Here is a 72,089-nt window from a genome sequence, read left to right on the forward strand (position 1 = left end):
AGATAGTGGGGGAAGGAGAAGTTATGAGCTGGGGGACAGTTGGGGGGGGCAGACAGGGAAGGGGATGAAGTCTGGACTGTAAAATAGAATTAAAGAATAAAAATAAATAAATTTTTACCACAGAGAGTAAAACAAAACAAAGCAAAGCAAAGCAAAACAAAAACAGCCAGTTGTGAGATATGCAGTATGGAAACTCAACTCAGACCATCTCTAAGAATTGTCGACTGTGGTAACTACTAAGTCATCTCCCTCTCTCTCTAAAAAAAAAAAAAAATCATTGTAGGCCCGTTTCTTTTGTCTTCAACATCATATAATAAATAGCCTTTCTAGATTAGCTTTTTTCACATGGCACGCATATAAGTGAACTCCTTGTCTTCTCCTAGCTTTATAACTAACAACTTAAATCTTACTGCTAATCAACCTATTTGAATTCTTTCATGCATTTACTGAGGATAACCTTGTTTTTTGTTTTTTTCTGAGCTCTGTTAGCTTTGCATAAGTCTCCGATGAGCCCAGGTTTCCGTGAATTTTATTTCATAATAGTACATTGAGTGTTCAAAGAAACTGATGAACTGATGGCTGAATTAGTGGAAGGATGGAAGAGACAGAAGAGGAGAGTGACCCTATAGGAAAACCAACATTCTCAACTAACCTGGACCCTTGGGAGCTGCCAGAGACTGAGCCACCAATCAGCCACCACATGTAGAGTAGAAGACTGTATATAATCATTGAGAGACTTGGGGCTCCAGGGAGTAAGGATGCCTGGTGGTTGGGGGGAGGCATCCTCTCAGAGTCAGGCAGGGGGAGGGGACTGGGATGAGGAACTGTGGGAGAGGGGACCTGGAGGGGGTACAATGGCTGGACTGTAAATAAATTAAAAAATAAAATACAATTCCCCTGGGCAGTGAACAGGGTTCTAGCTGCTCCTAGTACTCAACAACTGTTTTAGTGCCTGCTTTAACTTCTTTTGGGTTTATTTTGTCAATACAGTCTGTACTCAAATAGTAAATTATGGTTCATGCTACAGTATAATGATCCCTATCTTCTTTATTTACCATGCATATGTATGCTTTACTTCGTCAGATATAACTTCAAGTCTTTGTTCACTTTTGAACACGTTATCCTGCTACTGTTTGTATTAAATATTCTAGTATGTGTTGGGCAGCATCCAGTTCTTTATCAAATCTGCTTTTGTAATTATTTCCTTCCACATCAGGGCTTTCATTCACATTTAATTTTATTTACATCATATTTTCGTGCTCTTGACTATATTCACACTAGAGAAGCTTGCATTTTAATGAAATCTAGCTTGTCAATTATACTAACAATGATAGAGGGATGGATGGATACAATTTCTATAAGGTCATCATACTAAAAAGAATACACTTTATCAGTAATGATTTTATATATTTACATTTTAGTATTATGCTTCCATTCATGTTAAGACTGATATAAAGTATATATCACAGTACATTGATATATTTCATGTATTCTAACTTCCTTTACCTTTTCATAGAAGTTTTAATCTTTAATTAATTCAATTTAATTGTATCCTTTTGTCTAATGTCTAGTATCTGTAAAGTTGTATTGCAGATTCCTACCCAAAGCCAGGGATTGTCCTTGACCAAAGTCAAACTCAAATCATGTGCATGACTGCCCCACTATGGCTTTGTACATTATGTGATAGAATGCAAGGGCTTATTTTAGTCTTCATCCTTCTTTTGAGGCTTGCTTACTATCACATGCTCAGTTTTGCAGACAGTTCCATGGTGTGCTTTTATAGAGGATCAGTGTGTGATCTGAGCATTAGTAAAAATTCTCTTGTTTTTCAAATGTGGGCACTCTTGCATTTGCGGCATTAGATGTTCAGAACTGAGACATAATCTTTGTAGAGTTTTTCTCTGATGAGTATGAAACATCCTTCCCCATCTCTTTTGATAACTTTTGGTTGAAAGTCCATTTTATTAGATAAGAATAGCTACTCTAGTTTTTTTTCCCCTCCCGGGAACTTTTTCTTAGTAAACCTTTATTTTGAGATAATGTCTTTCTTTTCTTCTGAGGTGAGATTCTAGCTTGCAGGAGAATGATAGATCCTGTTTATATATCCAGTATGTTAGCCTGTGTCTTTTTATTGGGAAATTGAGCCCATCAGGGAAATGCAATTCCAAATGATTCTGAGATTCTATCAATCAGAATGACTAAGATCAAAAACACAGGTGACAGCATATATTGGTGAAAATGTTGAGAAAGAAGAACACTCCTTCACTGCTGGTGGGATTCCAAGCTGGTATAACCACTCTGGAAATCAATCTGCTATTTCCTCAAAAAATTAGAAATAATTCTACCTGAAGACTCAGCTATACCCTACTGGGCATATATCCAAAGAACCTACAATATATAACAAGGACATGTAGTCCACTTTGTTCATCTCAGCCTTATTTATAATATCCAGAATCTATGAACAATCCAGATGATCCTAAACAGAAGAATGGATATAGAAAATGTGGTACATTTACACAGTGGATACTACTCAGCTATTAAAAGTTATGATTTCCTGAATTTTGCTGGCAAATGTGTGGAACTAGAAAAATATCATCCTGAATGAGATAACCCAGACCAAAAAAAAATATATGTACGTGGTATGTACACACTGATAAGTGGACATTAGTCTAATAGATCAGAATACCCACTATACAACTCACAGACTACATGATGCTTAAGAAGAATGAAGACCAAAGTGTGGACTTCAATCTGACTTAGAATGGGGAAAAAAATCACTGGAGGCAGAGGGAGGGAGGGTTCTGGGTGGGAAAGGGGAGGGAGATGGAAAAAGCGGGACAGGTTCAGGCATGGAAAGAGATAGAAGACAAGTTCAGAGAGCCAGGAGAATGAATAGAAATATGTAGCATTGGCAGTGGGGCTGGGTAGGAGGGAACCACTAGAAAGTCCCAGATTCCAGGCATGGAAGAAGCTCCCAGTACCAAATGGGGATGCCGTTATCTGAAATATCCAACAGAGGGGAGATAGAACTTGACAAGATCATGCCGGGGTCTCCAGTCGAGTGAAGGGGGCACTTCCACATCTTAAAAATTTAAAACCAGAATTCCTGTCTGACAGAAACACAGGGACTAAAAAGGGAGCAGAGACTGAAGGAAAGGCCATCCATAGAACACCCCACATTAGGATGTATCCCATCTGCAGACACCAAACCTTGACACTGTTGCTTATGTCAAGAAATGCTTGCAGAAAGGAGCCCATTAAGACTGTCCTCTGAGAGGATCTGCCTATACCTGACTAAGACAGATGCAGACACTCACATCCAACCATTGTACTGAACCTAGGAACCCCAAAGGATTGCAACCCCATATGAGAAACAACAATATCTATTAAACAGGACCTCCCAGACCTTCCTCCAGGGATTAAACCACCAACAAAAGAGTATAGATGGGGAAAGGCATGACTCCCCCGATATAGATAGCATAGCCTTGTCTAGCATCACTGAGAGGGGAGGTGCTTGGTCCTGTGGAGGCTTGTTGCCCTAGTGAATGGGATGATAAATGGGTGAGGCCAGAGTGGGTAGGCAGGTGAGGGAGTACCTTCTTAGAGGCAAACAGGAGAGGGTATGGGATGGGGGCTTTGTGGAGGGGAGGCCAGCAAGGGTGGACAACATTTGAAATGTAAATAAATAAAATAATAAAAAAGTTATAGAACAATAAACTATGTTAGAACTTCTGATCTATTTATAACAATAAGGAATAAACCAAACTTTGTTAAATGGCCATAGGATCAAATAGGCTAAATAACCCACCTACTTACAAAATTAATTATTCTGTAGCCCATACTTTAAAAGCTTCTGTACCAAAATATGTCACTAATTTTGAAGAAGGATTTGAACTTGAAAATCCTAAAAAGGAAACCTTTAAAGAACCTTAGGTCTTAAGAAAATTTTCCCAATATTTTTAGCTTCATGGAAATTTACATTATAGAAAACCTCATCGCTACAGGGGGAAAGTTCCTGAACAGAACACTAATAGCTTATGCTCTAAGATCAAGAATTGACAAATGGGACCTCATAAAATTACGAAGTTTCTGTAAGGCAAAGGACACCATCAAAGGGCAAATCGGCAACCAACAAATTGGGAAAAGATCTTCAGCAACCCTACATGAGATAGAGGGCTAATATCCAATATATATAAAGAACTCAAGAACTTAGACTCCAGAAAACCAAATAACCCTATTAAAAAATGGAGTACAGAGTTAAACAAAGAACTTTCACCCGAAGAACTTTGGATGGTGGAGAAGCATCTTAAAAAATGCTCAACTTCATTAGTAATTAGAGAAATGCAAATCAAAACAATCCTGAGATTTCACCTTACACCAGTCAGAATGGCTAAGATTAAAAATTCAGGAGACAGCAGATGTTGGCGAGGATGTGGATAAAGAGGAACACTCCTCCACTGCTGGTGGGGTTGCAAATTGGTACAACCACTCTGGAAATCAGTCTGGCATTTCCTCCGAAAACTGGGCACCTCACTTCTAGAAGATCCTGCTATACCACTACTGGGCATATACCCAGAAGATTCCCCAGCATGTAATAAGGATACATGTTCCACTATGTTCATAACAGCCCTATTTATAATTGCCAGATGCTGGAAAGAACCCAGGTATTCCTCAACAGAAGAGTGGATGCAAAAATGTGGTATATATACACAAAGGAGTACTATTCAGCCATTATAAACAATGAATACATGAAATTCTTAGGCAAATGGATGGAGCTAGAGAACATCATACTAAGTGAGGTAACCCAGACTCAAAAGGTGAATCATGGTATGCACTCACTAATAAGTGGATATTAACCTAGAAAACTGGAATACCCAAAACATAATCCACACATCAAATGAGGTACAAGAAGAACGGAGGAGTGGCCCCTTGTTCTGGAAAGACTTAGTGAAGCAGTATAGGGCAAAACCAGAACAGGGAAGTGGGAAGGATTGGGTGGGAAAACAGGGGGAGGGAAAGGGGCTGATGGGACTTTCTGGGAGTGGGGGTCTAGAAAGGGGGAAATCATTTGAAATGTAAATAAAAAATATATCGAATAAAAAAAGAACAAAAAGAAATGCAACTAAAGAAAATATCCAATAAAAAAGAATTCTATATAAAAAAAAAGAAATAGTAAACTGTAAATTCACTTTCATTTGCCAGATGTAATTGTCATGTTGTAAGTTTATTATTGAATAAATTCACTCTTTTTAGTTCTTTATGAACACTGGCTGGTTCATTCAACCCAGTTATCCCATCCTCCTATCCAAGTTGACTGGTTCAAATTGGCTTCTCCAAGCTTCTGCTGGAATTGTTCTGCTTGGCCTCAGACTCACTCGGGAAATCGGTTCTAATCTTATGTCTCCTTCTCATTCTCTGGCTAGTTCAAAAATCTCTCTGTAAAATGTCCCAGAAAAGCTTCCTTGTCTTTTTGTTCTCTCCCTCTCTTTTCTGTGCTGCCCTCTTGACTTGCCTTTTTTTTTCCTGTGCTTTTCTTGTGAGAGTTTAGTGTATCCTATCTCTGACTCACTGTCAAATCTTTCTCTGATTTGTCACATTGTCTGACCCTCAGTTAGATCACTTTCAAGCATGGATTTGTTCTTATACAAGCTAACTTTACCTTCATTGTTAGGGATTAAAGGTATACACTAAGTGTGTTAGTATTCCTGCCAAAGGGATTAAAGATATGTAGTCTGACTGTGTTCTGGCAAGATCATACAGACCTAGGTCTTTGGGTATAAATCCCATGCCAGAGCAGTCTTATTAATGGATTAATATTCATATACATGAAACTATGCAGATAGTTGAGAAAAACATCTTACACATACACAGAGAACATTTTTATATCTAATAAAAAAGAAAGGATTATAGCAAATAAATAATTGAACATCATAATCACCATGTTGATTGGGCATAGGTAGTAAGTATGTTGAAGTTCTCTGTGACCAAAGTAATGCTCAATAAACCACTTTCAAAGATCACATTTTTAAATTCCTGAGCAATGAAATATGGAGAAAATATGCCCTTCTTCAAGTGAAGAAAGTGTAACCTTAATAGATACCATCTTGGGACTCTGACTGCTGATCAGATCAATAGAGGGAAAACAATAAAGGAACACTTTGGAGATGACAGAACACATTCTAGAGAGTGAGTCAGCACAACTGTAGTTCAATTACATAGTCTTCAACCCACGAGAATTTGTTATGCCATTAACAGTTTTCCAAAATAGATATCTATCCCATTGATGTTTGTTCAAATTGTTCTACCATCTGTCTACTTATCTATTATTTACACATGTATTATCAGTGCCATTACATTGTATGAAAATATCTCTATATCTGAGACAAATATAGTGAAAAACAGATAATTATATTGTAGTTCCAGAAGCAAGTGCTATTAAAAATAGCATAAGAAAGAAACCTAGGATGATGGAAAATCCCAGGAAACTATGAGGGTGACCTAGTTAAGACTTTGAGCAATAGGGTGACCTTGGGCCTTCAGTAGCCATCTCCCGTAACCAGGCAAGACTTCAAATGAAGGAATTGGGATACTAAGGCAGCCATAACATATTAGCCCCACCTTTCTTCATGCCTACAAGATGTGCAGAGTTAAAAAATGGTGCAGAATTTGAGGCAATGCCTAGTGAATGCCTGGTCAAACTTGAAGCCCATGCCATGAGAGAGAGCCTACCCTTGACACAATTAATGATATTCTCCTATACTTGCAAATAGGAGCCTAGCATAAATGTTGTCACAGGGGCTTCATCCAGTACCTAATGGATATGGATACAGAGACTCACAGACAAACATGAAATGGAGCTTGGAGAATCTCTGGGAGAGGGAAACGAAAACTTGAAGGAACCAGAGGGTTAAGGATACTACAAGGAAACCTACAGAACCAAGTCACCTTGGCTCCCAGTGGCTCCCAGTGGCTCATAGGGACTGAACTGCTAACCACGTAGCATGAGTGGGACAGACCTAGGCCCTCTGCACATATGTATCATTTTTGCAGCTGAGCCTTCATGTGGGACTTCTAAAGCAGGAGCAGAGTCTGTCTCTGACTCTATGCCTGCCTTTGGTTTCATAAACTGTGCTGTATGTTCTGTATTGACTAGTCTTTGTAGAAGATTTGTGCCTAATCTTACTATACCTTGATGTGCAAAGGCCGATTTTTATCCATTGGAATCCTCCATTTTTCTGAGGAGAAAGGGATGAGTGGATAGGAATGGGGTGAGACAGAGGAACTTGGAGGGGAGAAAGGAGGGGAGGCTGCAATAGAGATGTGTTAAGTTATTTAATAATAAAAAAATAGGACATGAAAATTCTCAGCTTTGTCATTGGTGAAAATTCACTTATGAAGGAATAAAGTACATGCTGTTGTTATGGTTTGAGTCTTACCTAGTCATCAAAAACTGTACCTAAGGTCTTGAGCAGCATATAGTTATTGTTAGTAGGTAGTGGGACTTTTATTCTAGTGTATGCTTCCTAGTATGATGTTCTCCATCACCATCAGTTTAAATAATGGGACTAGGTGATCCTAAAACTATGAACCAGTCAATATATCTTCTTTCTGAGTTATTTTGTCACAGTGATGAAATGAATATAATAACAATATTTTAAATAAATCACCAGAATTTTATAATTTTTCATGGTTGATGTTATTAAGTTTCCATATATAATGATGACTTTATTTGCACTACCATATTTCACATGATCTTGATGAATAGTGAAGAGAAATAATGAATATAATGGTAATAAGAAAATCACATGCATTAGAGAGATTCTCACCTTAACAAATATTGATATCTAGAGGTTTTCCACAACCTGTTTCTCCAGGTAGTTTCAATTTCTCTCATTAACCTCAATCTGAAAATATTGAAGGGAAAATTACAGAAACAAAGATCTACCTTTTTTAAGAGTTTACCATCTGAGAAGCACTGTGAAAACTTATGCTGTCTAACTGCATCCTCGTTCAGATAGGAATCATCTCTTTTGTCTGATGTATCAATGCTGTCTACACTACTTGCCTGTGATATTTGTCAGATTGATCGGAACTGCAATGACTAAGAGACACACTGAATAATGTAAAGACTTAATATCAGATGGAATTGCAGCAAAGCCATGTTGTGCCAATACAAATTATTTGTATATTAATTACATACCCTGTACCCTGGGAGTTCCTCTAAATCGTCACTAAAAAATAATAATAATGGATAAATAATACCTGAAAGTACATGTAGAGCTTATTTTTAACTTTGACAACAGGGGCATAAAAATATTTGATTTTTTATTTAAAATTTATACATATGGGCAATTTGAATAATTTTATTTACAAATATATATTAAAATGTAGGATAAATGCTCAATTATGTTATTTTTCGAGGCTTTTAGCATTTTTTTTTCATATCAAACTTTGCCATCTCGAAAAATTACAATTAGGATCCTAATTTGAGTTGCGGTTCACAGATGAACATATAACCTGTTTCTGCTGATCCCAGATAAACTCTCAACATCAAACTTTAACTTAACAGGAAAAAGAAAATAGTCTCAAAAGGAGAATAAGTGTGTCTATTTTTGAAGCATTATCTATTTCCACAAACTGAGATCTGAGCACTGCAACAGAACCTAGACTGAAATTACTGCTGGCAGAAATAGCCCAACTCGATATGCTGTGATATAACCATTTTTCCACATTGCGTGGAGACAGAAAAATATTTACCTTCAGTTTCATTCACAATCTCTTTAAAAAGTCAAAACCTCGCCAAGACCTTACATACAGATATTAAAAGAAAATCAAAGCAGCTTGTTGTTTTTGGTGGTGGTAGTATTGGCAGTGGTGATGATGGTGACTCATAAATTCAGAGTATTTACAGTATTGCATGTTCAGTAAAAAATCCTGAAATGATTCAGAACACTGGGGAGATGTGGAGAATTTCTTTTATTCACAACACTTTTCTTTATTTCCTACAAGAAGGTTTTTATTCTCATAGTAAAACCAGAAAATGTTAGCATTTTAAAACAAAATTAGTTAGCATTTTAAAATGTCTCCTACACAGGAGACAATTTAATAAATGTGTCTTCCAACACAGAAAATTGGAAGAAACTTTAAAAAATACAGGTCGTTTTGAGTAACATACCTAGGAAAACCTAAGCTTGGCTTATTCATTATTCAATGTAATCATGTATCAATAGAGGAAACACAGTATGACTGTTGGCTCCCTAGCCTTTGGCATAGGAAGAACATCACCTGGCAGTGAAGAGCTTCCTCCAAAGCTCTCTTTATTCTTTCTCAAAAAATTTAAGTAATTGAACGTTTTGATTAATAAAGGTAGAATATGACAGATAAAGCTTGTGTTTTCACATTATGAATTTTTATTTGGATAAGTCGTGGGAGTATATAATGATTTTAATATCTAACATGCTTTTCTGCTTTAAAAAGCATTTACAAATGATGGATTTATAGATGGCTCAGCAGTAAAGAACATTGGAAGGAGACTTGGATTTGGATCCCAGAAGCAGATAGAAGCTCACAGATATCTGCATCTCAGTTTCAAGGATTCAGATGACTTATTTTAAGATAATGGTGCATCCATACACATATTTTAAATTTAAACGTCTATATAAAATTAAATTAATGAAATAAAGGACATATTCAGGTATTGTGATCTAGTTTATTTTAGTTAGTCATGTATTTTATTAAAATTTAGTATATTGGGGCTGGAAAGATGTCTCAAAGATTAATATCACTTGTTGGTCTAGCCAAGAACCTGTGCTTCTTTCCTAGTATGCCTACATGGTAGTTCCCTTCCATATAGAACTGAAGCTTCAGCTCCCAGGTGACCCAATGTCGTTCATGGTCTCTGTGAGGACTACATCTATGTAGTACACATGCATGCATGTAGACAAAATACCCATATCTAGAAAGGAAATAAATATTCAGAGAATAAATTAAATATCTCCCCTTTTAAAGTGATTGTTTTCTGCCTTGTTATTTCAATGATCTGACTTTTTTTATCCTCCAGACTCACGGTTCATCATGTGAGTTCAGTACCATGTACATGCTAGTGATGCTGGTGACTTGAATATGGAGACAGAAATCATTTACTAAAAGCAAGCGATAATAAAAGAAACTACTAAATGAGTTATTTTCCTACTTCCCTATGAAAAATCTAGATAGCAGAACTGCAATGTAATGTTTGGTGGTGCTTTCTTGCAGTGCAATTTTTGAGTCCCTTTTAATGGACTCTAAAAATTCCACTAAAGCAATCCATGCAAGAGATGGCAACTCATTAATTCAGGTAACGCTTCATTTTCCACAAGCCTCTGGTAGAAGAAAGGTTATAAAAATACCTTTAAAGGAAAGAAGGAGAAGAAAGAGTATTTTCTGTAATGTGGTGAATGCTTGACATGATGCAAAATATACACTTGCCTTTCTGATCCAAAGTAGAACAAACTCTATAAACAATACATACTGTATGTGAGATATCATTAAGAAAACTTCCATGGCTCTCCATTAATCCCTTTGGGTATGACAACTTTGAGGGGAACTTCAGTTTACCCCAGTCTCTAGGGGTTACAGAGTTTGTCTGGAAAGTTCATGAAGTCTGGATCCAGCTTGTGGGTTTTCAGCACTGCTGTCTCCAGTCTCCACTGGAAGACTTATAAGTGAGGTCTTTCATGTGGCTTTAGACATTTCTCACTCCAGCCTCTGAAAGAAATGGAAACAAACCCTGCTCATGTGTGTTTATGGTATCCCTGGAAGGGAGGTTGAATTTCAAGTCTGTTCTTGAAGGAGGGTGAAAGGTCAGTTTGGGAGTGAAAAGAAAATTAGAAAAGTTTTCTCACACTGCTGTGTTCTTCAGCACAGCATTCTCTTTCCTAACAGGGACCCCAAGTGTGGTCAAACAAAGTTGATGCAAACGAATGCGTTCTCCCGACTCTGTCTTGCCCATTTGTGGCATGATCATGCAGAGCCAGATTCAAATCACCTAGAGTAATACTAACAGTAACTTTTGTGTAAAAGCAGATCACAGAAATCTGCAAGTTATTATATTCAAGCATGTTTTGAAGATCGTAGTATTGCTTCAAGTACCAGAAAAGGGGAAATCATTTGAAATGTAAATAAAGAATATATGGAATAAAAAATAAAGTTTAAAAAAAAGAAAATTAAATGCTCTAGTGTTTTAAGAAATGAGACGTATCCTCTCTCACTCTTAAGTTCAAGATAGAAATTTAATCTTTTAAATAGACACAAACTATATTTTAAAGTACTTTGTTTTGAATTGTCTTTCATGATTTATACATACTATGGGGGTAGTGTATTCTTAGTACTTTGTTTTGAATTGTCTTTCATGATTTATACATACTATGGGGGTAGTGTATTCTTAGTAGAAAAATGCTGGCAATATGGCTTATTGTGGTTAAGTGCCTTACATAAGAAAACACGGTTAATGAAGAATAAGGAAGAGCTGGATTTTAGGATCTGAGATTTTATGTATGTAGCCAGCTTTTTAATGAAGTACCTTCTGCTAATCAAAAATATGTATTGCATTATTTTCATAGAATTCAAACTTCAGACAAATTCCTTCAAAAATGATTCAGTGCTGACATAACAGAATATATGCATGATGGCCATCTATGTATACCAATGAAAAATTAAGGAGCAATGAATAGTCATGATTGTACTTGAAAGGGAGAAATGTTTAACCTGGGATGCTGAACTAGTTCTTCACAGAGGTTATTGCTAGCATTTTCCATGTTGCCATAACAGCTATCACACATTTGCTTGCAGAATGGAGGAATGATAGAAAAAGTAATAACCTCATATTGAACACTGTGAACAGATATTATGCATTGATACCATTTACTTATTCATTATGTGAGTCTTACCAATAATTGTAGCATGACAATGAGATCCTCTCTGCTGTTCATAGAGATTTATATTTATGCTTAAAGGGTGCAAGAATACATCTAGATGAAAGTTATCACAGGAAGCTTCAGAGCTTCTACTCTCCCACTGCTGGAAGTTTTAACCTCAGAATATGCCATCCTATGTTTGCAAGTTTACTTTTTCAGTATCATATATTAAAAGCGACAATATTCTCAGTAAATGTAGAGGATAAAATGGAAAATACATCTTTTGAAACTTAAGTAAACTTTTTTCTTGTCAAACATATCAGGATACAGCAGAGATTAAATCAGGCAAAATTGTCTGAAAATTAAAAGACAAGACCACCATTCTAAACAGAATATTAATTTAGCATGATAAGTGATAATGATGGATTAGGTCTTTACTTTATATGAACAAATATTAATTAATATAAAATAGATAATATGTTATTTTAGTCAGTTATTTAACAATCTTCAATGTGCATATAACATTAGCCAAAAAAACAAACCAAACCAAAACAACGACCAAAGAGTAACTTGCCCTTCTTTCCTTTTCTTTTAAAATCTTTAAATTTTTAATATTTAATATTTTCTTTAATAACTTAAAATATCCTTTAAGTAGAGAATATTCTCACTAAGTATAGAACATAAAATGGAAAATACATCTTCTAAAACTTCAGTAAATATGTTTCTTGTCAAACATAGCAGTATACAACAGAAATTACAGAGGGCCAAACTGTCTGAAAATTAAAGAATCCCCAGAAAAATTTAGAAAGGAAATAGAGACTGAAAACTTTCTCATTTCTTGCCTTGCTCATTCTCGTTCTACTTTCGCTGCAGTTGCTAAATCGTACCCCTCATTTGTAAAGTTGAAATGATACTAGGTCACGTTTCATGAGTCATAACATAAGGGAGAAGCGACGTTTCCATCCTTGCCTCAAAGGAATACTGTGATACAAGTAATGATGTCTCCATTTCTTGACTTATTGAAATCCTATTTGCCAAAAAGAGAAGAAAATATAAGAAGACAAAATGAGGAAGGGCAGTCAATATGACAGGCATTGATGTGGGACCCAATCTTATTACTGTCAATCAGTCTCTGTCCATATGTCTACGACAATCATAATATTCCATATACTCAAATATTTTGGCTCAATACAGATCATCTAATCTTTTGCAGAATTCTCCATTTCTCAACTGGTTCTACTTATTTATCATCTGGGAAGAAAAAATTATATTATCATGTCTTATCATACCAAAGGAAATTGAATATATGCTGTCATAAAATTTAAATTTAAATTTCACGTGTACTTATTGGTCCATGTTTCTCTCTTTCTACATCTTGTACAAGAATTTATTTATTTATTTATTTTACTTTTAAAATGGTAGAAGAAAGGAAGAAAAATGTCAGTTTGAAACTATCTTCTATTTTTACACAGAAGAGGGCATGAGAGCCCAAGAGGTGATCCTGCATCCTGCAGATGGTGGAATTGCTGGCTTAGCCAGAGCATCTCTGAATAGTTTGCTCTGGCGGTGCAGATAAGGGAGAGCCAGCAAGCTGAGCAGCCCAATTGCTACTTATGCCCTGATGCAGGGCTTTGATTTGGCCTACCTTCATCACTGCCAAACTGTTGGGGATTGTTAAAGAGCCTTTCCTGCTGTCAAAACCTTCAGGACCTCTATGACAGAGAGCAACAACAGAATAAACAGGAGGAGGTCCTGTGAGGAGCTGATACTGATTGTGTCACAGAAGCCAGACCCCTCAAACTAGAACAATGACTCACTGCAATGAACATTCACAAGTGAAGATGTGAGGACAGAGGGGTATATTGTGGGACTGAGTATTTGTTCCTGTGTGTGATTTTATTCCTGGGGTAGGCCGGGTGTTGCATGGAAAGGGGGCAGATAAGAGGGGACTGAGAGCTGCATGGGATGGGTAAATTATGTGAAAGTTACAAAGTCTTTTTTTTAAAGTTTATTTTTTTAAAATATTAGAAGTATATAAGTGGTTTTCCTGGATACATTTTCTAAGAGCTCCATTTCCTAATGTAGTCTTAATAGTGGAATATCACAATGAGGAATTTTTGTTTAAAGACTGTAATCTCATTTTATTTATGTTCCAACTGGTAAGTGGATAACAAAGTGATGCACCTATTGTGTAGAAAAGACTTTAAACTATTTGCTTTCCAAAGTAAATGAATAACCATGTGAGAACTTACAAAGTAATTCAGGGCATTTTCCTAATTAGAGACAATCAATCAACCATTACTTTGAGCAATATCATGCCTCTTCTTATTAAAAGAGATAAATGTCCAGAAAACATTTTAAAATTAGCAAGATATCAATATCCCCTTTGTGTGTTATATTAGTCAGGGAGGGGAGGTTTAAAATTTCACATGAAAGGATTGCAAATAAACAGAACATTTGGATAGTCATCAAGTAAACTTTCTTGTTTCTTTCATGTGTTTCTCTGGGAATATATTAATCTTTAAAGCCCTCTTACATTATAAATATTGCTTATGGCGTAAATCATGCAAATTTATCTCCCTTCACTACTTCAGAGCTTCCTAGGTCAAAAGTTATCATTCAGACAACATCAGCTGCTTCGACTAAGCCATATTATGCATTGGTGTGAGTTTCCATTCAAATTCACGACGTAGTGCTATGATTAATCCTTCCCAGCCTTTGGCAAAGTTAGTAAGGCAAGGTTCTGTGTAGAAAAGAGAGCTATTAAGGTTTAAGTGCACTGTTACCAGAAAATGAAGCAAATAGAAGGCAACCCTAATAACAAAAAAATGAAACATAATCCCTTTAAAACCAATAAGAATCTATGTCAGTAGTGTTAGAGTTGAGGTTCTTTTAGAAAATGTCCCAGGATGCCGCTTAAAGATGGTGGGAGATTTTTCCATTTACAATGAACTGTCCAGGTGTCTAGAGAGAAGCTGCATAGGACAGCAAAATTCATAAGATGGGATTTAGAAACACTATCTGGAACTTCTATTTAATAAATTTATGAAACCACATGTCAGGAGGCAAATATTCTTTTAATATCTATTTTTTCTGACCTCCAATGATGCACATAGCCAGTATACACAGCACTCTCCTTTATTAGAGATGTAAAGTGTGTTTGAACACTAGCTAGATTGGGGGCATCAGGAAAACAGGACAGCAACTCCCTAGACAGTAAGGAGAAGGTGTAACCGAAAAATATATCAATGTAAATTGCAACCCATTCCCTGCATGGAGTAGTTACCATGAATGCTGTATGCATGGTACCATGCACTATTTTAGGTTTTGTTTCTTTTAAACAAAGTCTCACGATGTAACTCAGAAGTGCTTTAAAATCACCATCTGCTTGCTTCAAGCTCTCAACAGCAAGATTATAGGGGCATACCACCCTATCTCCCTTCTTTTGACATGGAAATTTTGCTATCAGCTTGTTCTAATTAAATTGGATTACTAGAGAATTCTTTTTTTATTAAAATCAAGTTTAAAAAATAACACATTTTATTTAACAATGATATTACTGCTCTGGATTTTTGAAAGGTGTCTCAGTAGTTGGGTACACTATAAGTGTGGTCCACTATAGTGGACCTGGGCTCAGTACCCAGCACTCATATAGTGACTAATCCCTTCTCTTCTAGTCACTGTAGGCACTACATGCAAGTGGTTAATAGACATATACGTAGGGAAAACAATGATATACACAAAGAAAGATGATTTACTTGCCTTTATTACCTGACTTTGACTTAGTGAAAGTATTTACACATAGTTCTGTGACACCAGCCTGCTTATATATATATATATATATATATATATATATATATATATATATATATATATATATCCCTTTCTTAATGAGTCCACATTGGTGGCTTGATTATTCTTCATGTTGTCATTGTACAATTGAGGTTACCCAAGCTGAGACATATTAAAAACTGCAACAAGCCCACACATTTGGGCAGACAGTGAGCTAGAATTGGATACCAAGGATTTGAGTAGCCCTGGCACTGATCGCTCAACTCTGCATGGTCTGCTCCAGGGGGGCATGCTTACTTTTGAATGGAAATGCTAGCAAATTGGCTAAGTCAGAGGATCACCACTGTCCCAACATAAAGGCCTTATTTGGAATTCCTCAAACCTTCATTAAAACTGGGGCATAACCAACCATGCTTATAACCTAGTGTTGTACAGTAGCATGCAAAGGCCACTATCTCCCTGAAAATGATGAGTTCCTGGTAAACTGCTTTACTGTATTTATAGGAAATAAATTGATGTTCCTATGTACATGTATTGTCATATATTTCATACCTTCCCAAACATGAACACCCACAAGCGCGCGCGCACACACACACACACACACACACACACACACACACACTCCTTAAATACAGACTCCAGGAAGTTATTTTTGTAAAAGAATGCATTAAAGGCAGATATTTAACTCCACTTCAAATTTACAGGCCAAGATAAAAACATCCTTATTAAATACCTCATTTCCACCAATTAAAAATGAACCAGTGCTAAATGATGTAAAGTTTGATACCTTTATGAAGGAATGAAATGCATGATGCTCCATGTACATTTTTATAATCCCTGATTCAGCCAGTGCTAAGAAGGCAGTTTTCTACTGATGATACAGGGATAAATCAAGTGCAAATAATGAAGAAAAATAGCTTTTCTTTGTTGGTCATAAACTGTGCATATGCATGGCTTGTTAGATGATGCGCGATAAAAAACATTGACAGAGAATTCATCTGTGTTTTTATGTTTCTAGATGAGAAATGATCAAGATTTGGAAAGCACAACTGAAGTACTTGCTGTCCAAAGTACACAGTATCTTTAGGACTGGGGATTGTATTGTAAAAGCTTATCACTGTAATAATTTAACTTATTAGAAAAACATAAGCAGTGTTAAGTCTATAAGTCCACACTTAGGATCACTCTTAAGGATCACAGAATCTCTGTAGTTTCAAATTAGACTAAGTGAAGTGGGAAGAGTATGTCAACTCTTCTATTTTAACATAAGCATTATTTATTGGTTTATTCTGCTTTGTGGAAAGGTGCATATCAAGGTACCCCAGCAGATGTCAGAGCACAGTTTCCAGGAGTTAGTTCCCTTCTATATATAGGTCCTAGGAATTGAACAAAAGTTTTCAGAATTGGTCACAAATGCATTTAATGGTGGATCTGTCTCTCCTGGTCATGTATTTACCTTTAAGAACAAAGACAAATAAGGTTCCATATCCCCACTGTGATGAGCCGAAGTTAAAGTCATCTCAGTAGTCTCTTGGGAGCCTCCTAACAATGGAGGGATAAGAACACCAAGCCACTCACAAAACGTTCAAGCCAAATTTGTAATCTCTACAAGAAATTAATGGATCAAGACAGAGCAGAGATCTTTGTATATATTTGATGTTAGACCTCTGTCAGATGTAGGGTTGGTGAAGATCTTTTCCCAATTTGTTGGTATCTGACTTGGATTTGTCCTCTTGACTGTGTCCTTTGCCTTACAGAAACTTTGTAATTTTATGAGGTCCCATTTGTCAATTCTTGATCTTAGAGCATAAGCTATTGGTGTTCTGTTCAGGAAATTTCCCCCTATGCCCATGTCCTCAGGGGCTTCCACAGATTCTTTTCTATTAGTTTCACTGTATCTGGCTTTATGTGGAGGTTCTTGATCCACTTGGAGTTGAGCTTAGTAGAAGGAGATAAGAATGGATCAATTCTCATTCTTCTGCAGGCTGAACTCCAGCTGAACCAGCACCATTTGTTGAAAAAGCTATCTTTTTTCCACTGGATGTTTTCTGCTCCTTTGTCGAAGTTCAAGTGGCCATAGGTGTGAGGGTTCATTTCTGGGTCTTCAATTCTATTCCATTGATCCACCCGCCTGTCACTGAACCAATACCATGCAGTTTTTAACACTATTGCTCTGTAGTATTGCTTGAGGTCTGGGATACTGATTCCCCCAGAAGTTCTTTTACTTTTGAGAATAGTTTTAGCTATCCTGGGTTTTTTGTTATTCTAGATGAATTTGAGAATTACTCTTTCTAACTCTATGAAGAACTGAGTTGGGATTTTGATGGGGATTGCATTGAATCTGTAGATTGCCTTTGGCAAGATGGCCATTTTAACTACATTAATCCTGCCAATCCAAGACCATGGGACGTTTTTCCATTTTCTGAAGTCTTCTTCAATTTCATTCTTCAAAGCCCTGAAGTTCTTTTCATACAGATCTTTCACTTGTTTGGTTATAGTCACCCCAAGATACTTTATATAATTTGTGGATATTGTGAAGGGTGTCATTTCCCTAATTTCTTTCTCAGCTTGCTTATTTTTTGAGTATAGGAAGGCTACTAATTTGCTTGGGCTGATTTTATAACCAGCCAATTTGCTGAAGTTGTTTATCAGCTGTAGGAGTTCTTTGGTGGAGTTTTTTGGGTCACTTAAGTAAACTATCATATCATCTGCAAATAGTGATTGTTTGACTTCTTCCTTTCCAATTTGTATACCTTTGACCTCTTTATGTTGTCTAATTGCTCTAGCTAGTATGTCAAGTACTCTATTGAAAAGATATGGAGAGAGGGAGCAGCCTTGTCTAGTCTCTGATTTTAGTGGGATTGCTTCAAGTTTCTCTCCATTGAGTTTGATGTTGGCTACCGGTTTGCTGTATATTGCTTTTACTATGTTTAGGTATGGGCCTTGAATTCTTGTTCTTTTCCAAAATCTTTAACATGAATGGATGCTGAATTTTGTCAAATGCTTTTTCAGCATCTACTGAAATGACCATGTTGTTTTTTTCTTTGAGTTTGTTTATGTAGTGGATTGCATTGATGGATTTCTGTATATTGAACCATCCCCGATTCCCTGGAATGAATCTTACTTGATCATAGTAAATGATCATTTTGATGTGTTCTTGGATTTGGTTGGCAAGAATTTTATTGACATTTTTGCATTGAAGTTCATAATGGAAAGTGGTCTGAAGTTCTCTTTCTTTTTTGGATCTTTGTGTGGTTTGGCGTTCAGTGTAATTGTCGTTTCACAGAACGAGTTGGGTAGTGTTCCTTCTGTTTCTGTTTCGTGGAAGAGTTTAAAGAGGATTGATGTTATTTTTTTTGTTTTGTTTTATTTTGTTTTGTTTTAAGGTCTTATAGAATTCTGCACTAAAACCATCTGGTCCTATGCTTCTTTTCGTTGCAAGACTTTCTATGACCCCTTCTATTTCTTTAGGGGTTATGGGACTATTTAAATAATCTATTTGATCCTGATTTAATTTTGGTATTTCGTATCAGTCTAGGAAATTGTCCATTTCCTCCAGATTCTCCAGTTGTGTTGAGTATAGGCTTTTGTAGTAGGGTTGATGATTTTTTTTTTTTAATTTACTCAGTTTCTGTTGTTATATCTCCCTTTTCATTTCTAATTTTGTTAATTTGGATACTGTCTCTGTGCCCTATGGTTAGTCTGGCTAAAACCAAATAACCCTGTTAAACAATGGGGTACAGAGCTAAACAAAGAATTTTCACCTGAAGAACTTTAGATGGCTGAGAAGCACCTTAAGAAATGTTCGACATCATTAGTCATTAGGGAAATGCAAATCAAAACAACTTTGAGATTTCACCTCACACCAGTCAGAATGGCTAAGATTAAAAACTCAGGAGACAGCAGGTGTTGGCAAGGATGTGGAGAAAGAGGATCACTCTTCCACTGCTGGTAGCATTGCAAGCTGGTACAACCATTCTGGAAATCAGTCTGGCGGTTTCTCAGAAAACCGTACATGACACTTCCTGAGTACCCTGCTATACCATTCTTGGGTATATACCCAGAGGATTCCCCATCATGTAGTAAGGATACATGATCTACTATGTTCATGTATCATTTATAATATTTATAATATCCAGAAGCTGGAAAGAAACCAAATGTTCCTCAATGGAGGAATGGATACAATAAATGTGGTATATATACACAATGGAGTACTATTCAGCCATTAGAAACAATGAATCCATGAAATTCTTAGACAAATGGATGGAGCTGGAGAACATCATACTAAGTGAGGTGACCCAGTGTCAAAAGAACACTCATGGTATGGACTCACTGATTGGCAGATATTAGCCTAGAAGCTTGGAATACCCAAGACACAATCCACATATCAAATGATGTCCAAGAAGACGGAAGGAGTGCCCCCTGGTTCTGAAAATGCTCAGTGCAGCAGTGTAGGGAGAATACAAGAAAAGGGAAGTGGGAAGGGGTGGATGGGGGATTAGGGGGAAGGAAGGGGGTTTATGGGACTTTCGAGGGATCAAGGAAAGGGGAGATCATTTGAAATGTAAGTAAAGAATATATCAAATAAAAAAAAAGACAGAGCAGAGAATGAGAGAATGTCCAACCAATAACTGGCACAACTTGAGACCCATTCAATGAGGCAAGCAGCAATCCCTGGACCTATTAATGATACTCTTGTTATGCCTACCAACAGGAGACAAACATAACTCTCCTTTGAATGGCTCCACCCAGGAGCTGAGTGAAACAGATGCAGAGACACACAGACAAGAATTGGACATAACTAAGGGACTCTCATGGAAGACTTTGGGGAAAGATTGGGGGCACTGGAGGGAATTGCAACAGCTTCAACTAACCTGCACCCTTGGGTGCTTCAGAAATTTAAATCACCAATCAAAGAGCATATACCAGATGGAGCCAGGGATCCTGCACATCTGAAACTATAACTTCACTTGGGTCCCCCAAAACTTCAGCAGGTCTGTTTCTAAAGCTATTGCCTGTTTGTGGATCCTGTTCTCTAAGTGGGCTGCCTTGTCTGGCTTCAGAGGGAGAGGATGCACCTAACCCTACAAAGACTTTATATGCCAGGGTTGAGGGGAGATATCCATGGGAGTCCTCCATCCTCTCAGAAGAGAATGGGAAGGAGGGATAGAGGGAGAGAGAGAGAGAGAGAGAGAGAGAGAGAGAGAGAGAGAGAGAGAGAGAGAGAGAGAGAGTTTGGGGAACAAGCTCGAGAAGGGGAGATAGTGATCAAGGTGTAAAGTGAATAAATAAATAATGAAAAAGATGCTTAGTAAAATAATAATCAAAAGAGTCTTTAAAATTAAAAAAATGGCTTTAGTAAGCAAATGAAAATAATTTAATCTCTGCTACTACACATAAAAATGATACAAATAAGAATAACATAGAGCCGGGTGGTGGTGGCGCACATCTGTAATCCCAGCACTTGGGAGGCAGAGGCAGGCAGATTTTTGAGTTCAAGGCCAGCCTGGTCTACAGAGTGAGTTCCAGGACAGCCAGGGCTACACAGAGAAACCCTGCCTCAAAAAAGAAAACCGAAAAAGAAAGAATATCATAGAATATAACATATTATGCATGTATTATATCGTTAAATACATCTGAAATCTGGAGTTTAATCTCAGGTGAAAACTCTCACACAATTCTAATCTGAAGTTATGAGGAACAGTGTATCTTTCCTTGAATGAAATTCACTTTCAGTGACTGGTAATTTTGAAATCACAAAGTGTTAGAATTGAAATGTTGGGGTTAACAATAAATATATACTGTACATTTCTGTTTCCTTAGTGATGAGATATATTTTACAACAAACTCAAGTACGAGAAACAAATAATTTGAAAGATAGAAGGAAGGAAACAGAAAGGAGGGACAGAAAGAAGTATAACAGGAAGAAAGGAGAGCTAATACAGAGATGAAAGGAAAAAATGACTGCAATGACTCAATAATTTAATAATTAGTGTAAGTATTTTGTTTTGTTTTGTTTTGTTTTGTTTTGTTTTGTTTTGTTTTGTTTTGTTTTCTGGGGGCAGGGTTTCTCTGTATAGCCCTGACTGTCCTGGAACTCACTTTGTAGAGCAGGCTGGCCTCGAACTCAGAAATCTGCCTGCCTCTGCCTCCCAAGTGCTAGGATTAAAGGTGTGTCCCTCAACCACCTGGCTTAGTGTTAGCTTCAACTCAACAGTTGTCACAACCAACAGCAGTCATTCTATTAAGATTTTGGTGAATACTAAAAAATTTTATTCTCTCAAATAGGATGAGTGTAACATACAAAGTAGTGTTTTCCAGAAATAACTAAATCATCAGTGGTGACACACAGTTAACAAAGATCCATAACGTCTGGTAGGAAAAATAATAAAACAAAACTTTATGAAGTCTGCATCTCATGTGCTACATTGAAAATATAATGTATCACTGGCTATACCATCCACATTCTAGAGCAGGTCTCATGCCTAGTAATAGTTGGTCAACTGAAAATGGATTGATGTTTCTATTTACATTCTGTGCACATTTTATTTTGTTTCATTAGATTTTGTCTTTTCAGCTTTCTTTCTTTTGTTTTAGTTTGTCTTTCTATTTTGATATTTTGATAAGAGAGCACATGAAGCTGGGTAGGTAAAGAGGGAGTGAGGATTTGAAGTGTGTTGGGTAAAGAGAATAGTATATGATAAAAGTGCTCAGACTGGACATAATGCTCAAGGGTTAAAAGCACTTACTGCTCTTTCAGAGGACCTGGGTCCAATTCCTAGGACCCACATGGAACTTCATAGCTGCTTGTAACTCTAGTTTCATGGGCTCTGACACGCTGCAACAGACGCATTCAGACAAGACACCAACGCACATAAAATAAAACGAAATAAAAATTTAAAATATATAGTATAAATGTAAATAAAATTTATCATAAAATGCAATGAGATATTAATATATAGGTTGATTAACAGTAACATGTGTATGGTACAAAGATCATGCCTTGTAAACTCTAAAAATGCAAGCTAAATTAAGATTTATTTCAAGTTGCTTGTATCAAGTACTTTGTAGAAGTGATGTGAAACACTGTCACTCATAATCACTTTTCGTGTCTTCCACTAATTTCTATTCATATATAGCGTCATCTATAAGGAACTGATATGAAGTAATACTATGATACATTATTTTCTTTGTGCATATAGGTGGTCTATATGTGTGGTCTTTGTACATGTATATTCTTAGGTATGTGCATACATTTCTATGTGTCAATGCACTTATGCACATCTATGAGTATGCATGTAGAAGTTCAAAGCCAACATCTCTGTCTCCTTTGATAGTTCTTTATTTATCAAGTTATGGTCTTCCTCTGAACATGGAGCCCATGAATCTCAGTAACTCTAACACTCTAGCTAGCTTACTCACAGCAGCAACGTCATCCCTATGTAGGAAAATATGAGGTTATAGGCAGGCACCATTCCTGATCAGCATTTCATTTACTTATTCTCTGGACCTGATCTCCCATGATGACACTTCGGTCAGCTAGTGTTGAATCCACTGAGCAATATCTGAAGCATCTATATTTATTTTATTGAAAACATTTTTAGATCTTTAATGAGAACACTAAAATCAACATATAGCACATATGTTTGTCTTTTATTAAAATGGTTTGAGGTGACCAAGAAACTAAATCTTTAAAAGTATTATAATTAATTATAGCTATGTTTGTAAGTCTGTAAATATACTTTTGTTTGCTCATCTTTTATAGATTCCTCACATGAAATATTATACTAGATATATTCTTCTTAGCAGCTGAAGGTAATTATTAAAAAATTACAAAATTATAAATTTAAGAATAAAGAAGTATAAAGGATAATTGGGTTTTGGAAATACTTTTTTTTAAATTACTTATATTCTTTATTTACATTTCAAATATTGTCCCCTTTCGTGGTTCATCACTCCCCTGAAAATCCCATAAAGCATCTGCCCTTTCCCAATCAACCTCCCCCACTTCCCTGTCCTGGTATTCCTCTGCACTACTGCATCAAGTCTTTAGGAAATACTTTCTAAATCCATATGTATCTAGTTAGTCTTCTACAAAACCTTCTTTAAATACATACTTAAGGGTTTATTGTTCATCTCTGTGATAGTTCATCTTCATTATCCTCTCTCTAGATTTAGCAAGACGATAATTTTATGGGCACATCTGAGATCAGCTACATAATGTGGTGTAGTACGGAGACTCAAGTTGAACACAGGTAGCATCATTTATGGTCTAGAATTATGAACTGAATAAACAGAAAATGAGTTGTGTACAAGCATTCCTCTATCACTTGATTGAGGACAATCAGCTCATGACCTGTTATAATTGTTTTCTAACCATCATGGACTATATGGAGTTTATCACCATGAGCAAAAATAAACACTTGCTTATTCTGATTGCTTTTCTCCAGGTATCTGTCCATGAAACAGAATAATAATTAGTACAGTGTAGAAACAACACTATAGTTTGTTGCAACTAAAGCATCTTATTATTATTCAAGCTAAGTTTCCAACAAGCATTTAGATGTCAGTTGACCAAAATAAGAGAATCTTCAGATATCACTTATCACAAGAACTCAGAAAAAGTAAACTATCCTAACCTTGCTTCAGTTGATATTAAGATAGTTGCACTCAGAGTAAGTATACATATTACAAGCTCTCTATAGTCAAAGCCCATGCTTTCAAAGACGTCTTGGTCATCCCATGTTATCGTGAAAGACAATGAACTAGCATTTCTTGGCTGCATGCCACCAAGTTTGCACACTCCTTGGGACTTTCAATTTATGCTGAGCCAATGTTCCCTCTTTCTCTGGTGCTTTTCAAGCCTTTATCTCTTCTGCCTCTGAGTGATTTTTATGGATGGATAAAGTAGGTCACATAAGATAAGCCACTGTCACTCTATACTAAATCTTCCCACTTTTTCAGAACTGCCCTGAAACTGAACTTTTACCAAGAATTTCTGATTCTTATGGCAGTACAGGCCTGCATTGCTAGCAGTGTTCTTTGCACCAAGGAAAAAAAATTGGGATTCTCATTTTTAACCCAGTTTACTGCCTATTTGAGCATAAGGAAGCCATTACCTATTCCAACTGTGTTTCTTCATTAGAAAATATAAATAACAATGCCTTTTTGCTCAAATCCCCAATTCTTCGAGAGACATAATAAAGTTGTCTAGGCAAACACTCCCATAAACTATGAAAGCACAAAGAAGTAGAAATGTCTAATAATGTAATAAGTTCTTCAATGATTCGATATGATTCTGTAGTTTCAGGGTTTGATTTTTTTTCCTTCACCTTTGAAATAATAAATACTAGAACACTCCCTGCCTACACTGGAAAAAGGAGTATGATCTGGATATGAAACATCTTGGTTTTGATTATAGGCATAAATTATTGGATTTTTTAGGAAGCTATAACGCTTTTTTTGTCTGTCATATTTTTACTACTATTGCTGTCAGTGAAGGCAAGAACTTGTGCTTATTATCAGTAACACCTTGAAATAATCTGTGTCAGTAAATGTTTTCAATAACAAAGAATATTATAGCATTCATTGTATACAAATCAATTACTGAAGAAAACCATGTTAGAACTCAAGAACACATAATGAGAATAATAAGATTACTGGGTAGGTTATTCAATGCAAATAGCCAATTTCTCTAAATATTTTATGATAATATTTATGATAATATGTGAATTTGTTCAATATATTCATTATGATGTAAATGAAAGAATGCTATACATTTGAATTATAATTTAATAAATGAGTTCTATGAATTTATCTAAATATAAATAATGTTGAACTTTATTTTTTATCTTCTATTATTTTATAGATCCTTTCATTTATATGTTTGTTCATTAATGCAATAACCCCTGAGCATTTTCTGTGGTGCAGGCAGTACTACACAATGATCATACACAATTGTGAGTCACATTTAGCTCTCTCACTGCTCCATTAATCATTTTTGCAAGTTTTTGCAAATTTCTACTAATTATTATTGCAAAGATGAGGTTTAAAAGAAGGGGAAACATTTGGTAAAGGTAGTGAGTGAATACTGTATTGATGAGAATAATCATGAAAATGTTAATTGAGCATTGTCATTTGATCAGGAACCTGAAGAAGGGGGAAGTCAGACTTTCACATCTTTTGTTTGTGCTATAGGGATGAAGAGTCAGAAACAGAGGCTCTGAGAAAAGGCTATACATGGAAATTTTAGGCAACATGAGATTAAAGAAAGCTCTGTTGATAGGAGGAGGAAGAAAGGATATACAACAAGAAATATAGTTAAATATATAAATTATATGTAGTGATTTGTAATAATAAATGTTAAATAATAAATACATAAATCAAATAATATAAATAACAGCATATTGCATGAGGACCTTTAAACTCTTGGAAGAACAATTGGGTTTTCATTTCCATAATGATTAATGATGTTAAACATTTCTAAAGGTGTTTCTCAGCCCTCCAAAGTTCTTCATGTGAAAATTCTTTCTTTAGCTCTGTACCCCATTTTTAATGGGGTTATTTGGTTCTCTGGGCTCTACATTCTTGAGTTCTTTGTATATGTTAGATATTAGCCCTTTGTAGGATTTAGGGTTGGTGAAGATCCTTTCCCAATCTGTTGGTTGATGTTTTGTCCTTTTGACAGTGTCCTTTGCCTTACAGAAACTTTGTAGTTTTATGAGGTCCCATTTGTCAATTCTTGATCTTAGAGCATAAGCTATTGGTGTTCTATTCAGGAACTTTTCCCCTGTGCCCATGTCCTCAAGGGTCTTCCCCAGTTTCTTTTCTATTAGTTTCAGTGTGTCAGGTTTTATGTGGAGGTCCTTGATCCATTTGGAGTTAAGCTTAGTACAAGGAGATAAGAATGGATAGATTCACATTCTTCTGCATGCTGACCTCCAATTGAACCAGCACCATTTGTTGAAAAGACTATCTTTTTTCCACTGGATGCTTTCAGCTCCTTTGTCGAAGATCAAGTGACCATAGGTATGTTGATTCATTTCTGGGACTTCAATCCTATTCCATTGATCCGCTTGCCTGACATTGTACCCATACCCTGCAGTTTTTATCACTATTGCTCTGTAGTAAAGTTTAAAGTCTGGGATACTGAATCTCCCTGAAGTTCTTTTACTGTTGAAAATAGTTTTAGCTATCCTAGGTTTTTTGTTATTCCAGATGAATTTGAGAATTGCTCTTTTTAGCTCTATGAAGAACTGGGTTGGGATTTTTATGGGGATAGCACTGAATCTGTAGATTGCCTTTGGCAAGATGGCCATTTTAACTATATTAATCCTGCCAATCCACGAGCATGGAAGATTTTTCCCTTTTCTGAGGTCTTCTTCAATTTCCTTCTTCATAGATCTGAGGTTCTTGTCATATAGGTCTTTCACTTGTTTGGTTAGAGTCACCCCAAGATACTTTATGCTGTTTGTAGCTATTGTGAAGGGAGTCATTTCCCTAATTTCTTTCTCAGTCTGCTTATCCTTTGAATATATAAAGACTACTGATTTGCTTGCTTGCGTTGATTTTGTAGCCAGCCACTTTGCTGAAGTTGTTTATCAGCTGTAGAAGTTCTCTAGTAGAGTTTTTAGGGTCACTTAAGTATACTATCATATCATCTGCAAACATTGGTAAGATTCAGATCAGGGACTTGACCTGAATTGTCTTACCAGCACTTTTTAATACAGTGATACTATGTACAGGGCCATAACAGGGTGTTATGCCACATGGTAGGAACTTGGCAAGGACAAGGACTTCAGGGAGGAATCTAACATCAGGGCATAATAGGAAAGTAGGTTACAGCAGGAATTTTTAATCCTAGGGTGGAATGCTCAGAGTGAACTTGATGTTGGTCAAGGTGAACTTCTTCTCCTAGCCTTTGTTGAACAGGGATTCCTGTGCTAGTCAGGATCCTGCTCCACCTAGGGTGGAGCAATCAGAGTGAAGGAGAAGTTCATTGTTCCTCCTGGTCTATGAATTCCTGAATTAATTCCTGAATTAACCCACACAGCTGCCTGAATACTAACTGCTAAACAACTTCCCCAGAACTCAGCCAGGGGCCTGGGAGGAGGGGCTTGCCCAAACTGCTAAACAGTCTGACCTCCATTAAACTTCATGCCTGGATCAGTAAACTATCATCCTGGCCCTCACTCTTTTCGCAGCTTCCCCACCCATCCCTCAGCTTATGTTCCAGGAACAGAGTTAGCAGTAACTGCAGGAAGCAACAATACAAAAGTAAAATAAGTCCAGGCTCTGCAATTGCAATAATCCAAGTGGAAGATGATAGTGTCCCAGGCTCTGTGGGACACAGAGGCTGGGAGTGCTCAAGTGATACTGGAGATTTGTTTTGAGTATGTATTTAATATACTTTTTTTTGTCATGTGTTTGGATTCTAAATATTACTCAAAATGGTTTAATACTTGGGGGCTGAAGAAAGTTTCAGCAGTAAACACACTTACCATTATCCTAAAGAACTTGAGTTCATATCTCAGCATCCTTCTCGGGTTCTTCAAAACCACCTGTACCTTCAGTTCCCAAGGGTTGGTCCTTCTTTTCCAGCTTCTGCAAACACCCAAGTGTGGATATATAACATATACTTATATAGGTCTGGACGCAAATGTAAATATGATGAATAATATTAAAATAATATATAATATATGATCTCAAAACAACCTGTCTTATTGAGTCCTCTCCTGGACATCAGGTATAAAAAAGCCAGGTGAGCAGTTAGTTTAACAGAACTTATATATCTATTTGAGGATGTACAACTGAGTATTTTGAGCTGCATGGCTTTATCTCAAGTTTTAGAAACATAAATTAAATCCATTGCTATTTTGATGAGTTGGAAAATATTGATTACATGTTTCTTAGCTTTAAAAATCACATTATTACTCATAGGTATTGAAAGGATAGAAAATAATACAGCCTAACTCTAATGACCCCAAGAAGTCAGAAGTTTAAAATGGTCTCTCGCTTTGTTAGAAACTAGGTAAAAGGTCACATTCCAGAGCCCACCCTTTGTTTATACCTAGCAGAAAGGCCTTGAATAGGTGATCCAGGCCCCACAAGGTAACTGGAAATGGGCTAAGCTTATCTTGCTTCTGTAAACTGCTTATGCCATTACCCCTATGCAGGAGTTCATGCAGATATAGACATTCAAGAAAATAGGAAACTAATTGGTCCACTCCAATAATTTAAACTTATTGGCCTAAAAGCTATGGAGTGGTACAAATCAATTGGCTCACATTTTGTGGGCTCTCCATGCTAAGAAGAAATGATTGGTTTGTGAGTCACGTGCTTTGTTGTAAACTTATAAAAGCTGTTGCAATTTGGCACTCATGGTCCACAGACCTCTAGCCCTGCACAGTGTACAGCTGTGGAACCCAGAATTATGGAATAAAGAAATCCTCATGTTATTGCATCGAGACTGTTTCTTGCGAGTGATTTGGGTGTCGCCTTCAGGGGTGTGGGGTGCTGGGGCACCCTCGGTTTTTTGGGGTCTTCCAGTATATAGTAAATTTCATTAGGAAGTAAAATTTATTGCAGAATAAAATAATATAAATTAACTATAATTATTTTTCATATACTTTCAAACGTAAGAATGATAAGATTGGTAAACTCAGTTTCTTTTATTTTCAAGATTTACATATTTAAAAAACTGCTACATGATAGAGTGTCTCATGAAAGAATGCATTTTGTTTGAAGGATATTGAGATGGTATTGTTATTTCATGGATAAGTAAAACTTCTGTAAGAGACAGAGAATATTTCACATTGATTTGAAACAAGGGAAAGCAGAATGAATTCACTACTAACTCAGTAAGAGTGTCATCAGCCTCAGTACAAAACTTCAGTCCCTAAAGGAAGAGCTTGCCTTTGATTTTGTTCAGCCAATGAAAAACACAATCTTTTCCAATTCCAACTTGTTAAAAAACACAACAGGAGAGCAGAATAATGATAGGCAGGTTGTACTAGGCAGCTACATGGATATAATATGCACTGTTCAAGAATATTTACAATAATATATCTTTTATTTAAAAATATGAATAAAACTATTATTTCACATTCTTATTCAAGAGTTATAAAAGAGTTAGCACAGTTTTCTTTTACAGCAAAACCTAAAATGTGTTTCTCTTTGACATTTCTCTTTCAGTTATATTCATATTATACTGTTTGAAAATTTCTCTCATGTCTTTCGGTTATTTGAATGTACTTATCAAAATTATTTGATACCTTCTGAAACTGCATCTTATTCTTATTAAAAGAGATATGAAAATGCCAAATTATTTCCTTTATTTCTTTATTTTCAACTTTTAAAACTCCTTTTTCCTATATTTTTATTTTATTTTTCTATTGAGAAAACAATAGGGCTGCTTACATTTTGTTCCCACATTTTATAGTGAATTACTAAATTGACACCTGAAATTTGAAAAACAAATCTCTTTAGTAGTAGCTAATTTTAAAGAAATAAAGAGACAAAAGGGTCATTCTGTCTACATCAGTCATTTATCACAGGAAAAATAAAACATTCTGAAAGCCAAATCAAATATATTTTGTTTGAAAACATAACACTAAACTATAACACAGTGGAATACAACATATGGTTCTAACTGCATAGGAGATGAGGACTGCTATCCTGATGCTTCAGAAGATATTCTCCTGAGAATTCAAGAGTCCTCACATCCTCGAACAGACAGATCTGTCCTTCCGTGCATCTCTTTGAAGCATTGGTTATAGTGATTCTTCTATTAGATCTCTTTTCAATTCATCCTGTTTATAAATCAAGTTGAGGCTACACCTACCCATCCTTAAACATGGTGGCATCCACAGAAAATTGGATCAGCTATCTTACTCTAGCAATTCCAGATGCATATGACTGACTACCTATAAGTCCTCAAGGAAGGGATTCAAATTTGGAAAAGAAAACAAAGCAAAACAAAGAGAAAAGAGAAGAAAAGAAAGGAAAGTAAAGGAAGGGAAGGGAGGGGAGGGGAAGGGAGGGGAGGGGAGGGCAGGGGAAGGGAGGGCAGGGGAAGGGAGGGGAGGGGAGGGCAGGGGAGGGGAGGGAAGGGAAGGGAAGGGAAGGGAAGGGAAGGGAAGGGAAGGGAAGGGAAGGGAAGGGAAGGGAAGGGAAGGGAAGGGAAGGGAAGGGAAGGGAAGGGAAGGGAAAGGGCCATTAGAATTCCAGCAGAGGTGACCCAGTGGTTAAGAATAATCATTTTGTAACATTGTACCAATACCATGCAGTTTTTATCACTATTGCTCTGTAGTAAAGTTTGAGGTCTGGGATACTGAATTCCCCAGAAGGTCTTTTACTGTTGATAATAGTTTTAGCTATCCTGGGTTTTTTGTTATTCCAGATGAATTTGAGAATTGCTCTTTCTAGCTCTTTGAAGAACTGAGTTGGGATTTTGATGGGGTTTGCATTGAATCTGTAGATTGCCTTTGGCAAGATGGCCATTTTAGCTACATTAATCCTGCCAATCCATGAGCATGGAAGATTTTTCCCTTTTCTGAGATCTTCTTCAATTTCCTTCTTCATAGATCTGAAGTTCTTGTCATATAGATCTTTCACTTGTTTGGTTAGAGTCACACCAAGATACTTTATGCTGTTTGTGTCTATTGTGAAGGGTGTCATTTCCCTAATTTCTTTCTCAATCTGCTTATCCTTTGAGTATATAAAGGCTACTAATTTACTTGAGTTGATTTTGTAGCCAGCCACTTTACTGAAGTTGTTTATCAGCTGTAGGAGTTCTCTAGTAGAGTTTTTTGGGTCACTTAAGTATACTATCATATTATCTACAAATAGTGATAGTTTGACTTCTTCCTGTCAGGCAAGCAGATCAATGGAATAGGATTGAAGAACCAGAAATGAACCCACACACCTATGGTCACTTGATCTTCGACAAAGGAGATGAAGGCATCCAGTGGAAAAAAGATGGCCTTTTCAACAAATGGTGCTCGTTCAATTGGAGGTTAGCATGCAGAAGAATGCGAATCGATCCATTCTCATATCCTTGTACTAAGCTCAACTCCAAATGGATCAAGGACCTCCACATAAAACCTGACACACTGAAACTAATAGAAAAGAAATTTGGGAAGACCCTTGAGGACATGGGCACAGGGGGAAAGTTCCTGATTAGAACAACAACAGCTTATGCTCTAAGATCAAGAATTGACAAATGGGACCTCATAAAACTACAAAGTTTCTGTAAGGCAAAGGACACTGTCAAAAGGACAAAACATCAACCAACAGATTGGGAAAGGATCTTCACCAACCCTAAATCTGACAGAGGGCTAATATCTAATATATACAAAAAACTCAAGAAGGTAGAACGAAGAGAACCAAATAACCCCATTAAAAATGGGGTACAGAGCTAAACAAAGAATTTTCACATGAAGAACATCGGAGGGCTGAGAAGTGCCTTAAGAAATGTTCAACATCATTAATCATTAGGGAAATGCAAATCAAAACAACAATAAGATTTCACCTCACACCAGTCCGAATGGCTAAGATCAAAAACTCAGGAGACAACAGGTGTTGGTGAAGATGTGGAGAAAGAGGAACACTCCTTCACTGCTGGTGGGGTTGCAAGCTGGTATTACCACTCTGAAAGTCAGTCTGGCTGTTCTTCAGAAAACTGGGAATAATACTTCCAGAGGACCCCACTATACCACTCCTGGGATTCCCCAGCATGTAAGAAAGATACATGCTCCACTGTGTTCATAGCAGCCCTATTTATAATAGCCAGAAGCTGGAAAGGACCCAGATGTCCCTCACCAGAGGAATGGATACAGAAAATGTGGTATATACACACAATGGAGTACTATTCAGCCATTAGAAACAATGAATTCATGAAATTCTTAGACAAATAGATGGAGCTGAAGAACATCATATTAAGTGAGGTAACCCAGTCTCAAAAGATCAATCATGGTATGCACTCACTGATAAGTGGATATTAGCTTAGAAACTTGGAATACCCAAGACATAATCCACATATTAAATGATGTCCAAGAAGAATGGAGGAGTGGCCCCTGGTTCTGGAAAGCCTCCGTGCAGCAGTGTGGGGGAATACCAGAACAGGAAAGTGAGAAGGAGTAGATGGGGGAACGGGGGCAGGGAAGAGGGCTTATGGGACTTTCAGGGAGTGGGGAGCCAGAAAAGGGGAAATCATTTGAAATGTAAATAAAGAATATACTGAATTTAAAAAAAAAGATTAAGAGAAGCAATAGAAATAATAAAAAAAAAAAGAATAATCATTTGGGCTTCCAAATCACCACTGTTCTGTAAGCAGCTCTCTGTCTGAATTTGACTCAAAATGTGTGCTACTTTTCTAAATAGTCTGTATATCCCCTGAACTCCAAAATAATAGAGTTGATAAATAAAGTCTACAATTAAAAAAAAAAAGACTAATCTGTTCTTGCAGAGAGCCTAGGTGTGTTCCCTGCCCCCACATAGAGGCTTGCAACTCTCCTTAATTCTAGTCCTATTGGCTCTGATACCATTTTCTGCTATCCCAGACTCTTCTATGTATGTGATTCATATAAATTCATGCATGGATACATGTAAAAAAAGACAGTCTTCCCCCCCCCCCCCCAAATAACCAACCAAGCAAACAAACAAAAAAAAAAAAAAAACTCAACCTCCTAAAACTTGCAAATTCAGCTTTGAGAAGCCTGAAGAATATTGTCACTTTGGTACTAATGACCAATTTCCCATGCTTCCAAGTCTTATCTCTCTATTTTGACCAAAAGAGATTGAACGCAAATGTTCTCAAATAGCCATTCTGTAGTTATTTTATCCTAATGGAAAAGGGCCATTCTAGAAGAAGAAAATGGGGTTTATAAGACTTAGAAATGTAAACAAAACTTACAAGGCTCTGGAAGTAAAAAAACAAATGAAAAAGTTCATAAAAGCAGTAAAGAATTAATGGGCAAAGGAGATGGATGCTGCAACCAACTGGGCTACAGATAATACAATGTGATGCTTTAATACAATGTCCCTGGGTCAGTCTATGCTGGGGAGGTGGCCTTTTTAGTAACACAATTGCCTTTAAGTAGCTTCCTCTTTATTCAAATAACACCAAGAAAATCACTGATTCATTAACCTAGGCTTGAGGGGATTGCTTTTTTATTTATTTATTTATTTATTTATTTATTTATTTATATTTATTTATTTATTTTTTTGCCTGTCATTAGTACCACACACAGGGCAAACAAACATTTGTTCAAGTCTTCCCAGGAAAGCTACACAACATGGGACAAAAAAAAGTGCCACGATTGGAAAACTATTGGTTTCTAGATGAGCTTGTGAGATTACTTGACCAAGCCCACTCAGTCAGTCAACAGGTTCTCCAGCACAGGAGTGAGGATTGAAAAGAAAGAGAAAATTAGACAAAACTGCAGGATGACCTCCCGTCAATTCTGTGACTAAAGGACGAGTTTAATAATTCTCAATCCATTTTTATACTGATTTAATTACATGCAGGAATGAAGGTCAACAGTAGTACAATAAAGAACAAGTAAAACAGTAAACAGGAAATTGTCAAGGCCATAAGCAAAGTCACTTTAGCCTACTTCCTTGTCAAAGCCCAGAATCTTGCCTGAAGTTTCTTTCTCTTGTCCCACCCTAAGATAAAAATTTCTGCCTTCACCTACTTCCCTATTATGCCCTAAAGTCAGATTCCTGCTTGAGCCCTTGTCCTTGGTCAATGTCAGGCTACTGCCAGGCAGCATGGCACCCCAGTAAAGCTCTCCACAAATACTTCTGAACAAAAATTATCATTTGCATGAGTAGAATCAGAAGCAGACTGCCCTATTGAGTGTAGTGTGGACACAGGATTTATATAGAATATATGTCCATGAAATCCATACATCTCCATTCTTTCTGCATTGGATCTGAATAAAGACTCAGTTCTTTCTTTGCCTGCTGTTTCTGATTTGGACAAGAGCTTACTCCATATATACCCCTGACTTGTAAGGCTCCAGAATTAGAGAGTAACTGCCCCATGAACTGCACAGATGCCAATGTGTAACTACTAGTCTCACATAGCCATCTTAACCATTTGCCAGAGACCACAGACTGTCTCCTTCCTCAGAAAGCACCTAAACAGTCTTTATCCCTGAGTGAAGATGATATAAAATCCCCCCCCCCAAAACAACAAACAACCCTCCAGATATGTATGAAGCAGAGAATGACCTTATGTGGCATTGTTAGGAGGACAGGCCCTTGGTCCTGTGGAGGCTTGATGCCCAAGTGTAGAAGGATGCTAGAGCAGTGAGGCAGAAGAGGGTGAGTGGATGGAGGATTATCCTCAGAGAGGCAAAGAGAAGGGATAGAGGGCAGATGGCATGGGATGTTTGTGAAGGGGTTAATGGGATGGGGGATATCATTTGAAATGTAAACAAATAAAATGATTCATTTTAAAAAACTGTGATATTATAGGTACCACAGAGGGTGATATGATATAATCCCTCCCTGCTCCCATTTACAGCATCAATACAACATGAATTATAATTTGTTTAATTATTTCTTCTAAACATCTCTCATATGTGCTAGTTCACAGGGAATTTCCCCTCAACCATTTCTCAAAACCTAGTAAGAGTCAGAAATTCCCTTAGTCTTATAGAACTACACGTTCTCTCTTTCTATAAGACCACATCATGATGGCATGATGCTTATAACTCTTATTACAACACTAACAATGGAACACATTTCTCCTTTTATATCCATGTCACAGGTCTATGGCAATGATGATATCTCTCCTAATGCTCTTTGGGGCTTGGGCATGGCTCCTGTGGTTCTTAGCCCCATCTTTTCTAATAAAGTTCACTTGAAGGGTTATTATTTTGACAATCTTTTATTCTATAAATTTTCTTTCCTTTGTAAGTTACATTATTATGAGGTTATTATTCTTGTTAAAAATTTCCCTTATTCAAACACACACACAAATATAATCACATATATAATTAATTTCTACTCATGTTTAGTTTTGATATAATTATAATTGAAATTCTAGAATGCTTGTTATTTTGCTGAACTACATTTTGAAATTTTACATTTCCTTAAATAACATTTAGATATAATAAAAAAAATCTCTTTACTTCACTGACAAACAGAAATGATAGACCTCTGTATAGGACTTGTTAAAAGTACTCAGATGGCAGAGTAATCTTGAACATATTTCAACTGAAGGCCCATTTGGACCAACAAAAATACATACTGTTGTGTTAATAAATAGATGTTTTTTATCAATTCAGAAATAAATGAACTTATAAATGCAATCCTTAAGTACACAAATAATTTGCCATTTGCTTTGTGAAAACTATATTGTGTTTCAAGTTTCCTGAGTAAATTGGTCTGAGGTCTTTCAGTACTGTTTTTCAGATTTAAGTTAAATCTTATCTATCATAGATGAACATGTGTTCATCTATGGTATGTTATTTAGGCTACTACTCAAGCTGATTGATGTTCACAAAGTCTTTGACTCAAAAATCAGTGGTACTTACATTAAAGTATACTGCTTACCTCTCTAAACATCATTATTGATAAATTTAAGACAGGCAAGAGTCATTAGCTGACAGATACAGAAAATAAATAATAATGAAAGAGAGAAAATGAAAGGGAGTCATGCCATTGCTAGCAAATATTACAGGAGCAATGAGCTTATTTTTACATAGTGTTTCCCATTTGTCTATCTAACGTACAAGTTCATACTCTCATGTATCAACATATGTGAGCCATAGAGTGACAAAATATGATGCAATATTATGATGTCCATATATCAAGCAAAGATTAAATACATAGCTTCAAACCCTATCTCTTATTATATTTAAAAAGGAAAAATTATGCACCCAAAGTCTTCATTTACCATGTATAAATTCTTTTTAAAAATTTATTTGAATTTTGATAGCTTCATATATGGTGCTATATTAACCTTAACATTTCCCTCTCTTTCAATGACAGTCCTCTGTATACCTCATCTTTTCAAATTCAGAGCAACTCTTTTTAAACATACATTTACATATATAAATAAGTTATATGTAATATATATTAATACATGTATAATAATATATATATTGTGTGTGTGAATTTAAAATTACAGCCTGTTGTGTCTCTTCAGTTGTGTCCTTATAGCTCCAAAAGAAGATATTCATTGTTACCCATTTTCATGGTTCACTCTTGAGTAGGTGTTGATAATTTTGGTACATACATCTCAAATGTTTGATACATTTTATCAGACTAATACTTTAAACCTGGCACTGAAATTCTCTTTCTATTATGAATTACCAGAATTAAAATACTTTTCTGGTCTCATGCTACCTTACAACACTGTACTTCTGAGCCACAAGAATGGAAAATATTTTAGTAGAGAACCTGGGTAGATGGCAGATGACATTTACTCTTAAAATGAACATTCCTTTTATGAGTTATGAACATGAGGAAAACTTACCTGGCTTGCACAGTACACTGAAATGTAAAGTGTAGACTGTTCTATGAGTATGGCTCCAAATTTCCAAGGTGAGGACATCATTTGAAGCAAATATTGAAAAATCCAAATAGACATCCAATTATTGAATACATACATGCACAAACATGCACATGAAACTCTTTAAACATTTTTTCAAAATTATTCAAATTAAGGACTTTGAAGATAGTTTAGCATTCAAGAACAAATACTGCTTAATCACGAAGACTTTATTTGATCCCAGCACCCATCAGTTGGCTCTATAATGTAAAGCCTTCAACTCCAGCTACACAGGACCGGATGGCATGCTCCGGCCTTTGTGGACATATATAGATACACTCACACAGAAACAGACACACACATTTACATAAAATAAAATAAACTCAGATATAATAGGACTTGTAGAGAAAGATCATCAGTTAAGAGCTGGTATTGCTCTTTCATAGAACTAGAGTTGAAGTCTCAGGACCTGTGCTGTGGAGCTTATAATACCCTATTTCTCCATCTCTAGACATATTCATTATATATATGCACTTTAGTTATCTGTGTGTGTGAGAGGGTAGTAGTAGTAGTAGTAGCAGTAGTAGTAGTAGTAATAGTAGAGAGAGAGATTCATAATTAAATTAATAAAAAGTCTTAAAATTATAATGTTCTTAAAAAGCAAGGACAGAATATTATTTACAAATCCTAATTTTAATACTTGTAGTATTTAAAGACATGATAATAAAAATTAAGAAGATATATAATTAAAAGCAATATTTGACCTTGAGTTGGTTTTGCCACAAAACTCATATCAGAAACTCAAGAAGAGATGTCAAGGATTAGCGTCCCAGTTCTCTCTAAAAATTTCTCTGGATAGCTCATCTCTTACAGATTTTATTTTATATACCAATCCAGTCATTTACTATAGATTTCCTTTTGATTATCCTGTGAATTAGCATCCCTTGATCCCAGTCCCTTAATTTGTAGGGGACATGAATACACATTTTATTTTAACATGGCAAGGGAATTCAGAGATCTGCCTGCTTCTTTTAAGCATAGACAATAAGCTAGCTGGGTCTGATCCTGTCGAGAAATTATCAAATCTACCATAGCTGGGCCTAACCTTGCCCCAGGCAAACCCTGAACTCAGGAATCTGTCTTCCTTTGTAAGGATAAACAAACAAAAACTTCCTTGGATGGAATCTTATTTGATCTCCATTCCCTAAATCTCTATCTCCTTCTTTAGTATATTTCTGACAAATTGGCTCATAGCACATCTGCTATTATTTCTTTAATTTAGTGAAGCCCTTCATAATTTATGCTGTATCCTTATATTTTGCATGGTTGGGAAATCATATTTTTGAACCCATGATTTTAGTCTTATTTTCCACAGCCTTAAGGGCTGTCTTGAAGGTGCCACCATTTAACCTTTTGCAAAGATGTTAGCCACATCTTTGCCTACTGGACTGCCTCTGATTATCATGGAGTCATTAACATTAGCAGAGAGGATAGTCCTTGAAGAAGGAACATAAAACATATACATTATTATACAAACAAGCATAATTCCACAGCAACTAACAACGTTCATGGAGGACCATGCCTTCTGATTCTGTCCCAGAGGAAGAAACCAGTTATTTCTGTCCCTACCAAGGCCATGCAGGTCTTAGCAAGTGGGAAGGGGGGCAGGGGTGGAGCTTTAAAGTGAAAAACATGCAGCATGAAGCTCAAATGTCATGACTCTTAGAAATTACAGCTATCAGAAATTATAACTTTTCGAGGACGGTGGTGGCGCACACCTGTAATCCCAGCAATTGGGAGGCAGAGGCAGGCGGATTTCTGAGTTCGAGGCCAGCCTGGTCTACAGAGTGAGTTCCAGGACAGCCGGGGCTACACAGAGAAACCCTGTCTCAAAAAGCAAAAACAAAAACAAACAAAAAAAAGAAATTATAACTTTCGGAAAAATTTCAGTAAAACATAAGAAAAACTTTTGCTCCAATTTTAATACTTTTGTAAGTTTTTTAATATTTCAAAAATATTTTAACCCCCAAAAATACAAAAACATATATAATGATATTAATCTAAATAATTATATGTCAAAATCGCTTTTCCTTTTTTATCCAAGGTTGTAATATTGCTAATTAGCTTTGATTTTGACAATTTTGAAAGAACACCAATATATAAATAAATAACAACAAAAGGGAAGAAAGAAAGAAAGAAAGAAACAAACAAACAAACAAACAAAGCTGTGATGAAAAATTTCTTTTCCTTATTGTCTTTTGAACTTGAAGTGAAATAGTTTATCAGTATGCAAGAGAAGATACTCATAACATTATGGTTATAAAAAAAACTAAATAGAAGAAGAGAAAAAGGAAATAGACAGGATTCTCACACCACTACCTTCAGAGTATATGACAATTATTTATTTTTCTTTTTTTTTTTAATTTTTTTTATTCGATATAATTTATTTACATTTCAAATGATTTCCCCTTTTCTAGCCCCCCCACTCCCCGAAAGTCCCGTAAGCCCCCTTCTCTTCCCCGGTCCTCCCACCCACCCCTTCCCACTTCCCCGTTCTGGTTTTGCCGAATACTGTTTCACTGAGTCTTTCCAGAACCAGGGGCCACTCCTCCTTTCTTCTTGTACCTCATTTGATGTGTGGATTATGTTTTGGGTATTCCAGTTTTCTAGGTTAATATCCACTTATTAGTGAGTGCATACCATGATTCACCTTTTGAGTCTGGGTTACCTCACTGAGTATGATATTCTCTAGCTCCATCCATTTGCCTAAGAATTTCGTGAATTCGTTGTTTCTAATGGCTGAATAGTACTCCATTGTGTAGATATACCACATTTTTTGCATCCATTCTTCTGTTGAGGGATACCTGGGTTCTTTCCAGCATCTGGCAATTATAAATAGGGCTGCTATGAACATAGTAGAACATGTATCCTTATTACATGGTGGGGAGTCTTCTGGGTATATGCCCAGGAGTGGTATAGCAGGATCTTCTGGAAGTGAGGTGCCCAGTTTTCGGAGGAACCGCCAGACTGATTTCCAGAGTGGTTGTACCAATTTGCAACCCCACCAGCAGTGGAGGAGTGTTCCTCTTTCTCCACACCCTCTCCAACACCTGCTGTCTCCTGAATTTTTAATCTTAGCCATTCTGACTGGTGTAAGATGAAATCTTAGGGTTGTTTTGATTTGCATTTCCCTAATGACTAATGAAGTTGAGCATTTTTTAAGATGCTTCTCCGCCATCCGAAGTTCTTCAGGTGAGAATTCTTTGTTTAACTCTGTACCCCATTTTTTAATAGGGTTGTTTGGTTTTCTGGAGTCTAACTTCTTGAGTTCTTTATATATATTGGATATTAGCCCTCTATCTGATGTAGGATTGGTGAAGATCTTTTCCCAATTTGTTGGTTGCTGATCTGTTCTCTTGATGGTGTCCTTTGCCTTACAGAAACTTTGTAATTTTATGAGGTTCCATTTGTCAATTCTTGCTCTTAGAGGAGCATACGCTATTGGTGTTCTGTTCAGAAACTTTCTCCCTGTACCGATGTCCTCAAGGGTCTTCCCCAGTTTCTTTTCTATTAGCTTCAGAGTGTCTGGCTTTATGTGGAGGTCCTTGATCCATTTGGATTTGAGCTTAGTACAAGGAGACAAGGATGGATCAATTCGCATTCTTCTGCATGCTGACCTCCAGTTGAACCAGCACCATTTGTTGAAAAGGCTATCTTTTTTCCATTGGATGTTTTCAGCCTCTTTGTCGAGGATCAAGTGGCCATAGGTGTGTGGGTTCATTTCTGGATCTTCAATCCTGTTCCATTGATCCTCCTGTCTGTCACTGTACCAATACCATGCAGTTTTTAACACTATTGCTCTGTAGTATTGCTTGAGGTCAGGGATACTGATTCCCCCAGATTTTCTTTTGTTGCTGAGAATAGTTTTAGCTATCCTGGATATCAACAACAGAATACAAGAGATAGAAGAAAGAATCTCAGATGCTGAAGATTCCATAGAAACCATGGACTCAACAGTTAAAGAAAATGCAAAATGCAAAAAGCTTGTAACCCAAAATATCCAGGAAATCCAGGACACAATGAGAAGACCAAACATAAGGATTATAGGCATAGATGAGAGTGAAGATTTACAACTTAAAGGGCCAGCAAATATCTTCAATAAAATTATGGAAGAAAACTTCCCTAACCTAAAGAGAGAGATGCCCATGAATATACAAGAAGCCTACAGAACTCCAAACAGACTGGACCAGAACAGAAATACTTCCTGTCACATAATAATCAAAACACCAAATGTTCTAAACAAAGAAAGAATACTAAAGGCAGTAAGAGAAAAAGGCCAAGTAACATATAAAGGAAGACCTATCAGAATCACAGCAGACTTTTCACCTGAGACTATGAAGGCTAGAAGGTCCTGGGCAGATCTCATGCAGACTCTAAGAGAACACAAATGCCAACCAAAACTACTGTATCCAGCAAAACTCTCAATCACCATAGATGGAGAAACTAAGATATTTCATGACAAAACCAAGTTTACCCAATATCTATCCACAAACCCGGCCCTAAAAAGGATAATAGGAGGACAACACCAATACAAGGAGGGAAACTTCACCCTGGAAAAAGCAAGATAGCAACCTTTCATCAAACCCAAAAGAAGTTAAGCATTCAAATTTAAAAAATAATGTCAAAAATGATAGGAAGTAACAATCACTATTCCTTAATATCTCTTAACATCAATGGACTTAATGCCCCAATTATTTATTTTTCATTCTCCTCCAAAACATAGACGTCAAATTCTAAGAGATGCATCAGCACTCAACACACATGGCCTTTAGGGAAAACATATCATTCCACAAATCCTGCAGTTCTTCTTGGGACGTTCAACCAGACATTTGGGATTATGTGACTATCTATATGTGGTTTTACCACATTAGTTTTAGGGGGTAAATTTAAAAATATGATATGGGAAATTACCAAGATGTTGAGAAGTTTGGGTGTTCCTTGAAATATACTAGTCATATTTTAGTATAATAAGTGAATCATGAGACTTATGAAGAAAAAATACAGGGAGACTATTAGAAACATCTCCAAAAGTTTTATGTGGTAGAGATTTGGTTTTCAAATCAATTTAACGATTAAGCCCTGGGAATTATTTTGTCAATGGTTAACTAATGCATGAAAAAACTTGTGAAATATGTGACATTACCAAGAAATAATCAAGGTAGAAAGATGATAGGACATAATTGGAATAAGCTCATCCCCCAGCATCAACCATTTGAAGGATATTGTCCTAGTACATTCTCCCATCTCTTAATTGTTATGATGTAAGCCACTATATTTAATGATATCATCTTCCCTCTATGTCTTCTCCACCACAATTTGCAGTTGCAGTGCCAAGAGAAGATAAACTGTAGGTGTAGATCAAAAAATGAATATTCATGTTGTAAGCTAGTTTAATTCCATGTGTTTTGTCTGAGCAAAGGATCCCAGACTTTCACAAATTCATCCAAGTGAGCAATATCTAAAACTACAAAGAGATAAAGTCACTATTTCACAGACAAATACATCAAAAGTTCTAATAAGTCTTTTAGAGTTTCTGGGGTATATTTCAAAAATACTATAAAGACTATAATCGGGAAATATATTCTTTTATTTGTGTTTACTGATATTCAGAATATCATCTTGAGTAAGTGAAGTAATTAATAAAGTAATGCTCCCTGATAATTTAATTTGATTTAATATTCATTTAGGCAACCACCAAATTTTAGGAGGTGTTAGCTTTATCAAACATCTCTTTCTGGCCATGTGTACATTACTGCTACACTTGATAAAGATATTTATACAAGTTAAGATTTAAAGTAGTAAATAGGTAATCTATCAGAGCCAAATGTCAAACAATGTTAAGTTCATTATTTCATATAAACAACACATTGTTTCTTTTCCAGAGCAACTGTTGACTGTATTTAAAATAATGGTGAATGATAGACCTGCTTCTAGGTATTTATAAAAGATTTGCCTCCAAGTTGAGAAAGTGTTAATAGGTGGGATCTATAAAATGAACTGAAATCTGGGTCTCTCCCCTTGGAAGAAGTAGTTAACAATCTGCTATGTTCTTTCCTTAGATGTAATTCAGATTAACTCTGTCATTCATTATATGTCCAACTGTCTCAAACAGACAGAGAAAACAAATCTTAGATGGCTTCAATGTGTCCTATCATTTTCTCTTTGTAATTTGTTTAATGCTATGACTTGTAACAGTAGGGAAATATCCACAAATCCTTAAGCTATTTCTTTTGCTATTTATATACAGGAACTTAATTACATTAAATATTTACTTTTACTTGAAAATATACTTATATTTAATATTCATTGGTGCTTTATTGATATGTATGCTTATGCACTGTTTATTCCTATCATCTTTGGAGATCAAAACAAGTGTTAGTTTTCCTATAGACAGAGTTGTACCTGTTAGTGGGACACTGTACAGGTGCTGTGAACTGAACCTGTGGCATCTGTAAGAGAAACATTTATTCTTATCACTGACTCATCTCTCCAAAGTCTATTTTTCAATAATATTTATTTTTATGTACATAAATATTATGTTTAAATACATGTCTGTGTAAAGGTATTAGATCCCCTGGAACTGAAATTAGAGATAGATGTGGATTATCATGTGAGTACTGGGAATTGAACCCAGGTTCTTTGGAAGAAGAACTAGTATTTTTACCTGTGGAGTTATCTCTCCAGGTTCCCTTATAACCATTTTTTAAAATGTAGTTATTTTTATTTGATGCACATGCATCACGATGCCTACATGAATATACATCATGGTTGTGCAACAGCCATTGTTGAATTCCTTCCTGTTGAGTTATAGTCTATTATGACCAATCTAATACCTAGTAGAAAGGAACTTGATTCCTCTGGATATTATTGCATACTCTTAAGCACTGAGAGGCTGGAAAACCCTGCTAATTAAGGTCACAGTCTACTTTCACCAGAGAGCTCCTTGAGCTCAGCATAAATTGGACATTCCCTTTATCAGCAGGTCTTCCCCTTCTCTAACCATGTCTGGGAAGCCAGACCTCACATATCCTATACCTGAGGCAGGTCAAGATGTCCTTGACAGACTTGCAAGTTCAACTTCCTTGTTCTAATAAAAACTCATCCAACTAGTACTGGAATTCCTGGAATGCCTCTGAACACAACTGAGACATTTACAGTACTCTAAAATCCAACCAATGATTTTAAAATCACATTAAAAATTCCTTCACTCTCTCCATGGTTTGTATAAAGTCCTTGTTCACCCTGAATAAAGTGTATGTATACAAGCTTACCCTGAATAAAGGTATGCACACATGCTAAGATCATCTAAGAGAACTGTTTCATTGAATATTGTCAAAAATGTATAACACTAAATTCCTCAGAGAAGGCCTTCCTTTTTACCTGTCAGCACTCACTCCAACCTGGACTGATATCTTGCAGGTGCCTCCCTTTCTTGACTTCCAGCCTGGCATCTGGACACTCATGAGAGCAGAGGACACTGTACCACAGCTGCTCCCCAACATGAACAAAACACTGAGACATCTTTCCAACCTTCCAAGGACTATTCGTGATAGTTAATTTACCTCTAAAATGGCAGCAGATAATTTAGTACTGGGGAGGAAAAAAAAATTAATAAATTAAAAAAATTAATAAATTACCCATTTATTTGACCCAAATTACTAGTTATTTTCCTATTCAGAGCAATACAAACATAAATATGGTAAGCACAAGAACACATCCCCAATAACATGAATATTATTTGAGACCTACAGACAATATTTGCTAGTGTAGAATACTAATGGGTCTGAACATGAGGTTGCGAGGTCTAAGCCTGAATTCTTGGCTAGTTTTACAAAGTGAACTAACAACACTAAAATAATGAAGATAACCTTAACATATTATTTAGTGCTTTAAATTTTCGTCAAAATGCTTATAGAAAGATGAAATAGTGTCAGGGAGATAAAAGCATTTGTATACTGTTATCTCAAGCCAAGCATGTGTCACTAGGATAGCACTAATAATGTGAAGATTTACATTTTCATTGTTCTTATGTCTTTTCCATTCTGAAAGATCCAAGACAATTATGAAAACATTGAAGGAAGACATAATTTCTACAGTATTCTCTCCCTTGCAACAACAAAAGAAGCAAATATTTTGTAGCACTTTTGCTTGACATAGTACTCTTGTGATAGATTCTTACATGAGAGGTTGTTTGGGCAGAGAAAATACTTTCTAGCCATTAAATAAATAAGAGTTCAAAATACTGTGAATACAATCTATTTGTTTAATCCAGAATGGCTAGGGAAATGAAACATAGAGCATGTGTTTCTATTACTCTGACATAAAGAATTGAAAGAAGAAAGTAACAATTCTCTCTAGGGAGACTACCACAGTGCTCCTTAATACTCTGTCATTAGGAGAAAGAACCAAATCCTTTGATTCAAACCCTATCTGTAATAATAAGCAAAACAGAAAATAAGTTAAACTGCAAATAATTGCTTAGTCCCCAGAGCTGCTAACATCCCATAATTTGTAATTATTTTCAGCATTGTACCTGTCTCCTCAAGCCTGTTTCAGAATAACGACCTAACATTGTACTCAACCATGCCATTCAAACTGTCCTTCCAGAGTTAAAAAATATTACCCAAAATATACCAGAATTGAATATAACTCTTACTACTCTAAATTCCCACTGGAATTGCTTTATATTTTACTTCAATGCATAATTTCCTTCACACGTTATAGCTATGTTTTGCTATTTATATTAGTTCAAAAGATATTATCTTCATGTTAGTGTAAAATCTTTAATTATGTGTCTTTTATTCAAACCCATCCCCTACCAGGAAATCACTAAATGATTGGGGTGGTATTCTAGGGAAGGGTGTATATAGAATGCTGTGGTATAAAGAGGGAAAGATATTGGATCAGAGATGAGTAAATTCAGTGGGGATGGAAAAGAAGTATGAAAGAGGGAGAATGGGCAAGAATAACTACTACTAAAGAGCATTTGAAACTGTCACAAACAAATCTACTACTAAAATGTGTGTGTGTGTGTGTGTGTGTGTATGTGCTATATGTCAACAGACTTATGCTTTCAAAAGTTTGAAAGTTTTCTTGAATCAATTGAGCCCCCAAAGGTCTTTCTGAATCCATCATATAAGGTATAATATAAAAATCGTTAAAAAAAATAGGATGTGATTAAGTTTAATACAAATGAATAACCTATAAGATCAAATTTATACCCATGAACTGATGGAAACAGATGCAGAGATCCACAGCCAAAGATCAGTCAGAGCTTGGTGAATCCTGCAGAAGAGGGGAAGGAAGAATTTTAGGAGCCAGAAAGGTCAAAAACACCACACACACACACACACACACACACACACACACACACATCCTCAAAGAATTAATAACCTGAAACCATAGAGGCTCACAGAGACTGACTGCCAACCAGGGTGTTTGCATGAATCTGACTGAGATCATCTTCAGATACACACACACACACACACACACACACACACACACACACACATATATATATATATATATATGAGCAGGTGTTGTCTCTGACTCTGTTCCGTGCTTTTGAGACCTTACCTCCTACTGAGTTATCTTCTCTAGCATTAAAAGGAGAGGAGGGGCCTAGTGTTATTACAGCTTGATTTACCATGACATGTTGATATCCATAGACATACTGATTCAAAAGGAAGAGAAACTAAGAAGTGGGTAGGCTACAAGAGGGCAGGTTAGTGGAGCAGAATTGAGAGAAGAGGGGGTAAGAGAAATTGTGGTTGGGATTTAAATTTAAATAAATAAATAAATAATTGATTTTTAAAATGAGGTGAAATTTCAAAGAACACAGAGATCACATAACTACATAATTATTATAAAACAAGTAACAGGTATATACTCTCTATATTAATAAGAGCACAGAAGAATCTATAAGAAGATATTAACTAAGCTAACTAAACTACCAAAAAAGTATATATAAACGAAAAGCCATTTTCAGTGTTCACATAACTACCTTTTAAAAAAAAAATTGGTAAACAATCACAACTCTCTAGAGATTTTGGAAACTGTATACATTTTAATAACTTCAACAAGGATATAATCATTTAATCCAGTCATGGAGAGCCACCATGCCTAAGAAACTGAAGAATAGGTTCAGGATTTTCTTTTACTCTCTAGAGTTCAAGGAGAGTCAGATACAATAACATAAATTATTCTAGAGAGAAAAATGTTAGCAAAAAAAATAGTTCTATTCAAAGAGGTCCTGACAAGCAAATTAACGGCACACTCATGAACATGAGAAACAGATTTGTAGCACATCAGGAATCATTCAAATCATCATCCACAAGGACACCCTGAGGAAAGTGCTTAAGAATTTACTCTGACAACTACAGATCCCATGAATGTGGAGACAGGGGAATCGCTGTCACTTGCTAACTTCCAGCCTAGCCTAAAAAAATCAAGTCTTAGGTTCAAGAAAAGACCTTGCTATAAAATATTGTTTGGCAGGGTTAAAAGTGGATAGCTGATACCATTTTGTGGCCATTTCAAATGTAGACTCACTCACATTTATGCATTGAAAGACTCATATAGGTAGATAGATACAAATATTTCAGAAATTAAAATGAAAAACCATGTATTTAAGCTTAGTTTTTTTTCACTCATTTGTTAACTCACATATCTTAGCTAAAAGTCTAAAACCAATAATGAAAGTGGTTGCTTCAATATATCATGTGATGTTAGTACTTCTCCCTTCAGACAACATGGAGAGTATTTTCAGCACTAGGAATGCTCACAGATATACATGTATTTTCTAACTAGCATTATAATGCATCTAATTAAGCATTCACCATTTGATGACATATCATTGGGACAACTTCAACAATAAGGTTACCCTGAGGTTGTGGAGGGTAAACAATAAACTTGGCTAAGGCCTTTAGTATTTGCAGGTTGTCTATGGTACTCTTTTAGCTAAAAAGCTCAAGCTAAACAAAATCTCATCACAGAGAAGTGGATATAAGGTCTCACTCCTAGTCAAAGAACAACTTACAATTGAAAGCTACAGGAAGGAAGTTTAGTTTCATTCAATGGAACGAAACAAAATATATCACCTACACTCTGAGATAGTAGCTAAAACCAAATGGACCATGTGTTTTGATTTAATAAATTGAATTTACTTACTTGTGTGTACTTTTTGTTTTCTTTTTTTTTTTTCAAGAAAGAGAAAGACTATTAAGTTGGGAACAACCTTGAGGGAGATTCTAATATTAGTGAATTGTTATAAGAATATGCTGGTAAATATAAAAGTAAATCTTCATTGGGATGGGTTCTTACACTGATTGAAAAAGAGAATGTGAATAAGGACACATGCTCCACTATGTTCATAGCATCCTTATTTATAATAGCCAGAAGCTGGAAAGAACCCAGATATCCCTCAATGGAGGAATGTATACAGAAACTGTGGTATATATACACAATGGAGTACTATTCAGCAATTAAAAACAATGAATTCATGACTTTTTTAGGCAAATGATTGGAACTGGAAAATATCATCCTAAGCAAAGTAACACAATCACAAAAGAATACACATGGAATGCAATCATTGACAAGTGAATATTAATTAGCCCTGAAGCTCTGAATACTGAAGATACAATTAGCATATCAAATGATTCCTATGAAGAAGGAAGAAGAGGGCCCTAATCCTGGAAATGCTTGATCCAGCATTGTAGGGGAGTACCAGGACAGAGAAAAGGGAGGAGGAATGATAGGAAAATGGATGGAGAGAAGAGGACTTATGGGACATATGGGGAGGGGGGAACTGGGAAAGGGGAAAGCTTTTGGAATGTAAACAAAGAATATAGAAAATAAAAATATATTTTAAAAAAGAAAATTAAAAATAAAGAGCTGAGAACAGGCATTTAGCTCTCTCTAGATTCTGACAACAGGCACAGGTCTTTTGTTGCTTCTAACATGGCATATCCTCCATGAAGGAATGTACCCTGGAAGTATTTGCTAAAATAAGCTCAGCTCCCCATTCTCCATTTTAGATTTTGACAGACACTTAACCTATAGCATCAAGAAAAGTAATTCAAATGTATACTTAGAAGTGAAGGGGTGTATGGTTTAATTTACTATTTGATATAACTGAGCTCAATGACTATTATACAGCAGGAATTTGTTTTGAAACAGAAACCTCAAATGTCACAATGATGCTTTTCGTATCTTATACAATTATTTTAAGTATCAGCATTTATGGCACCGCCTTATGTGGAAAAAATGGAGAAATGGGCTATGAACACTTTTAAAAATATTATCATGTATGTACCAGTCCTCCGCAATTGTTCCTTGCTAAGGGTAGCCATGTGACATCAGGGTGCTCTCTTAATCAAATAACACAAGAGCAGCCACATCAAAGAAGCCACAATGACCTAAGGTACAATTGCTTGACCTTACAGTTTGAAAATCCTTAAGCAGATTAGCAAGAAGGTAGGCAGAGTTCAAGTGTCAAATATGGATTTTACATTCACAGTACATTTTACCGGAGCACAGAGTTTTGCATCATCAACTGGACTTATAGTTGTTCTGGCCAACAAGTGGGGGAGGGTACAATTTTAACTCTTATACTACATACAAGAGTGTCAGTTGAGAAACAAAGTCTCTTTTCTGCAGCCTATAACCACAAAGGGTATGCTGTTCAAAGATGGGCTTAAGCCTGTGGAAGATGAGTGATGGATTGGGGTCTACCCACCATGATTAAAACAGAACACACAATGCAACAATAAAACTCTTGACACCCACACTAGCTGTCAGTTTTAAATCAGTACTCTCCCAGCACCTGGAGAGCCAGGGAGACTATATAATGCCAAGCATTTATAAAATGAGTGTTGCAGTTTAAAAGTAAATTAAGAAAAATGTAAAAGACTAATATGAGAAAGAAAAAAATGTAGGAAGATTGGTGCAGTCTGAGACAGAATAAGTTAGTTTTGGCTGGGAGTTCATTTCAAAACCCTAGTGACAGTGACTGTTAACAAATGCTATGACCTTCTTGTTGAAATAAAGGCTTGTTTAGTTGGTGCATTTGAAGTGGGAACTGAAATCTTTCCAGTTGGCTAGAAGTTTTACAAGCCTTTCTTTGGGATTTCTACATCTGTCCGGTGAATCAGAACAAGGGCTGTACTTACATTAAGCGGGAGAAAAATTATATCTAATGAACTGCTAAGACCAAGTGTCTGTGAAGTCTTTCAAAGTTTGTTCAAATCAGACAGAAGTTAAAAGGCCAAGCTTTTGATGATCTGGGAATATTGTTCACAGAGAGAAATAAGTTTGAAAATTTTATAAACAAACCATTTGTGAGAGAAATATTACCTAACATTTAACAGCAAACTATCATCCTCTAATACTGGTATTGGTTTCCAAAGCTACACTATTCTCAGTATATGTGTCCTAATTCACAAATAATATGAAATATTTGTGAAATGATTGTCCCTAAATCCAACTTTGTATACACAATAGAATAATAATTAAAAATTCATGAATTCATAAATTTTAATATTTTCAGGGAGAAAATATTAAAATTTATGAATTCATGAATTTCTCTTCATCCTTAAAAGAAAGAATGAAGTGAAAGAAAAAGAAAGAAAGAGAAAAAAGAAAAAAAGAAGCCTATTCTCCTTCTCCCTTTGTACACATTAAAATCCAAAAAGTTAAATGTTTCCAAAACCTCACAAGCAAAGAAGGACAGAATGGCTCAATACATTAAGACTACTAATCCATGAAATGAGTGTACCCAGAACCAGCCAACCAACCAACCAACCAACCAACCAACCAACCAACATAGTGGTAGGAGAGAACCAACTCTTTCAAGTTGTCCCCCAAACTTTATACCATCTCTCTCAAGCACACACACACACACACACACACCACCACCACCACCACCACCACCACACACACTAATAAATTAAAAAGTCACAAGTACCAGATCTATAGGCAGGTTTTCTGGCTGTGTGAATTAAGCCATGTTTGCTACTCTGTCTTACCTGCTACTTGTTGTAGGATGTGTGATGTTTGCCCTTTCATTATTAAATTTGAATTGTTTTAAAACATTGTTAGTTATGATGGTTCTCACAAGGAGAGTTGAGATGAAGGGTAAGCATTACTCAAAATAGAACATGATACTTTAGGGGGAATGGTTTAAAAATGAAAATAAAAATATTAATATATAAATAAATAAAACTAAAATAAAACATAAAAATTATATGTTGTACTTTTATGTTTGCATGTAACATTTTGTTTCTTAATAAGTTCAAGTAATGTTATATATAATTAATTGAACCAAAAGAGAGCATCAGGTGAGTAGGTCCTAGTTCCAATTCTGAGCGTTTACCAATTAGTGTTCATTTTTAAAGACACGTTCTCCTAATTTTCCAGTTGCTGTGTGGTATGGATTGTTTCATGCACATCAGAAGTACTATGTAGTAGAATCTCCAAAATATACCAACATCCTGTAAACATATTGTTGCTTGTAGTCAGCACTCCAGACTAGCTCACATTGTGTCCTGTGGATGTAAGACAAAGATAATCAAATCACATCCACAGGAGTAGCTTGCTTGATGGTGCCATATGTGTTTCAGAAACATTCATGAATAGACTCACATTTTATTATTCAGATATTTTATTTATTTATTTATTTATTTGTTGGTTGGTTTGTTTATTTATTTATTGTGTAAGAATATTTGGGGACGTTTAGGAGATGTGACTGTACTATGAGAAATATGTCACTTGGGTTGGGACATATTTTAGAGTTCAATTCATTTCTATAAAGCATCACATCAACAACCAATTAAAAATGTACCACAACTTATGCCCAGGCAAATATGGTGAAGGCAGATTCTGAATTTAAGCATTCCTCTTCCAAAATGACTCTAGCTTATTTGAAATCGATATAAGTCAATCTAATACACACACTACATAGTACTAGAACCATTTTTCTCTGAGTGGAATAGTTTGTTTTGTGTGATGTAAATAATTTTCACAAACTAGTTGACTTATAGCAAGATAAATTGCAAGCTAAATTGACTCATTCACACGTGTGGGGCTATTAATCTATAATCTGTATCATTTTTCCAAACTTATGGATGGATGCCTTCTAAGTGTCTAAGTGGGGACATGTGCATTACTTTCTAATCACTTAGTGACAAGTGACATTATTGGGCTTCCTGCCATGTCATTGCATTGATCAAGGAATATTCTATTATTTCTCTCCTCTACATACATATTCCTGTCTCCTGTGCATGTATCTTCCACTTCATCTTTTCTTTCATAAAATATTAGAATGGTATACAGGGTTTGCCTTTTAGATTATACCTGAAAATGTCAATTTACAAGAAGAAAGTCCTTCCTGATGGTAATACATGAAAATGTGTGATGTTCTGTATACATAGCTGCATTCTGAAGAGCAGAGAATATGTACAGCCATAAAAGACAGCACTTAGTCAACTATATCCTCCAGCTAGATCTTGCTTTGAAAACTTCCACAGCCTCACAATAATACTGTTTGAGAATCAAACATTGAGAACATGAGAATGTGGGGGGAAATGCAGATTTAAACTCTAACAATCCTCATCTGAAGAGCCGTATACACTTTCTATATTATGTCTTTTTAATATAAGTCATATATACAGATACAAGGAGTTAGAATTGATATCCTTATGGTTAACCATTTAGTCTAGTAAAATGAAATTATAAATTATGTGTGATTTTTCCCAGGGATAGCAAAAGCAGTTAAAACAGGTAAAATTTTAAGGCATCTATATGAATTACCATCTATTTGTAATGATCTTTTCTATGCTTATAATAAATATCATGATGTATGAATGTCCTTTCTTTACTAGGGAGTCTCTTGCAATTGTAGTAATTATCCTACTTGATACTTTGAATATGTATTTTCATCTTCTCAATTATTAGTTAGGAATAGTTCTATATGCTTGAGGCATAATTTTCAAAATTCATGGATATATTTCTTGCCTTTGCTCTTTGTCTTCTCCACAATATTACATATAACCTGTAGGGCAGGTAATTACATACTTAAAATTTTACTGTAGAAGTATATCACAAGTGCTGCTCTCTTTGTAGTTCCTCTTGTCTATACTAACAATTTCATCATTTCTTCAGATAATATGCACATTGCATGGCACTGGTATTGCTTTTAGCATTTATTTATGTCAACATTACCAATTAACTAGGGTTTCTGCTCTATCCCAAGGTGAGTTTCAAATGTTTCTGACTCCCCCTTAGTTCTCCTCATGTCTGAGATGGATATGTGTGTTCTTTCTTCCTACCTTAACTTTTATTTATTTGTTTGTTTGTTTTTTGAGACAGGGTTTCTCTGTATGCCCCTGGCTATGCTGGAACTCACTCTGTAGACCAGCTGGCCTCGAATTCAGAAATCTGCCAGCCTCTGCCTCCCAAGGTTTTGGATTAAAGGCATTCTCCACCACTGTCCAGTTCTACTTTAAAACTTTTAATGGAAAAGGAAATATATCAGATATAACATAAGCCAAATGCCGAATGTATTTTTAAATACAGTGAATAAAACTGTAGAGATAACATTGACTAATACTATCACAAATGATATTTACTTTCCAATCCTTTTGACCATTTTATTGAACTAGCACCCCTTTATGTTACAGTTGTTACTATGCCTTACATGTCTTTCCTCTATGTTCTCACAAAAATGAAAAAAAAACATTAGTGTTTCTTAGTCTAGAGACTGTCCATTATGACACCAGTCAAATTTCAGTCCATATGAACATAGAGTAAAGACATGTAAGGCATAGTAACAAACAACAGACCATGAAAAAAATCCATTGTGACCTAGCTTTGTTAGTGACAACTAGCATTCTTCATAATTTTGAGAAATAAAATCCTACCCTTTCATCCACTCCTTCTGATGATGGTATTTTATTAGGACAGACTGAGAAGGACAATACACACCATATTCATTACAAGAACTATTACTACAGGTTTGCCTCCTGTAAGAAAATTTAGAAATCAATTGTCCTAATATAAATACATAAAATTTTTCTGAAAATTGTATTTCTTATAGTTGTTATAAGTCTGTTCACTTATTTTTGGTACTATCCACTGTTAATACTATGTCCCTGCCTTTAAGTGTATAGTTCACTGTGCATTTATAGAATTCCTCTTGAAGTTTATGTTATGTTATGTTTTATTATATAACTAAGAGTATAGAATGAAAATAGGTCTGCAACACAACAAAATAGAAATATAAAATATAAAAAATCATAATAATTAAGACTTAAACACTGTATTTTATTCCTGAATTAAATTCAATCATGGGGTCTGATTATGGACAATTGTGTTCATCTGTATTGCCTTCACGAATAATTATTTCTAAGAACCTGTAGTCTAAACTATAAATAATAGATCTCTAAATAATAAAAAAGATATCCCTGAAATTGAAAAAGAGAATATCTAATTTATTTTGTTAAATTAAGAAATTTTTATTTAAGAAAATGACAATGTTCAAAATATAATATATTTTAACATCTTATAATGAACACCTTTAAAAATTTCATGGAGTAAGAATAGAAAAAATGACCGTTCTCACATTTGTTCCAGTTTCATGGGAAATATATTTTTTATTCCCATTGAGGCATGTTCTGTTTCTCAGTATTTTTGTCCAAACTTTAATCATGAAGGATTGTTAAACTTAGGAAAATGTTTCTCTGCATCTACTGAAAACCTGTTTCCAGGACAGTAGAGTCCAGCACAATTGTAGAAAACTAGCTATCTATGCTGTAAATATTTGCATATTTGGGCAGGTCCCCGAAGTTCTTTACTATGAAGGTGTTGTACTAAAAAAAAAAAAATTAGTGCTTTAAAGTGGCTGGATAGAAAGTCAACTAAAATGAATCAGTAGCCCTCATTTATACAAATGAGGCTGAGCAAGAAATTAGGGAAACAACAACCTTTATAATATCCATAAATATTTATAGAATATCTTGGTGTAATTCTAACCAAGCGAGTGAAAGTTCTGTATGAAAAGTACTTCAAGTCCACTAAAAGGAAATTTTAGAAGATATCTGAATAGGGAAAGATCTTCCATGCTCATGGATCTAAAGGACTAGCATAGTTAAAATGGCCATCTTAACAAAAGCAAACTACAAATTCAATGCAATCTCCATTGAAATTCCAACAATCCTTTTTTTTTATACCATGAAAGAGCAATTCTCCATTTCATTTGAAACAAACAAACAAACAAACAAACAAACACACCTAGGATAGCCAAAACAATCCTGAACAATAAAAGAACTTCAGAAAGAATCACCATTCCTGGCTTCAAGCTATACTGTAGAGCACTAGTGGTAAAAATTGCATGGTATTGGTGCAAAAACAGACAGGTTGATAAATGGAATTGGATCAAAAACCCAAAATAAACCCAAATACATATGGATATATGGGTTTTTGATAAAGAGGTCAAAAGCATTTTCAACAAATAGTGCTGGTCTAAGTGGATGTCTACATGTAGAAGAATGGAAATTGATCCATATTGATCACCCGACACAAAACTCAAGTCCAAGTGGATCAGGAAGACCCTGCTATACCTCTCCTGGGCATATACCCAGAGGATTCCCCAGCATGCAATAAGGACACATGCTCCACTATGTTCATAGCAGCCTTATTTATAATAGCCAGAAGATGGAAAGAACCAGATATCCCTCAATGGAGGAAGGGATAAAGAAAATGTGGTATATATACACAATGGAGTACTATTCAGCAATTAAAAACAATGAATTCATGAACTTTTAGGCAAATGGATGGAACTGGAAAATATCATCCTAAGTGAAGTAACGCAATCACAAAAGAATACACATGGAATGCAATCATTGATAAGTGGATATTAATTAGCCCTGAAGTTCTGAATACTGAAGATACAATTAGCATATCAAATGATTCCCATGAAGCAGAAAGAAGAGGGCCCTAATCCTGGAAAGGCTTGATCCAGCATTGTAGAGGATACCAGGACAGAGAAAAGGGAGGGGAAAAGATAGGAGAATGGATGGAAAGAAGAGGACTTATGGGACATATGGGGAGGGGGAAACTGGGAAAGGGGAAAGCTTTTAGAATGTAAAAACAGAATATAGAAAATAAATAAATTGAAAAAAAAAAACAGGATTCACTAAATCCCATAGAAAACAATTGGAAAATAGCCTTGAACACATTGGTACATGACCTAAACTTCATGAACACAACAATAGACGCTCAGGCTTGAAGATGTATAAATGGAACCTTATAAAACTGAAAAGCTTCTGTAAAGCAAGGGACACTTTCAATAGGACAAATTGACAACATTCAGAATGGGAAAGAATATTTAGCAAACCTACATCTGGCAGAATGATAATATTCAGAATTTATAAAGAACTCACATAGTCAAAAACCAACAATCCAAATAACAGGAATAAAAAAAAAATGAGGCACAGAGCTAAACAGAGAATTCTCAATAGAAGGAAGAAATAAAGAAATAAATTAAAGACTTTTTAGAACACAATGAAAATGAAGACACAACATACCCAAATCTATGGGACACAATGAAAGCAGTGCTAAGAGGAAACCTCATAGCCCTGAGTGCCTCCAAAAAGAAAATGGAGAGAGCATACATTACCAGCTTAATGACACACCTGAAAGCCCAGGAACAAAAAGAAGCTATTTCACCCAGGAGGAGTAGAAGGCAGGAAATCTTCAAACTCAGGGCCAAAATCAATCAAGTAGAAACAAAGAGAACCATACAAAGAATCAACAAAACCAAGAGCTGGAAAATCAACAAGATAGATAAACCCTTAGCCAGACTAACCAAAGGGCACAGAGAAAGTATCCAAATTAACACACTTAGAAATGAAAAGGGAGATATAACAACTGAAACTGAGGAAATCCAAGAAATCATCAGATCCTACAAGAGCCTGTACTCAACACAACTGGAGAATCTGGAGGAAATGGACAATTTCCTTGACAGATACCAAATACCAAAATTAAATCAGGACCAAATAGATCATCAAAACCCCTAAACCCCTAAAGAAATAGAAGGGGTCATAGAAAGTCTTCCAACCAAAAAAAGCACAGGACCAGATGGTTTCAGTGCAGAATTCTATCAGACCTTCAAAGAAGAGTTAACACAAATACTCTTCAAACTATTTCACAAAATAGAAACAGAAGGAACACTACCCAATTTCTTCTACGAAGCCACAATTACGCTGATACCAAAACCACACAAAGATCCAACAAAGAAAGAGAACTTCAGACCAATTTCCCTTATGAAAATCGATGCAAAAATACTCAATAAAATTCTTGCCATCTGAATCCAAGAACTCATCAAAATGATCATCCACCATGATCAAGTAGGCTTTATCCTGGGAATGCAGGGTTGGTTCAATATACGGAAATCCATCAATGCAATCCACTACATAAACAAACTCAAAGAACAAAACCACATGGTCATTTCCTTGGATGCTGAAAAAGCATTTGACAAAATTCAGCATCCTTTCATGCTTAAAGTCTTGGAAAGAACAGGAATTCAAGGCCCATACCTAAACATAGTAAAAGCAATATACAGCAAACAGGTAGCCAGCATCAAACTAAATGGAGAGAAACTGGAAGCAATCCCTCTGAAATCAGGGACCAGACAAGGCTGCCCCCTTTCTCCTTATCTTTTCAATATTGTACTTGAGGTACTAGCTCGGGTAATTCGACAACATAAGGAGGTCAAAGGGATACAAATTGGAAAGGAAGAAATCAAACTATCATTATTTGCAGATGACATGATAGTCTACCTAAGTGACCCAAAAAACTCCACTAGAGAGCTCCTACAGCTGATAAACACCTTCAGCAAAGTGGCAGGTTTTAAAATCAACTCAAGCAAATCAGTGTCCTTCATATACTCAAAGGATAAGCAGGCTGAGAAAGAAATTAGGGAAATGACCCCCTTCACAATAGCCACAAACAGTACAAAGTATCTTGGGGTGACTCTTATCAAACATGTGAAAGATCTGTATGACAAGAACTTCAAGACTATGAAGAAGGAAATGGAAGAAGACCTCAAAAAATGGGAAAAACTCCCATGCTCATGGATCGGTAGACTCAATATAGTTAAAATGGCCATTTTGCAAAAGCAATATACAGATTCAATGGAATACCCATCAAAATCCAAACTCAATTCTTCACAGAGTTAGAAAGAGCAATTATCAAATTCATCTGGAAAAACAAAAAACCCAGGATAGCTAAAGCTATTCTCAGCAACAAAGGAAAGTCTGGGGGAATCAGTATCCCTGACCTCAAGCAATACTACAGAGCAATAGTGTTAAAAACTGCATGGTATTGGTACAGTGACAGGCAGGAGGATCAATGGAACAGGATTGAAGATCCAGAAATGAACCCACACACCTATGGCCACTTGATCCTCGACAAAGAGCCTGAAAACATCCAATGGAAAAAAGATAGCCTTTTCAACAAATGGTGCTGGTTCAATTGGAGGTCAGCATGCAGAAGAATGCGAATTGATCCATCCTTGTTTCCTTGTACTAAGCTCAAATCCAAATGGATCAAGGACCTCCACATAAAGCCAGAAATTCTGAAGCTAATAGAAAAGAAACTGGAGAAGACCCTTGAGGACATCGTACAGGGAGAAAGTTTCTGAACAGAATACCAATAGCATATGCTCTAAGATCAAGAATTGACAAATGGGACCTGATAAAATTACAAAGTTTCTGTAAGGCAAAGGACACCATCAGGAGGACAAATTGGCAACCAACAAATTGGGAAAAGATCTTCACCAATCTTACATCAGATAGAGGGCTAATATCCAATATATATAAAGAACTCAAGAAGTTAGACTCCAGAAAACCAAACAACCCTATTAAAAAATGGGGCACAGAGTTAAACAAAGAATTCTCACTTGAAGAACTTCTGATGGCAGAGAAGCATCTTAAAAAATGCTCTACTTCATTAGTCATTAGGGAAATGCAAATCAAAACAACCCTGAGATTTCATCTTACACCAGTCAGAATTGCTAAGATTAAAAATTCAGGAGACAGCAGGTGTTGGAGAGGGTGTGGAGAGAGAGGAACACTCCTCCACTGCTGGTGGGGTTGCAAATTGGTACAACCACTCTGGAAATCAGTCTGGCGGTTCCTCCGAAAACTGGGCACCTCACTTCCAGACGATCCTGCTATACCACCCCTGGGCATATACCCAGAGGATTCCCCACCATGTAATAAGGATACATGCTCTACTATGTTCATAGCAGCCCTATTTATAATTGCCAGATGCTGGAAAGAACCCAGGTATCCCTCAACAGAAGAGTGGATGCAAAAAATGTGGTATATCTATACAATGGAGTACTATTCAGCCATTAGAAACAATGAATTCATGAAATTCTTAGGCAAATGGATGGAGCTAGAGAACATCATACTAAGTGAGGTAACCCTGACTCAAAAGGTGAATCATGGTATGCACTCACTAATAAGTGAATATTAAGCTAGAAAACTTCAATACCCAAAACATAATCTACTCATCAAATGAGGTACAAGAAGAAAGGAAGAGTGGCCCCTTGTTCTGGAAAGACTCAATGAAGCAGTATTCAGCAAAACCAGAATGGGGAAGTGAGAAGGGGTGGGTGGGAAGACAGGGGGAGAGAAGGGAGCTTACGGGACTTTCGGGGAGTGGGGGGCTAGAAAAGGGGAAATCTTTTGAAATATAAATAAAAAATATATCGAATAAAAAAAAGAAGAATCTCAAATGCATGAGAAATACTTAAAGAAATGTTCAAAGTCCTTAGTAAGCATGGAAATCCTAATCAAAATAACTTTGAGGTTCCATCTAACACAAGTAAGAACGGCTAAGATCACAGTCTCAAGTGTGATCTTAGCCGTTGCAGTTGTGGGTGTGGAGCAAGGGGAACACTTCTTCACTACTGGTGAGAGTGCAAACTTGAACTATCTCTTTGGAACTCATTTTGAGGTTTCTCAGAAAATGGGGAATAGTTCTACCTCAAGACCCAGCTATGCCACACCTCAGCATATACGCAAAAGATTTCCAGCATCTCACAAAAATAGTTGCAAAACAATGTTCCTAATAGCTTTATTCTTAATAGTCAGAAATTAGAAACCATCTAGATATCCCTCTACTGAACAATGAATAAAGAAAGTATGGGACATCTACACAGGATAAAGAAAGTATGGGACATCTACAGAGTGGAATAATATTAATTAATATTAATAATATTAATCTTATTAAAAGAAAGACTTCATGAATTTTTCAGGCAAATAGATGGATATTGAGAATGTCATCCAGCCTTTTACTCTAAGGTAGTGTTTGTCTTTGACCCTGAGGTGTGTTTCCTGTAAGCAGCAAAATGTAGGGTCCTGTTTACGTATCCATTCAGTTAGTCTGTGTCTTTTTATTGGGGCATTAAGTCCATTGATGTTAAGAGATATTAAGGAATAGTGATTGTTACTTCCTATCATTTTTGACGTTATTTTTTAAATTTGAATGCTTAACTTCTTTTGGGTTTGATGAAAGATTACTATCTTGCTTTTTCCAGGGTGAAGTTTCCCTCCTTGTATTGGTGTTGTCCTCCTATTAAGAAGTAGCCCAGTCCCAAAATGACACGCATGCTATGTACCCACTTATAGGTGAATATTAGCCAGGAAATACAAGATACCAATACTATAATCCATATACCCAGTTAAGCTAAATGAGAAGGAAGGCATAAGAAAGGAATTTTGAATCTCACTTAGTAGGAGGAATAAAATACTCATAAAAGGCAGATGGAGGGAGGGAACTGGGTCAGGGAAGGGATTGAGAGGGGAACAGTATGATTCAGGATCAGGTGTGGGAAGAGACAGGAGATATGGCCAGATAGTCATGAGAATGAATGGAAATCTGACAGGGTAGGGAAGTAGGGGGTATCTACAGGGAAATCTGTGACATGGGATAAGGGAGGAACCCAAGAATAAACCAAGAAATATCCTTAGCTATGACTCACAGCATTGGGGACATAGAAACTGAAGAACTCTCTTCCTATAGCTAGGCAGGAAGTCCAGTGGAGTGATAGAGATACCAACCTGCCCACAAAACTTCTGACATAAAATGTATTCTCTCTACAAGAACTATATGGACAATGCATGCAGCAGAGACTGAGAAAATGGCCAACTAATAAACAAACCAACCTGAGACCCATCTCATTGGCAAGAACCACGCCCTGACACTATTAATGATATTCCTTTATACTGCCAGACAGGAGGCTCTTGTCTCCTTTTGGGAGGCTCTACCCAAAACATGGTTCTGGAGGATGTAGACACCCACAGTCACAGTGGATATAGCTTGGAGACTCTTATGGCAGAATAGCAGAAAAGATTATGTGTCTAAAAAGAGATAAGAGATCCAGAGGAAGTCCAACAGAGTTGACTAACCAGGAACTTTGGGGCTCTCAGAGCCTGAACCGTCAACCATAGAACATACACAAGCTGGACACAGGCCTCCCCTCACATATATAGCAGAAGTCCAACGTGGCCTTCATGTGAGTCCTGAACAGCTGGAACACGGGCTGCCCCATAAGCTGTTGCCTGTATGAGGAATATGCTCTTCTAGCTGGGCTGCCTTGTCTAGCCTCAGTGGGAGAAGATGTACCAAGCCTCATAGAGACTTGATGTGCCAGGGTGGACTGATACCGTGGGGGTCCCCACCAGCTTAGAGGAGAAGCAGAACGGGCTTGGGTGGAAGAATACAGGGAAGGGATGACTGGGAGGGGGCAATGACCATGATGTAAAGTGAATAAGTAAAATAATCATAAAACAGAATATTTGAATTAATATTCAGTGCTTTCAAACTTTCTTTCCTTCAATACAGTCACCTTTCACTTTCCTCACTGTGGTGTTACGGGATTCAAAACAGCAGTCCTGGGAAGAACTATCACTTACTGTTGAGCTAGCTCACCAAATTGAAGGCATTTTCAATTATAAAATATGATTTTTGTAGCTGGATACCACATATAAATAAGATGTAAAAGACATGGAAGTAGAATAATGCATTGAGAAATGTACCAGTATGTGTCATGTTCTTTCTATGTAAAAATTTCATTGCAGGTTCAAGATGATGTAAATGGTAATGATTAGCCAGGGAATCATTTGAAATCCACCTTTGTGAGAGTATCAAGAGTCAGAGAGACACATTATTTAATAGAAGACAAGTCAGGACCACGGATTATAAAGTGTATTTAAGTTAGTTTTATCAATTTCAAAGCAAGTATCTTGAGTAGTACTATCAATTCTCCCAATTTCATTCTCATAAGGCTATTGCGATATCTTATTTTCTAATTGCTATATGCTACATTTTACTAAGTAATAAAGAGAAAGACATATAATCTGTGTGTTTCCATCAAAAATGGTTTTAATGTGGGAAATGAAAGGCTTATAACACTGTTGGGATATCATAAGTTAGAACACTCAGAAGATGGCTGCTAGAATTTCAGGTGTCATAAAGTACATAAATCACTGATATAAAAATCTTAGCTTTAGTTACTTCACATTCTAAAACCAGAAAACCATGTGTAAAATCTACCACTGAGTAAAGCTCTCCAGCTTCCACAGAAAAAGGCACACCAAGCCACAGTTTCGCTGGGGAGTGGTGGCACACGCCTTTAATCCCAGCACTTGGGAGGCAGAGGCAGGTGGATTTCTGAGTTCAAGCCTGGTCTACAGAGTGAGTTCCAGGACAGCCAGGACTACACAGAAACACCCTGTCTCAAAACAAAACAAAACAAAACAAAAAACAAAAACAAAAAACAAAAAACAAAAAACAAACAAAAAAAGCCACAAGTTTCTCCTCCACAACCTCGAACATGAGTTTTCCATTGATAGGCCATAGTCAGATGACGCAGGGATCTTATGGTGCTAGGCTTCCAGCTTCTTCTAAAATTATTCAGACTAGGGTATGCAAGGGACTTTACCAACCTAACCCAATTTACCCATTAATTTTGCTAATTCTTCTTAATCTATAATATATGCATTAATTCCAGTTTCTGTGCTTTCAACACACTACAGCAACTATACTGCAGATAATATTGTTTCCAGCAGGGATATTATTATAGTTGTTTCATTTCCTATCTTTGTTTGTAAGAATAAGTACTTTAAGCATATTTCCTGGAAAGACCCTTTCATTATTTTATAAACCCCGATTCTTCACAGCTAGTGACTAAAGACACAAACCACAGCCTATGAGCGCATCTGACATCAATTTCACTCTACTTTGTTTTATCAGTGTATTGCTTATATTGTTTGGACGCTCTGAAGATTACACAGTTCTAACTAATTGATCTCCTTGATTTTAGTCGCTTAACACAAATCATTCTCAGGTGGTCTGTGGCACACAGAATCCCGCAGAGCATGTGGGAGTTTATGGTATTTGAGTAAGATGCTTCCATTTTATAGAAACTTGAAAAAATTCCATTCCTGTCATTTTCACACAGGGGAAGAGAGCAAGAGAGAATTGCCCAGAATTTTTTTTTTTAAACCGAACCTTCATGCAGTAGTGAAGGGTCTGTATTCAACTGCACCGAAAGAACATTCCTTTTTTTCACAAAATCAAATTTCTATTTTAATACCTGAGTAGTATGCATTAAATACAGTCGAAAATTCTTGAAAAGACAAATTTGCATAAAATAAAACATCAACTTTTTGATACAGCCTACTAATGTCAAGAAACTCTTGTCCTGAGGGACAAGACCAACTCCGTCTTGGGTTCCAGCTCCACCTTAGAGAACCTGACTTCAGTTTGAACTCAATTTAGTTGAACTAGTTTCTCGATTATTTCTTAAGAAGCCTGCACCTAACACTACTTTCCAAGTCACTTTCTAACAACCACAAATCAGGAAAAATCAGAAGTTAAGTTTTTGGTTTGACTCCCAGCATCATTCCATTATTTTAAAGGGTAACAAAATTCCAGAATACCACCCCAATCAGATGTGTACCAGGCTAGACACCACCTTCCTTGCATGCATACTTATTTGCTTGCTTGCTTCCCTCTATAAAGGCTTACATGAAACTGGGCTTGGAGCTTCACCCTACAGTCCTGTGGGATCAGCAGTGAGGCCAAACTCCAGTTTGAATAAAAAGATTCCTTCGTGGTCTATTAGGGTTTCAGAATGCTTCCTGAGTGGGCACAAGACTCCAAAATGCATTTTAAAGTAATTTTTTTTTATTTTTTATTTTTGGTTTTTTTTTGAGACAGGGTTTCTCTGTATAGCCCTGGCTGTCCTGGAACTCACTCTGTAGACCAGGCTGGCCTCGAACTCAGAAATCCACCTGCCTCTGCCTCCCAGAGTGCTAGGATTACAGGCGTGTGCCACCACTGCCCGGCTTAAAGTAATTCTTATATCATGAGCCAGACAAAATGGGAAATGTGCGTAATTCTAATATATCTGAGGTGGGGTTTCAAGATTCAGGAATTCAAATAACCTTGATTTCATAAAAAAATGAGGATTTTACATAAAATTGTGTTTCAAAAATTGATGAGTAAATCAATAAAATAATTACAGTTAACTTCTTATTATTTTGATATTGCTTAATACAATCCAAGATACTGTTTTTTGTCAATGTACCAAATTAGTTCCAGTGAAAATTCTTTCTAGCTACTGTCCTTCTCAACAAAATTATTCTCAAAGAAATATTTCAAGACTAATTTCTTCTTTTTCTTTACTTTTATACTTTGTAACTAGTATAATGATTTGTTCTTAATGTGATAATTTTGTATCATCATTTAATAGTTGTAACCTTTCCTAAGGCTACTTTTTGTTTGAAAGTACTTTAAGTAAATTCCATGAGAACAAGTGTTATTTTAATCTCACTTTTTTCATTGCAATCTCAATTATATAGTATTTAGTTAATGGAATTTACTAATGCATGTTAAGGAAAATTAAAAGAAACTTATTGCACCAATCACAATTGATAAAGTTGATTTTAGATTATGTAATGAGAGAAATCTGATGTTGACATGAGTTATGTTGTCACCTTTTCCTCATTTATAATTGTTAAAGTTTGGTGAATTTATAGTCCATACATAATTTTTTCAACCTTCTACAATTGCTATTTAATTAATGATGAATTTTTTTGCTATGTGGGCTTCTCAAATTCAAACACAAATGCTCACATATTGTCACCAACACATAGCTAAATGTTATAATTAAATAAAAATGCTTAGATAAAAATCAAAAAATTCCTAATCCAAACATTTCATGCTTCATGATCTAATAAATATATTTATTATTTGTTTAGTGTGGTTGCTATAGCCAATAGCAGCTTTGACACTATCATATGTCAGATAAATTTGATTTCCTCTTTTCAAAGCCCACTTTTTCTGGGCTCTTCAAGTAACCATAATTACATTGCGAAGAAAGCATAGAAATAGCAATGATGAATATCATGTTTATGAGTTATTACTAAAACCAGTCATCTTTAGCATGTTATTGAAGGAACTAGAGTTTATGCAATATAAATAGAAAAGGTTATATGGACTCAGATAAATTTACATCTTCAGAAATACCTTGATATTTTAGGCTTATAAAAATAGTAATGGCTCCGGCAAATTATGTAGGGATGTCAGAATTTCTGTTTATCCTATTGCAAAGCATTAATAGGAAGTCTTCATTTATACCACTTTCATGGTATTTGGTTTACAGAATTATGACAAAATGGCTGAGAATATCAATTTTTGAGAAAAAAATATTTATTTTTCCTACAGATTCACATTTTTGACCATGGTCAATGTATCTCCTATTTTTTAAATTGCACTATGTTGCCAAGGACAATTTCACAAGTCATGGAGGGTAAAGGAGCCTAAGCACACATTAATTCCTTCAATGGCATGCCCCTGTGTCTAACTAACTTCCTTCCTTTGCCCCTTCACCCCGAGTTGCACTACCTTCTATTAAGGACACATGTTGATGAAGTGTTCCTGAGTTTTGAGTGACATTTAAGACATGAACAATAGTCTTGTGTCTGAAAATATGACTTCTCTGTTAATTTCATCCAAATATGAACCAAAATGTATTTATAAATAGTACATTATTAATTCTCACATAATTAAAAATATATCAAAACTATAATTATTCCAAATACTCACTCAGTTCAGCTACATCTTCTGCCATCTACAAGTATTTTAGAATGGAGAGATTATTTTCTGGCAAAACTTAAACAATAAATGAAAAGCTAGAAATTATAAATTAGAAAAAAAGAGAACAATTAAGCTCAGTGTGGAGTATATAAATCCCAGGGCAAATGTAAGGAATGCCCAGGAAACCAGGAAAAATACAATGAAAATATAAGATGGCCTTGTCTGGCCTCAGTGGGAAAGGATGTACCTAATCATGGAGAGAATTGATGCCCCTTGCATGAGGCATGCTGGGGGAGATACACCCTTTCAGAGGCAAAGGACAAGAGAGCTGTGGAGAAGAATTCTGTGAGAGGGGATTGGGAGGTGGCAAAATACTTGGGATATAAATAAATAAAATAATGTTTAATTATAATAATAATATCAATTCAATATAGCAGGCTGACTCATGTTAAGACTCTCTAACTATTAACACTAAACTTTTAATATAAAATAATTTCTTAATTAATGCACTTTGAAAAAAACGTTTAAAGCATTTACCATGTATATGCAAATATGTTTCATATATATGTAAATACCTGATCATTTATTTATATGTATTTTATATATAGGCAAACAGAAAGTGACTACACATTTTCACATTGATATTTTTACTTTAATAAACATTTATCTATACAATGCTCACCAAGAGCTGGTGTGGAAATTTTAGTAGTATGAGACACTTCCTGTTCCCTCAGGACACCCACATTCAGTTCTGGCACATTCACCAAGAGAATCGAAATTTCCTCTAACTCTTGCTCAAGGACATTTAATGCCCTCTTGCTGAATTTAGTCATCAATGTTTGCACATATGATATATTCTCCCTCTGTCAGAAATATAAATAAAATGAATACAAATTTAATAGTTGGCCAGGAGAAGAATAATTTAAAAATGTGCATATGCTTAGAAATTATGAAGATACAGAAATAATTTTAATAGTTCTAGTTAGTTATGCAGTTATTAGATTCTTAAACATGAAACACATGTATAAACTTCTCCCTGATTGGATTAGTTGGTCAATTAAATGAGCCAATTAAAATGACACAATTGAAGGAGGAGATTAAGAATATGAATAAAATTCAATGTCACATAAATTAATTTGATGATATCCCAAAATGGCAATGTATGTGAAATATTAGTTATTTATTCCTAATTTTGCGTCATAGCAATTTAGTTAACAATGTTTTCCTTAGAATTCCAGGCATTGTGCTGTATATACTAGAGTTTAGCTAGTTCCTGTAAACTGTAAATTAGCGTAAAGTTTTTGTTGTTGTTGTTGTTCCTACAAAACAACAGAAAGGCAGAAGAGGAGCTTCAGCACAGAAGAGTTCTTACTGATCTTCCAAAGATCCAAGGCCAGCACATACTTTGGATGGTTTAGAATCACCACCAACAACTTCAAATCCACGAGGTCTGATTCCCTCTTCTGTTTTTTTGTGAGAACTGGCACACATGACATATTCACACACACACACACACACACACACACACAGAGAGAGAGAGAGAGAGAGAGAGAGAGAGAGAGAGAGAGAGAGAGAGAGAGAAAGCAAGAGAGAGACAGAGAGGGACAGAGAGAAAGACAGAGAGAGAGACAGAGTCAGAGACAGAGATAGAGACAGAGGTGAAATAAAAGACAGCTTAAACACAATGGCAGCAGAAAAGTGCTTCATAGACGAATAAGTGTTGGAAATGCTGAGCTGATCGAATACAAGGAAGTTCTTACAGAAACCTTGAAATAATTTTTAGTATCTAGAGAGCCTTTTGTCTCTAAAAATGATCGAAAGTGAAATGTGCAGCACTGTTGAAACATATTTTTCCATAAATAGCCTGAAAGTGTAAAATATTAAAATATAAATATCAAAGAAGAATCATCATTCAAAAATATATGGCATACATGCAACAGAGAAATATAAAGTGTTGCCCTTACCAGTATAAAATATAAAGTTATTTTTCTTCAAGGAAGAATTCTAAAATAGCAGTTTAAAATAAACTTGGTTGTTTGTTTTTGAACCACTTATTGCTATAGTGACAGAACTGATAATTATAAATTGACTGAATCAAAAAGTTTTTAATGTGTTACAGTAATCATCTACTAAACTTTTTTGAGTTTTAAAACCAGTAAACAAATCATACTAAAAGTGTTTCAAGCTATTAATTTTAAATTTTAAAATACGCTGTGTTGAATTATAAATTAAAATTAAATTAAAACAAAAACACCCTGTAAAAATTAGGTGCACAGGGAAGATAATTGTTTTGTTAATTATTCTCTATATTCAAATACACTGTTTACACATTTGCTGATATCTTGTGTCACTAAATGAAGAATAAAGAGGTTTTTTTTTTTCATGTGAAACACACTATTTGAGAATATTTATCTTTAACAAATTTTCTCCCCAAATCTAATGTGCTAGAATTCCCAAACTTCTTCTCTAAATATGCCTCAAGATACAGGTTTTGAGATATTGAATAATATACCTCTAAATAGCATTTCTTTATGTTAGGCTTAATGACATCATAGTCACTGACATTTCCTTGAAACATATATTTTTTATATAAATAATATACAACACAGTAACAGATGAAAGCTGGAGATCCTCTTGGTGATAGGATGTTTTATCTGTGATTTCTGTTTTAAAGTGAGAACAATAGCCTCAAAAACTCAAAAGGCCCTAATTTTATGCTTCAAAAAGTAAAAATTAGAGTAGGCCAAGTTAAAAGTTTAATAAAAAGGACTTAAGGAGCTGAAGAGGTTTGCAATTCCATATGAAGAACAATACCAACCATCCAGACTCACTCCCCCAACCCCCCGCAGAGCTCCCAAGAACTAAACCACCCACCAAAGAGTACACATGGAGGGACTCATGGCTCTAGATATTTATGTAGCAGAAAATGGCCTTGTCTGCCATCAAGAAAGGCAGGCGGTACCCATGGTCCTATGGAAGCTTGATGCCCAGCATAGGGGGATGCTAGAGGGGTCAAGCAGTAGTGGGTAAGTTGGAACACCCTCATAGAGGTCCCATAAAGGGGACGGGGGAGAAGGGGGTTGGAATGGGGTTTGTGGAGGTACTGGGAAGGGAGGATATGCTTTGAAATGTAACTGAAAAAAATGATTAATTAAAAAATTCAGAAGAAAGGTAATTGTAGAGGAATAATGAAAGAAGAGGAGGGGTGGCAAGAAATATTTAAAGATCTAGAAAGGGAGGGAGGAGACAGAAAGAGGGGACGGAGAAGGGAAAGCAAAACAGGGAGGAGAACAGGGGAAAGAAGAATGAGGGGGAAGGAGCGAGGGGGAAGAAACAGAGGAGAGAACACAAGAGAAATATACTCATGTTAGTCTTCCACGTCAGGTCGATGGAATCTGCACCAAGCATCACCAATAGTGGACACCCAGAATGCGGCACCATTAAACTGTCAGTCTTGAGCACTGATTCCGTGGACCTGGGAAACTAGAATGAGGTCAATCTCTGCTTTTTCCTGTCTGATGTGAACAGTGTCTCTTTGACCACGAAAATGTCTCATATTCTTATCCTATTGAAGGATGAACAGAACAGCTCAACATGGCTGTGTGTGGCTCCCTATTCAAAATGGAGACATAGCATTTACACACACACACACTCACACACACACACACACACACACACACACACACACACACACATATGCTGCATTATTCATATATTGAGTGTTTGAGCCATCTATGATAGTAAGTGAACATGTAATACTTCAGAGGAGTTGTATCACACAAAGTTGGAACCATTTTAATCACCAGGGGCAACGAAGAAGCCATAAAAACATCAAGTGGTTTGATGAGCACCATAACTAACAAAAGTGTTGAGTGTTAGCTCTATTTTTTTTCAGATCTAGATCAACAATTATAGTAAAAGATGAGCCCTTACAGCAAAGGAAAGGAATATATATATATAATGTATGTTTGATGGATGAGTATGCTTCCAAACTGAACAATTAAAATACAGGAGTCCTCTGGAAGCCCCCAAGGGGATATGTGGAAAGGGGATAATTTTTGAAATATAAATAAATAAAATATTTAAGAAAAATGTAGGAGCCCAGTATAGCTGTCCCCTCAGAGTGTCTGCCAGAGCTGAACCAATACAGACACAGATATATACAGCCAAATATTGTACTAAGCATGGGACTGACCCCAATGGGAAAGTTAGGGAAAGGACTGTAGGAGCTGAAGGGGTTTGAAGCCTCATAGGAAAAACAGCAATATCAACTGACTAGACCCACCCAAAGCTCTCAGGGACTAAACCACCAACCAAAGAGAACAGATGGCTCCAACTGGATATGTAACAGAGGATTGCCTCATCTTGCATTACTAGGAAGGGAGACCCTTGGTCCTGTAGAGGCTTGATGAACGTTTGGCCACTTAGGCAGGAGTGTGTGGGTAGATGGAGGAGCACCCTCATAGAAGTGTTGACAGGGAGAGCATAGGGGGCTTGTGAAGGGGAAACTGGGAAGGGGAATAATATTTGAAATGTAAATAAATAAAATAACCGATAAAAATTAAAAAATATCATTATGTGGTGTATAGACATATCTGCTGTTATTACAGAGAACCAGTGTTCAACTGAGTCAACATTCAAAGCTCACAATTGTCTACTATTCCAGAAACAGGGCATCCCCTGCTGGTTTTTAGCCTCCAAGGTACCTGCATGTGTGTGTGTGCATTCTCACACAACACACATAGACACGCATGCATAAAAAAGAAAAAATAATATATCATCTTTATAATTTTGTTGGATTCCTGTCCATATCAAACATAAATATGCAAGTACCAGCAGACGTAAACTGAAAATACTGTTGTAAGGATCCATACATTCACTAAATAAGTGCAAATTGAAAACAACAACAAATTTTAGATACATTATTGATATTATTTCTATTCAATACAAAACCCCTTTAAAGAAAACTATTTACTATATACTTCTATATAATGCCTCAGTAAAATCTTTAATATTTGTTACATAGTGATCCAGTCTGCTTATATATTTTATTTGCATATTGATTCTATCAGCTGAAATGACACTCTCCTGAGATTTCATACAAGTCTGTACAGCAAGAGCACTGATTCTTGTTACATAAATCTTATTGTTTAACATATTCCAGAATTTTCACTGAAGATATTTCTTTAACTTTTCTTAACATTAAACTATTTCTAGAATACATTTTTCATGAATATTAGTGAACCAGGAGGGATATGTTGACTTATTATTAATTATCTATGAGAAGACAATTAGACTCAATAAGTAAATATAATAATTTGGAAAGCTCATTTAATTTGTACTGTAAAACTGAGAAAATGTACTGTTTTCAATGTTTACCATCTTGGAGTTAACTGTAAGATTACTGATTTTATTTTAAAGTTAAGTGTGTAAAAGAACAAGTTAAAAAACAGCAGGCATACTAATTTGAAGCATGGGAAGTGTGCCTTTTTCTTTGTCAAGAGTTACTTCGAAAATCACAGAGTTGTAATTAAATTAAATATTCAACAGTCTTCATTCCTTTCAAAGTCAGGTTAAAATATTTACAGGGATACTTGGATATGTGTTTCATTTACTTCTGTCTTTTGCTTTTAATGTTGATACTGTCTCTGAAGGCAGAGTCTTAA

This window comes from Apodemus sylvaticus, chromosome 6 (genome assembly GCF_947179515.1).
Source record: "Apodemus sylvaticus chromosome 6, mApoSyl1.1, whole genome shotgun sequence".
NCBI lineage: Eukaryota > Metazoa > Chordata > Mammalia > Rodentia > Muridae > Apodemus > Apodemus sylvaticus.